Below are 72,089 nucleotides of genomic sequence, written 5' to 3' on the forward strand. Positions count from 1 at the left end.
TTGTTTTTTTTCCCAGGGGTGATCGTATCGACCCAGTGGTACAAGAATCCTATCGTGGGAGGGCTCATTGGAACGGAAATTAAGCGTTCTAGTGTCCTTTTTAAGTGACCAAAAAAAATGGAGGGCAACTAGGCCCCCTCCCACGCTTATTTTTTTCCCAAAGTCACCCGAAAAAAATTTTGAGAGGGCCATTTTGTTCAGCATGGTCGAAAATATGATAAATATGTCTTTTAGGAAGACTTAACCCCCCGAAGTTCCCAGAAGGAGGGCTAAAAGTTATGAACTTTACCCAATGTTAACATATAGTATTGATTATTTGGAAGTATACAGAAGTTTTCAGGAGTTTTTTTTTCTGGTAGTGGGAGGGAAGGGTGGGTCGGTGGTTATGTTGGAGGATCTGTTCATGATGGAAGTTTTCATGGGGGAAGGGAAATTGCCATGAAGGGGGCCCCGGACTTGCCAGCATTATTTATTGGTTATTGGGAAGTATGCAACCATTTTCAGGAAGGATTTTTTCTGGAGGGGGGGGGGCTAGAGGAGGGGGTTACTCTGGAGAATATTTCCGTGGAGGATGTTTCTTTGGGGTAAGGGACATTTCTACGAAGGGGGCGCCGGATTTCCAAGCATTATTTTAAAAAACGATCAGAAATTAAATAAAACAAAACAAGTTTTTTCAACTGAAAGTAAGAAGCAACATTAGAACTTAAAACGAACAGAAATTAAAACGTATGTGAGGGGGTTCTCCCCCAAATCAATACCTCGCTCTTTACGCTACAGTTTTTTTTAGTGCTTTCAAAAGACCTATCTATTCTAATTAAACGGCCTTTGTGATTCAGGGGTTTGTGAATTAAATTTTTTTTTAACTTTTAACGTAAAGAGCGTGGTATTGACTAAGGGGAGAACCCCTTCATATACGTAATAAAAAAAACAATAAAAAAACAAGCGATACGGCTCAATAGTAATCGAAACTTTTAAAAACGGAATTTTGATGTCAATAAATGTATCAAAAGAATGTGCTTATAATGCTGATCCTAAATATATAAATTTTATTAAGTTTAGTATTACTCATCAAAGGCTACGAGCCTAAGAAAATTTCCTCGATTTTTTAAAGAGGGGGGAAACATCCCCTACAAGTGAAAGAATTTTAATGAAAATCACACCGTCAGATTCAGCGTATCAGAAAACCCTATTACATAGGTTTCAAGCTCATATCTGCAAAAATCTGCAACTTTGTATTTTTTGCCAGAAGAAAAATATACGAATATAGAAGTTAGTTACGTAAGTTAATTTGTAAAGACATCCATTTAGCAAAAGAAAAGTAACATTTTTATGCAAATAAAAGCTGCATTAACTAAAAAACGATCAGAAATTAAATAAAAAAAAACAAGTTTTTTAACTAAAAGTAAGGACCGACATTAAAACTTAAAACGAACAGAACTTATTCCGTTTATGAAAGGGGCTGTCCCCTCCTCAACACCTCGCTCTTTAGACTAAAGTTGGACTCTTTCTCACAACTTTATTTTTTAAAACAATAAAAACTTTAGCGTAAAGAGCGAGGCGTTGAGGAGGGGACAGCCTTTCATATACGGAATAATTTCTGTTCGTTTTAAGTTTTAATGTCGCTCCTTACTTTCAGTTTAAAAAACTTGTTTTTTTTATTTAATTGCAGTAAAAAAGCCCTAGCTACCCATTGTAATAATATACGCTTGAAAACTTAAAATTTTAGGCTATCAGCTTCTAGAAGCAGAACAAAACGAAGTCACAACAACGCGAATGCCACTGTGTCTATTTCTTAACCGAAGGCAAAACGTTTTAGGAATATACTGTGAATTTTGTAGGATAAAAGTTCAAACCCACAAAAAAAAATTATTTTTAGGTCCCATTATATCAAACTTCGGAAAAATCTTCTCGTCTTTTGGAACAATTTTTGGAAAAATTTGTTCCTATACAAGAACAAGTCATCAGAGAAAATGCCCCAATAAATTATTAAATACCATTAAATGTTCCTTGAACCTTTGACATGAGGAAAAAGACAATGGAACTTCGCAGATCCAAAAACCGTGTTTCATAAAGAAGTCAAATAAAAGTGTCTTTCATATTACTTTACTGATAGAAATATTATACACAGATTCAAACAGTGGAAAAGAACATTTTACAAGAATTTTCATAGATTTTATCAGCCAGTGTATCTATGTCAGCACTTCGGATACAAGATAAAATTTCAAGAACTTGCCTAAAAGAGGAAAGAAGTAAATTAGAAAATTATTCCAAAAAAATTTGGAAAGTAAAAAGGAACGAAACTAAATCAATAAATATAAGCTAAAAAAAATTTACAAGACTGCAAGTTTAAAAACACAATACCAGAACAGTTTATTGAATTAAATACATGACAATCAAGAAGATAAGCCATTCAGAAGTCAAATTGAATAAATCCAATTTGTATATATTCCTCAGATTTCAACCTCATAGCAGTTTGTGTTTTGGACATTTAACAAGCATGACCACATTTTTGTTTTTTTTTCCTTTCTTAGAGGAAAGTAAGTGAGTAAGTTTTTTTTCATTTCTTTAAATAACACGATAGGCTCATGAAAAACAAAACATTAATACATATGTTCTTTTTCTTATTTTTTTCTTATTTAACAGAATTTCTCGCTTTTATGTGTTCACCAAAGATTTGAATCTGAATCACGATGAAGCCCCAGCCCGAATTATCTATTTCGTAGAAAGATCTCAAATGTGAGACAAAGTTATAACATAAGGAATTTCTGTTGTACTTGAAACAAACATAGAATTTTTTTTAACAAATTAATAGTAAGTTTATATAAACTTGTCTCTTAGTACAAAATCTTGTGTTAAAGATCTTCACAGGAAGTTGTTTTCAAATATTTGACTGAGATAAAAAAATAAATGTGTGAAAATTATAGAGCGTCATCAAACATTCCGACAAATGCGCTGATGAAGCCCCAGTCCAAATTATCTATTTCGTAGAAAGATCTCGAATCTGATACAAAGTCATAAGATAAGGATTTTCTGTTTTACTTGAAAAAACATAGAATTTTTTTTTTAACAAATTGCTAGTAAGTTTATATAAACTTGTCTCTTAGTACAAAATCTTGTGTTTAAGATCTTCACAGGAAGTTTTTTTCAAATATTTGACCGAGATAAAAATAAATGCATGAAAATTATAGAGCGTCATCGAACATTCGGACAAGAAGCCGATGAAGCCCCAGTCCGAATTTTCTATTTCGTTGAAAGATCTCGAATCTGAGACAAAGTCATAACATGAAGAATTTCTGTTGTACTTGAAAAAACATAGAATTTTTTTTTAACAAATTGCTAGTAAGTTTATATAAACTTGTCTCTTAGTATAAAAATCTTGTCTTTAAGATCTTCACAGGAAGTTTTTTTCAAATATTTGACCGAAATAAAAATAAATGCATGAAAATTATAAATCGTCATCGAACATTCCGACAAATGCGCCGATGAAGCCCCAGTCCGAATTTTCTATTTCGTTTAAAGATCTCGAATATGAGACAAAGTCATAACATGAAGAATTTCTGTTGTACTTGAAAAAACAGAATTTTTTTTTTTACAAATTGCTAGTAAGTTTATATAAACTTGTCTCTTAGTACAAAAATCTTGTGTTAAAGATCTTCACAGGAAGTTGTTTTCAAATATTTGACCGAAATAAAAATAAATGCATGAAAATTATAAATCGTCATCGAACATTCCGACAAATGCGCCGATGAAGCCCCAGTCTGAATTTTCTATTTCGTTGAAAGATCTTGAATCTGAGACAAAGTCATAAGATGAAGAATTTCTGTTGTACTTGAAAAAACAGAATTTTTTTTTAACAAATTGCTAGTAAGTTTATATAAACTTGTCTCTTAGTATAAAAATCTTGTGTTAAAGATCTTCACAGGAAGTTGTTTTCAAATATTTGACCGAAATAAAAATAAATGCATGAAAATTATAGAGCGTCATCGAACATTCTGACAAATGCGCCGATGAAGCCCCAGTCCGAATTTTCTATTTCGTTTAAAGATCTTGAATCTGAGACAAAGTCATAAGATGAAGAATTTCTGTTGTACTTGAAAAATCAGAATTTTTTTTTTAACAAATTGCTAGTAAGTTTATATAAACTTGTCTCTTAGTACAAAAACCTTGTGTTAAAGATCTTCACAGGAAGTTGTTTTCAAATATTTGACCGAGATAAGAATAAATGTATGAAAATTATAGTGTGTCATCGAACATTCCGACAAATGCGCTGACGAGGATAGACTAAATATAGAAGGCTGAATTGTTCTAATGGTGTAAGATAGTTTGTGGTCTCCTTCATCCTTCCTCTCCTTCATCCATATTCATCCATCTTCCTCCTCCTTCATCCATCCTTCATACAGCTTCTTCATCCGTCCCTACCCTAAAAAGGTAAGGTCACCCCCGTAGTCGCATATATTCGTCAGGGTAGAACTTTTACGATTCTGTCTAATTAGAACCGTGACTACAAACAACGCTGAAGGGGGGGGGGATCTTGAAGAGGGACACCTCTCGAGGAAATTATAGCTTAGTAAATGACAAAACATTCCACTGGATTTTAATTAATGAGTAATTATTCTGGGTTTCGTTTTAAATAATTTGGGAATTGCAACATAAAACTGAAAGAATACAATCGTATTGACTTTTTGACCGACGAAGGTACACGTTTTGAACCAAAATTGAGAGGAGTTTTGAAAACTCATCTTAAACGATTAGGAAATACTAAATTATGAGACGTAGCATTTATTTATTCGAGAAGAATAAGCCTAGCTGCAAGCTAGCAATAAACAAACCATGGCCCATAATAGATAAAACGTTAAAAATACTTTTTTTTAAAAACTGTTAACTGTGGAAAATCGCCATTTGAAGCTGATTCAGGAATGGTAATTCAGATTTCGATTAGTTGCAATGGTGAAAGTGCATAGTAAAAAAGAAAATTACCAAAATTTTAAACGATAGCCTGAAAATGGTATTGAGAAAGAAAAACAAATAAAATAAATTCCGTGTAGGAATTCTGAAAAAATCATTCAGTGAAAAAATTTTACCTGGAAATTTTCCTCCCCGCGGAAAATTATCCGCGTGGACCGCCTATCTAAAAAAAAATCTTCCAACACTGAAAAATGTCTATACTTCCCAGTAATAAATAATATACGTAAACAACGGACAAATTTCATAATTTGCCCTAAAGGATGTGGGGGTCCTGCTATCCCCGAAGGCGTAGTTACTGGACCTTTCAACTATTCTGAACAAAATAGCTATCTCAAAATTTTAATTGGGCGACTTTGGGGAAAACAGAGGCGTCGGAGGGGGGCTAGTTGCCCTCCAATATTTTTTATCACTTAGACAGGGGACTAGGAATATTAATTTTCGTTCGAACGGGCCATCTCCCAGAATTCTAGGACCATTGGCTCGAAAACGATCATCCCTGGAAAAAAAAACATTAAACATGCATCCGTGACTTAACTTCTGGCAAAAATTAAAAAACTCCATATTTTTGCATATGGGAGTTTGAAACTTCTGTAGTAGCGTTCTTGGATGAGCTGGATCTGATGGTGCGATTTTCATTAAGATTCCACGATTGTTTCTTTTTTTCGGGGGGGGGAGGGGTGCTTCTCTTCTTTTTTTTTCAAAAATCAGTCAAGTTTTCCCAGGCTCGAACCTTTTGGTAAGTAATAGTGATTTGGATAAATTGTGTAAAAGTAATTTGCGTAAATAATAGTGAAATATTCTAAGATAAGATAGTATAAGATATCTATTTCCAAAATCACTATCACAAGCCCCAAAGGGTCGTAACAAATATCATAAAAAAACAGGAAAACCGTCAAAGAATGCCAAAAAAACAACAACAAGAAAAATCAGAATGAAAAATCATTTGTCCGCCAATTAAAAAATTGAAAATGTCAATTAAAAAATTAAAAAGATAAAAACTGGTCAAAACTAAATAAAAAAATACATATGAAAAAAGTTAAAAGGGACACAAAAAAGGGGGAGGGGATCAAAAGAAGCGAATAAATACAAAAACCTGGCACCAGCACCACCATCCAATAAAAAAAACAGAAGAACAGAAACCAGGGATAATGTATTTATTTTTTCCGCAATGAAGGGGACAGAAGTTTTTTTCATATCTGGAGGTAGAGCAGCGAACGGGGGAAAAATAGGAATGGGTTCAGAAATGGGTACGTTTGGGGAAAATACTTTGCGTGCGAGGGTTTGCTATTACAATTTTTGCAAAACGGAGGCACAACATAACTCCTGCGCTCAAGGGTTTCCAGACTATCCTTTCTTAGAAGCAGAAAGTATGGCACTTTACCTTCTTTGAAAATTATTCGCAGGGCTCTTTTTTGGAATCTAAAAAATTGATAGGGAATCGAGATTTTAGACTTGTCACAAGTCAAAGATATTAGCAGAGTCTCAATTTGTGATATGGAAAATGTTGAGGAGGAATGAAAATATCAAATTAAAAATCCATTAAACCGTAATAAAGCTGTCAGAACTGATTTAAACAAGAATAAAAAAAAAAATGGACACTTTGGAAGTGAATGAAGATACATTTTGCCAGGAGGAGTAAGAGACAGAACAAAAAGGATTGATAGGACCTCAGATTCCGATAGTCTGGAAATATAGTGGTTGTAAAGTTAGAGATAATATAGTTCCAAAGTTAGAGATAACATACTAAGGATTATGAATATTACTTTCGAAAAGCGGAAAGTACCTAGTGATTTTAGGAGAGCTTTGGTTTTCCTCCATTATCACCTCCCTTTACAAGGAAGGTGATAAAAGCGGCCTGTAATCACAGACTGAAGTTATTGCAGGGGTCTTGGCGTGATTTCTGTAAGAAGCAAATTGCTTAAGGCCCATTCACAATGAGATATTACTAATACCGAGTTTTAGCTAGCTCTAATTTTGGGGATCAGTTGAATCCAAAACTGCTTGCAATATAGATTTAGCTAGCGTGCAGAACTGGATCAAGCTAAAACTGATTTCAATTTGAACTTAGTTAAGGTCAAATCAATTAGATATTTTCGTAGAACTTCCTGATTGGCTACTACCCGAACCTCATCCAGGTAGAAAATAAACTGTCCAAAAAAATGGAATAAAAAAGTAGCTACGGTACATAGCTATAGAACTCTCCCCTTGAGGAGGAAGATTGATAAGGATTTAATTCCAGTGATGAGGTTATGCGAAAGAGTCTCTATACTAATCCAAAAAAGAAAAAGAAGTGGAATAAAAAAGGTGAAATATCGGGAGGACCGAGTGGAGCTCGTCAGGGCTTAAGAACCTTTGTACGACAAAGTAAACAAGGGCAAAATGAAACCCAAAATAAAGATAAATGCATGGGAATATTTACAGCGTTAATTGATTTGAATATTTAATTACATATCAGATGAACAATTTAAATGGATATATTACAGCATTAAATGGATAATTATCCATTGTAAATAGTTAAATTTGATAATTAGCATTAGTTAATATCGGTTTTCGGAATGGGCTGAATTTTGGCTTTAAAAAAATCTCATTGCAAAAGGGCTTTTAGCCTAATTCAACTTATTAGACTAGGAGACATTGTAGACAGAGTTTTACGGGAAAAACAACGTGGTTATAAGAAGGGGAGGGGATACGCCTATCAAACATTAACTCTTCGATCATAAATTTAGAAGATTCGAAATCATGGGACCACTTTAGTTCTCAGTTTTAGTAATTTTAACAAAACAATGACTATAGGCAGCGCAATAGCGCCGCCTAAGTGAAGAGCGATTAGGGCACAATGTATTATTTATTGTTTTTTTTTTTTTCTGACCAAGGCACTTCGTATAGGAAATGTCGTAGAAACTTCGAAAAGCGCTCATTCGTTTGGAAATTTAAAGTTCTAGCACCATTTTTAAGAGTCCAAATGATTGGAGGGTAAACAGCCCCCCCCCCATGCCCATCATTTCCCCAATCACATCCAAACAAAACTTCGAGATAGCCATTTTGTTCAGCATAGTTGAAAAGTCCAGTAATTATGTCTTTGGGAATGACAACCTCCCCCTACAGCCCTCAGGGCAAGGGCTACAAGTTATACTAGTTGCCCATTATTAACATCTAAGGTTTTTATGGAAGGGGTGGTCTTATGAACTTCGGATGGGGATCATTCGATTGGAAATTATAAGTTCTAGTGCCCTCTTTAAGAGTCGAAATTGATCGAAGGGCAATAAGCCCCTCCCCCACGTCCCCCAAATGCATTCGGTAGAAATTTTGAGATAGCCATTTTCTTCAAAATAGTTCAATGACCACTTAACAAGACGACACAATCCCCCAGAGCCTAAAGCGGGGCTCCCACAACGTCAGTAAAGTTAATAAAACTGTCCATAGAGTTAATAAACCGTTTTTCTCTTATAACTTTATTGACTTTATGGTTGTCGAAAAGAAGTTAAACTTTATTTAACTTTTTCAATAAAGTCCTGAAAGTTTAGCCAATAGAAGAAGTTTCAATTCAGCTAAAAGAAACTAATTAGATAGCAAGTCTTGAACTTCTTTCTCTTATCTGTGGAACATTGATATGTGGAACATAGAAGCAGAAGACTTGCTTATTTTACTAGTGAGAAATAAACCTTTAATATACAGTTCCTCACAAGGGGAACATAAGAACAGAATTTATGTTGGAAACGCATTCAAGGAAATAAGTGAAGTAATGTGTCAAGAATTGGGTCCTCATTTTTATCTGTCAGCCTTCTTTAGTAAATTTTAAAGTAAAAACAACATCCAACTTACGACTAACTTATTAAATTGAAAAAGTTATAAAAAAATAATGTCAGATATATTCAAGAATGAACGTGTGAATAATTCAAATTAATTGCTTCAAAAAATTTCCATAAGGTCAGGAAGGTAAAATTCATGTGTGAGCGCGACGAACTTTACGGTATGTAACTATGCGGAATACTTTATTAACTTTGTTGACGCCGTGAGAGCCCCGCTTAAGGGCAAGGGTTGTAAGTTATACCCCAAGGGAATACAAACTTTATGGAAAGGCTTACCGTAAAAACTTTAGAGGAGGCTCATTTGATTGGAAATTGAAAACTCTGGTTCCCTTTTAAGAGCCAAAGTGATAAGAGGGCAACTAGCCCCCTTCCCCCCCACGCCCTCTTTTCCCCAAACGCATCTGATCAAAATTGTGACATAGCCATTTTGTCCAAAATAGTCCAAAGATCATGTAACATTGCCTTCAGGGTGACAAAGTCCCCCCAGAGGCAAGAGTTGTAACTTATGCCCCGGGGAAATATAAGGTTTTTATGGAATTGGTGGTCGCATGAACTTCGAAGGGGGCTCACTTGATTGAAAATAGGAATTTCTAGTGCCCTTTTTAAGAGTAAAAAGCGATCGGAGGGCAACCAACCACCCCCTCCTACGCCCATCATTTCCGAAAACTCATCCAATCAAAATTAGATGTTCGGCAATTGGTCCATTGTTTACATATAGTATATGCTATTGAGAAAGGTGGGCATGTTTGACCTTTACTTTCCAAAAAGACCAAGGGCATTCAGGTGAGCCTTTCAAAGAATTTTGAGGGGGTTCTGAACTAAATCAAAACACCTTATGTGCATACGGGTTGTCAATAGAAGCAGTAGAAATCTTTAATAGAAGATTTTAGAAATACCACTACGCGAAACTTGAAAATACTCACCGAATTTGGCAAGGTTCATTTCTTGACTTAACCAAGGAATCTGGCTTCCATTTTTCTCGTTTTACAGAGGGATAAAAGGTTTGTATGTGTTTGAAGCCAGCGTGAGTTGGTCTTATCTCACACCATGGAGAGTCAGTCTCAATATGAAGTCTATCTTCTGGAATTAGAGCAGCCACTTGAAGGTTTTCTTCTGTTTTCAACGAGCTGAAAATAAAATTGCTCTTAAAAATATATTTAAGGGTCTTTTTCAAAGGGACTCAAATTTTATAACTCAAACTTTGAATTTTATAAAATGTGACCTTTGATGTGAACATGACCCGATGAAAATACGTGCAACATAGACAGATACGCAAGGAGGGTCTTCATACCTAACTCTCTCCCCAAAATCGATAGAATTTTATGATTTGCCTTATAATTTTCTTCAAATAATTTGTCTGTTCTTTTGCATTTCTTCAGAGATGACTGGATTCCCCAGTTGCAAACCCAATTCTTTAAATTTTTGTCGCAGCAATAGCTGCAATCAAGCAAAGAACAAATCACGGCCCATAATGACAGACAGTATAAAAACACGTTTAAAAGAAAGAATTCAAGTGAAAAAAAATCTTTTAAAGGCAATTCAGGAATCACTTCTATTACATTAGTTTAACTTAATAGCAAAACTTTATTTCGAAAACAATATTTCTGTGACTCTGAAAAAAAAACTTGGAACTCCTCAAGCATGGTGGTGGATCAAAATAAAAAGTGTACTTCTGGAACTGCCATTATCGAAAACTCTAAACTGGATGTTTATAATTCTCCCCTTGAACTGCAAGGAAAATTACTTTCTTATTTTTCCTTTTTTGGGTTTTTCCGCGGTAGTAGTCTTGTCGGGCCATTAGTCGTATAATATTGAAAGAGGGGTCATTTGACTTAAATCATAATACCCCTAATAACAAAAGAGATCACGCCACAAAAAGAACGCCGTTTTCTGCCCGAAGAAAGTCAAAATGCCAAGGAATGTAAATTCTAAGATAGCCAGTTGATTTTTCATGGTGTAAAACCCTACGCCAGAAGCTTAGTCCCCCTCCTCTCCTTTAAAAACTAGAAAAATCCGTGAGGAACAGAAACGCGTCTCTTCTTCTTATTTCGTTAGCGCTAACTAGCTGCTGCAAGATCGCAGAGATGTTTAATTTCTCATTTAAAATATAGTGCTCGCAACGTGCCATATGGCACCAGAACAGCAATATTTAGTTCCATTTATGAAGTGAAAAGGCTGAGAAGCACAACTAGGGTATTAATGTAATTTCTATGGTCAAAACTTTTTCCGGAGGTTTACGATCACCCTTATTGTATACCCGGTCCCAGTCCCCTTTTTAATTGAAAACTAAAAAACACACTTTGAAAAAAAGAGAAAAAAAGGCAGTTTTTTTTATCTGCAACTGAAACCAGAAGTTGAAACCGATATCTAATGCCCAATTTTAATAAAAACCTATGTTGACTTCTTCAGTTTCACAATCTGACTTAGAAAAAGATTTTTTGCAAATTTTGTTGTGTATATTAAAAAATAAAACTAAAAACGAGCAAAATTAATCAGGAAAAGCAAAGTTTTTTTTTTTTTTTACAGAAGTTTTTTTTTTTTTTTACAGAGCGAAATTATAGCTTCACAGGTTCTGCAAGATACATCTACAAAACTAAACTGACCCAAAATATTTCCCAGTGTTTTTAGAATTCTAAAAACTAGAGATTTACTGAGAACCGAGCTTGCTTGAGTTTATTAGATAATTATAATTGTATACTGAAAATGAGTATTACAAATTATTCTTTTTTTTAAAGGCTACTTATGGACTTTCTCGCTCCTAAAAAACATCCTGATGTCTGTATTTATGTATTATATCGGTTAACAAGATTTATTTTGCTTTGGGTGAAACAACATCTGCATTCGTACAATTGAAAGGGGTACCACTGCTTTTACAGGTTGTCCTGGTGAGTAACATCATGCTTAGTTTTTAAGTTTTCCTACAGTTTTAAGTGTCTACACCATTTTAGTGTGATTATTTTTTGTTTTAGTTTTTTTAGTTGATAATATAATGTTCAAGTTTATTAGTTTTATAAGACACTGGTTTTAAATACTTTTAATTATTTAAACCACAAGACTTATATGGGTGCAATTTGTTATTTATTCTTTTTTTTTACCAAGGCACTTTGTATAGAATGAGTTGTCGTAGAAACTTCTAGTGCCTTTTTAAGAGCCAAAAGTGATTGGAGGGCAAACAACCCCCCCGCCCCCGCCCATCAATTTCCCACACACATAAAATCACAATTTTTAGATAGACATATTGTTTAACATAGTTGAAAGCTCCAGTAATTACGTCTTTGGGGATAGGGGATATCAACCCCACTGCTCTCAGAGCAAGGGCTGTAAGTTACACAATTGTTTATATATAGTATATATTGTTGAGAAGAGTGGTTACGTTTGACCTTTACTTTCCAAAAAAGACAAAGGACATTCAGGTGGGCCTTTCAGAGAATGTTGAGGGGAGTGTTGAACTGAATCAAAACACGTTATTGAAATTTTGGAACTTTCAGGTAATGATAACAGATAAATTCACGTAAAAGCAATATTTGCACGCTAGTATTACTACTGCTATATCTCCTACTACTACTACAGCTACCACTACTACTGCTACTACTTCCACTACTACTACTAAAACTACTCCCTCTGTAGCGATTACTGCCAAGGCTGAGGATATTGAAATAAACATCTGAGGAAATTTTGAAGGGAAAGTTGAAATAAATCAAAGTATACTATGTGAATATAGATTGTCAAAAGGGCGTATCAGGAAAACTTTTGGAATGGTTTAGCGTATCAAGATAAAACTTCCGGAGCATCATGAGGGAGATTTTCAGCTGACCAAAAGGCAACATCTACATGCTACTACTGCTGTTAATACTGCTGCTACTACTACCACTAAGACAACACCGTTGCTGCCACTACTACTCCTACTACTTACACTATTATTATGATACTAGCACTATTAAAGCTGAGCTAAGCTAAGATTAAGGCAAAAGAAATGTAAAGAAAGTAGAGAAAGCATTAAAATATAAACAAAAGATGTGTGAAGTGGAGGCCGTGGATAAAGTGGCCGAGGATCTGAAAGATGCTTCAAGACGGCATAATAGTAAAATATTATGCCGGTATGGTAATCAATTGAGATGGAGTAGTAAATGCGGACTTGGCCTAGTTAAAGATAGGAATGGGTCTCAATTAGCTATAAGGAAAAAACTAAAGAGAGATGGGCCGAAAATTTTGAGAATTTGCTTAACCGAGATAGAGTTGCAGGAAAAAATATAGAGGAAAATGAAAAAGTTTGTGATACCTTGGATGTGAAGGAAGATTTGTTTTGTGAGAAATAATTAGCGACAGTACTAAAAGCACTAAAGAATGAATGGGATCCTGGTGCTAATAGGATGGTAAACAAGTTTATTAAGTGTGGTGATCCTGAGCTTAGAATCACACTACTGAATATAATGAATATGATTTTTGTAAAAAAAGAAGTACTTAGTAATCATGAAAATTCCTCAAGTGTATCACTTTACAGGAAAGGTGGTCAAAGTGAGTGTGGTAATTATCGACGGATTAGTCTGGTCTTTGTAGGTAGTAAATTACTTAGTAATATGATACTTTTTAGACTGAGAGATGCCGTAGACAAAGTTTTAAGAGAAGAGCAGTGCGGTTTTAGAAAAGGTACAGGATGTGTCGATCAAATTTTCACTCATAGGCTAATAATTGAGAAGTGCCTGAGTTTTCAAACACCTTTGGTCCTCAGTTTCATAGATTATGAGCAAGTGTTCGATTCTGTTGATAGAAGAGCTTTAGTAAAGGTTTTATCCTTGCGTGGTATACCAGGAAAATACCTTAAAGTGATTAGTGCTATGCACGAGAACAATACTGCCGCGGTTAAGGTAGTGAACGAGGTTAGCAGCTGGTTTTATATTAAATCAGGAGTTAGGCAGGATTGTGTTCTATCCCCCTTTGTCTGGATTATTTTGATGGACTTTGTTTTAAGGAGCACAGGAAAGGCAATGGGAGACCCAGGAATAAAATGGGGAGGACAAAGTCTTCTGGACTTAGAGTTTGCTAATGAATTATATATCTTAGATAAAAGTGTGAGCCAAATAAATGAAATCGTAGATGTTTTGTGTGTTCAAGGCCGTAGAATATGTTTGAAAATTAATGTTAAGAGGAACAAGTCGCTGAGGTTAGGAATAAGTGAAGATGAAAAGGTGAAGTTGGTTAATTAAAAGATTGATCAGGTGGGCAGCTTCAATTACCTTGGTAGTATTATTAGTAAAGATGGTGGGAGCAGTGAATATGTTAAATATAGAATAGCCAAGGCTCAGGGTGTTTTTTCATAGTAAAAAAAAGTTTGGAAGAATGGGAAGATAAGTCTGCAAACCAAGATTAGAATATTAGAAACTACAGTGATGACAGTGGTCAAATATGGCTCTGAAGCATGGACGCTCCGAAAAGAGGATGAAGACTTGCTCGACGTTTTCCAGCGAAATTGCTTAAGGACTGTTTGGGTACTAGGCTGACTAACCGTATTTCAAATAATAGGCTATACGAAAAGTGTGGTTCAATACCGCTCTCTAGGGCTATAATGAAAGAAAGGTTGATGTGGCTAGGGCACGTTGTGCGGATGAAGGATGACAGATTGCCGAAGATTGTTCTTTTCGGCCAACCATCTAGGGGTAAACGGAAAGCGGGTCGTCCCCGTCAGGGGTGGGAGGACGTCATAAAAAAGATTTTAAGGAAATGGAAACTTTATGGGCGGGTGTAAAAAGGAAAGCTTTGAATAGATTGGGGTAGATGAGGAGCGTGTGTAGCCGTGTTGGCCTCAGGTGGCTTCGTGCTGCGGTGAGCTGTTAGTAGTAATAGTAGTAGTAAGGCTGAGCGTATGAAGGTGAAAATTTTAGACTATTGAGGAGAAATTTGAAATAAATCCAAACACACTATTTGCATGCAGATTGTCAAAATGGCGTACCTCAACGATGGATTTAAGTATTAATTCAGTTAAAAAGGTTTTTTTAACTGAAAGTAAGGAGCGGCATTGAAACTTAAAACGAACAGAAATTATTCCGTTTATGAAAGGGGCTGTCCCCTCCTCAACGCCTCGCTCTTTACGCTAAAGTTTTTTTTGTTTTAAAAAATAGACTTGTGAGAAGGAGTCTAACTTTAGCGTAATGAGCGAGGTGTTGAGGAGAGGACAGCCCCTTTCATATATACATTTGAAATCAGCATAAATTCTGATTCTTTTGATGTATCTATTGGAAAACTCCGTTTTTTAGAGTTTCTGTTACTATTAAGCCGGGTCGCTCCTTACTTACAGTTAGTTACCACGAACTGTTGGATTGGAACTTTCAGAGGATACTTGAGGAAGAAGATCAATTGACCAAAAGGCAATATGTGCATACTGCTACTAATACAAGTACCGCTGCTAATTTTACGTACTACTAGTTCTACTACTACTATTATTACAACTAAACTACTAATTTTATTGCAACTACTTGTAAATCTAAGAGTATTAAGATAAAAAGGGCGTGAAAGGAGGGTCAAAAGGACGTATCAGCAATATTTTTGGAACGAGTACCGTATCAAGATGAGACTTCCAGGGTATCATGAAGAGTATGTTCAAATAAACCAAAAGGCAACATGTACATGCTACTACTGCTATCAATACTGCTGTACTACTGTCACAACTAGACCCCGGGGCCGCGCCGATGAGGGAAGACCGGCGGCGGTGCCAAAAACAGCGCGCCACGCCGCCGGTAAGACGTCGGCGGCGCGCCGCCGGCGCGATCAATGTTGACCGCAAACATTAACGTTTTCATTAGTCTTTCTCAAATCACAGCTTAAATTTACAACAGATTCGAGCCTATGCATGAGTTCAAAACCTCACAAGTCGCTGGCTGGAAACTGGTCTTCTTTGTTATTCATCAAGAGAAGTAGAAATCTGGTAGAAACGAAATGGCTACCCTTGCATAATAGTTGAAGTATCTATTAGCTATGTATTCTTAACACAAATAATTATCAAAATTAGTAGTTTTTTTCATCGAGCATTATTGCATACGAAACTTCAAATACCGTATCACAAAATTCGTCAGTTATCTGGGTAAAAACTTTGAATATAAGTTTGAACTTGGAAGCTAAATTTTTTCATAATGCCCTTTGCCAATATCTGCTTTGTCACCTTTAACAGTTGAAATGGGCGACTTTGGTATTGATCGTTTTTTTTTTGCTCTTTTAAATTCCTATAAATCTTTCCTTGTAATAAAAGCGGGTTTTAATAACAATTAAAAAAAAATACATCAAGTACAACTCACAAGTGTATAACTCACGAAAATCTTGTTAATTTTTAATTATCATAGGGGTTGGACAAAGATGTTGTACGGAGTATTTTTGCTTGGCTTCTTCCTTCTTTAATTTACATGTGTTGATTCATATTTCAAAACATTATCCAACTGTCGAAATATATCATACATAAAACATAAAACAATATTTACAATACACAAAAGAACATACAATTGCAAGCAGAAATATATGTAAAACACATCAACCTGTCCTACCAATTTTTTCCACAATCATTTTGAATAGGATAACTTAAAATTTCACCTTAAAAAATAATCAAGCATCAGTTCCCAATGACGAAATGTGGATGACCCACCTCAGTACTGGAAGGAAAATGGAAGTTAATTTCCAATCAATGTGTTAGTCTCAACCTTGAGACTAACATGGAAGTTAATTCATGAATTTATATAATGGACGATATCACAAAATTGAACAGCTTTTCGAAGAGCATGCATAGCAATTCAACGTAATCTTGTATGATTCGAATATGTTTCAATTATAATTAAACTAAAATGAAAAAATTATGACATTCGAAACTTTTAACTGAGACAGTGAACGTTTGGAAATTTTCCTTAGGGGTATTCTCATTGAATTTCCTTTTTTTTAAGATCGTGGCAACGCGTGACGGGTAGGCTGGTATACTAATGAAATTCCAAATATTAGTATGTGTAAAAAAAAGGTATTTTTTTTTTTAAATAGATGTGAAGGGACGAAAAATTTAGGGGTTAACTGATCGAAAAAAATCCTTCAGTCAAACTTGGATATCAATTCTAACTGTAGGCTTTTGTTACGTTTGTTAAGAATAAAAACAGTTTATCCACTTTGTATGGCCTGAGTTTGCTTTCGATAAGAGAGTTCAAAATCTCATTGTTGTAAAATAATAATTCCCTACCCCCCCCCTCTGGGAACCACCTTGATAGGATACCGTCTCTGCTTTAAATTAAAAAAAAATAACTTTTTGGCATCCCTGTTTTCAATAAAAAAAAATCAAAGTTCTATCACAAAAATATAATAACTCCCTATGCCCCTCCCCTCTGGATACCATCTTGATAGGATACCGTCTCTGCTTTAAATTAAAAAAATAACTTTTTGGCATCCCTGCTTTCAATAAAAAAATTCAAGATATTATCATTTAAATATAATACTTCCCTAAACCCCCCCCCCTGGATACCATACACTTTGATAGGGTACCTTCTCTGCTTTAAATTAAAAAAATAATTAAATTTTTGGCATCTCTGGTTTTAATGAAAAAATATCAAGGTACTATCACTTAAATATAATAACTCCCTATGCCCCCCCCTATGGATACCATCATCTTGATAGGATGCCGTCTCTGCTTTAAATAAAAAAAAATTAACCATTTTGCATCCCTGCTTTCATTAAAAAAAACTTCGAGATGTTATCCTTTCAATGTAATACCTCCCTACCCCCCCTCTGGATACCACTTTGCTAGGATACTGTCTCAGCTTTACATAAAAAAAAATTATTTATCTAATAATTAAATAGGTCACAATATGGTTCAAACAAACATGCGAAAAAACGTTGAACAGCTTAGTTTTACTTGAAAAAAAAAAATTAAGGGTATGAGTAAAGGGTACTAAGATGACAACAAAAAAGGCAAAGCTATTCAGATTCACATTGAACTATTGGAAAACTGAACAATAGATACGCCTTGTCCCTCATTAATATCAAAAGAATCCTTTTAAAAGGTAATAAAAACGAAAGTAAGTTTGCGCCAGTAGCCTTATGAACAATTGCAAAATACCGAAGACAATGAACGAGTTCCAATAGGGGGTCCTGGGGCTATCAAAATATTTTAATGGTTTCGCAGGGAATTTGATAGCATTTTTTTCCATCTCCGCTTTAAATGAAAAAAATAAATATCTTTTTTGCATCCCTCATTTATATATAAAAAATGAGGTATTATCGTTTTAAATGTAGAGCCTCCTATCCCTCCCCCCTATAGGCAATACTTTACATTTTTTTATGAATATTATTTTTTGGTTAAATTCTGTTTCAATCTTTAATTCTCCAACCTTGTGCATAGCTTAGTCTATAGCTAAATTTTGTCTCAGTAGAAGGTTGTTTGTTGTTGTTGTTTTTTTTTTGGGGGGGGGGGGTAAAATATTTTCAGACAGAAGATTGTATTTTCATTATTCTATTAGGCGTTCAACAATTGGGTATTAAACATTAAGAAATTATTATATAAAAACAGCAAAATAAAAAAAAAATCTGCAAACTTACAATTCACTTGTAGAAACGATCTTCGATCTTCAAAATCAAACTGTAGTGAATGCTGCATTCTATAATTCTATTCAACTTGAAAATAAAATTCTTGACTACAAATGATGTAAGGAATTGCAAGTGGGAAACCGGATTCGAAATGATTTAAACTCATTTCATAAAGACGATATTTTGTTTTCTCAACATATGAAGAACTGTGTATATTGCAATACTTGCAATTCAATAGCATAATGCATCTGTCTGATTTTTATGGAAAGTAATAAAAGAGATGAAAATTAATGAACCAGAGAGTAGTGAAGAATTATGGTATGCAAAGTAATATTAGGCAGGGAAAGTCACTGGTGATAAATCGCTAGGGGTGGCACCGTGATTTTCAGGGATTCGGGAAACCCAATTTTTTTCGGGGTGACGCATAGATTTTCGGGGAAACACTCGAAAATTCGGGGATAGTGCAAGCCCTGCTTGATTTCTAATCAGGAAAATCGAAATACTAAACCACAGGAGAAGGAAAAGCTCCGACTTTGCGGTTGACGCAATAAAGAATTGCCCGAAAATTAATTAAAAGTCGACCGAATGCCGCCGCCTTAGCCGGTGGCGGCATGCCCGCGGAGCACCGGCGGCGTTGCGACACTTTGGTGGCGGTTGTCTAGGCCTATTGTTGACGGGGGTTAGTTACTCCACCGGCGTGGTGCCGGGGTCTAGTCACAACTACTACTAATACAACACAACAACTCCACAGTACTACTGATATGATACTAGTACTATTTAGGGTAAGCGTATAAAGGTGAAAATTTGAGAGAATATTGAGGGGAAATCTGAACTAAATCAAAACAAACTATGTGCATGCAGATTGTCAAAAGGGCGTATCTCAAGAATAGATTCGGATATTAAGTTAGAACTTCCAGAGAATACTTAAAGGGGAAGATCAATTGACCAAAAGATAATATGTGCCCGCTAATACCAGTACTACTACCATTGCTACTTTTACTACTACTACTACTGCTACTCCAACTATTACTCCTATTGCAACTACCTGTAAGACTAAGAGTATTAAGATGAAAATTTCAGGAAGAGTTGAGAGGGAATTTGAAAAAAATTAAAACTATGAATATACAGGTTATCAACAGGGGATGATGTCATAGCAACGGCTGATTGCATTAAGTTGAAGCTTCCAGGGCTTGATGAGGGGGGTGTTCAACTGACCAAAAGTCGATATGTTAATACTGCTGCGACTAATACTAATAGTATTACTACTAATCCTATATCTAGTACTACTACCATGAGCGCCCATAGGCTGAACTCCAGGGGGGGGCTTAGTTTGTCTGATCGGCACATTTAATGCTCCAAAATAGGAACCCTAGAGCCAAAATATAAAAAATAAGGCAGCATCATTCAGCCAGGAGGGGGCTGGCACCCCTCCTCCCCCCTTATGGGCACCCATGACTACTACTACTAGTACTTTGACTACTATTACAACAATACCTAAGAATATGAAGGTGAAAATCTCAGGGAATATTGAGGGGGGGAGTTGAACTGAATCACAACTTGCTGTCTGTATGCAGGTCATCAAAAGGGCGTATCACCAATATCTTACTACCGTTTTAGTGTGTGAAGTTGAAACTTACAGGGCCTGTTGTGAGGGATGTTGAACTAACCAAAAGGTAATACTTACATCCTAATATTACTGCTTCTTCTACTACTATCACTACTACTACTGCTACCACTATTACTACTGCTACAACTACTACTGTTAGTAAAGCTAAGGCTACTACTACTACTGCAACTGCTATTGCTACTAGTATTACCACTACAACTGCTAACAAAGCTAAGAATATTAAGGCGAAAATTTTGGGTAATATTGAAACAGTATTGAACTAAATCAAAACAGACTATGCAAATAAGCCGGCAAATTATTAAGAGGAGGCATCAGCAATGCTTCAGGAAGGGCTTATGGTATTAAGTTGAAAATTTCAGCGTGTTTTTGTGGGATTGTTAAAGAGAATATAATTTGCATTTTACTGAAAACATATATTTTAAATGTTTTAACTTTTTTAACTTTAATAAATCAAAAATAATTAAAACTTTTACGAATAAATATCAGTATATGTATATTAAACTTTCAATTTACACTCATATTTTTTTGTTTTTATTTAAATAAAGTGCAAATTATGTTCTAATCTTCAGAAAGCATGGGGGGCGTCAGAACTATTCATGTTAATTTTTGCTCGCTTTGAGTTTGAATAAAATTTGAAGAATAAAATTTTTGCTATCTTTTTTTGATGAGCAACAAGACATTTTGTCTGAAACTTTTTAAAGAGCAAGAAAGACGAGGAAAGAGGGGTACAATTCAAAATTTAAGTAGAACCCTACAGATTAATCACGGTAATATCCCAGCTTCATATTGCTGTTCGAGCGCGCGGGGGTTCTACCGCTGAGGAAGGTTTCTTGATTTCGCGCGCTTAAAAAGACCTTTGGATCTACCCGCTAAGCTGTAGTCAACTACCATTACAGGCTCTGATCCAGGAGTAAAAATTTTGCAAGCCCTAACAGGGATATAACTAAAAAAGTTCACCTCCTCCCTTAAGTTCTTTTGCAAGCTAGTTGTTTTGTAATAATTGTAAAATTAGCCCTTATACTAGCATAAAATTAGACCATGTGTAGGTCGGTTATAGCATATACCCTTGTAGACAGATCTTAAGTAGTTAACTTCGTAGTAGTTTAACGTCGTTAAATTTACTTCGTTACATCTACTGTTACGTTGATAATACTTTTTTTTTTCTGCTGTCCTTGTTTTCGCAGGAATGTCTTACAGGCTTTACTTTTGGTGCACCGCAGATTACTTTTTGTATTTTTATCTAAATTGATAATAAATTATGGTATTGCCAAAAAAAAAAAAAAAAAAAAAAAAAAAAAGTTTATAGTACTCCTTTCTTATTTATAGCAGAATTCGCCAACAAAAACTTTCCTATTCTCCTTTGCTTTAGTTTGCATTTATATGCATGATTCAACACGGAAATTTAGTTCAGTTTTCGCTAGTTTTATTTTTCGTCTAGTGACTAGTTTTCGCTATTTCTCAATTAGAATATTAACAATGTTAATCTGTTAGAAAAGAATACAAACGAATTTAAAGTCAGATAAACTTATCATGGATGAAGCATTTGATAATACAAACATTACTTCCCATGCAGCTCTTGATAATATCAACATCACTTTCCATACAGAAAAAATTACAGAAAAAGCTTTAACATGATCTGCAATTGAATATTGACCACGGTGTAGACCCTGGCATATCCAGGGAATTCTAGGTACTTATGACTTTATTTTACCATAAGTATAATTTCTGTTGTTTCACGATCTAGCTAAACAAATCCTTTCAAGTAGGGGTACTATGAGTCGTAAAAGGATATAGATGCTTTTAACAGAAGATATACAAGTGAACTTTAAAAAGTGAAGAATTCTGCAATTTCCAAGCAAAGTTTTGATAAAAAGGAAATATTACCATCCATTGATTCCAATATCAAATCCCAACAGTAAGATTTCCTTAGCTTCTTCAAAGCTACCATCAAAGGAGTGAACAACACCTTTCAGAACCGAATTAGTGTTGTTGCGCTTCAAAATGTCAAGTAGATCGCATGTCGATTTTCTATTGTGTAAAAATAATGGCAGTCCTGTTAGCTTGGCCAGCTCTAGCTGATACTCAAAATACCTAAAAAATACAATTTAAATGAATATTACGGATAATCCATTACTCTCGTGCTTAGAATCCGTGATTTCATGATAATCAGGCTTCCAAAAGACCTTCTGAGCGTTCGAAACTTGAAATCTCAAGCTGCACCCCCTAGAATATATTACATTTTTGGAACCTACAAAAAAAGACACAGTATTTGCCGCCAGTTTTTCTTTTCTTTAAAAGTTGCCAATCGGATGACAGGAATAAATAGCTTTTGTGAAGCCTGACCAAGCAATAAACAATACAAACACAAACACACGAACTTATTAGTCCAAACACAAAATTATTAGACCCCCCCCCCCCCAAAGATGCCACTTCCAACACCGAAATCAAATTTTTAATCAGTAAGAACAGAAATACTTGGGGCTGCACTTATTATGGCGCCCACTGAGCCATTTGTTCATACATTACAACCGTTTTTTACTAAAACAGCTATGGTAAAATTTGGATTGGATTCTATATGGGTAGAACTTAAGGAAGGGGCACCCTGTGGTAGACTAGAAGTTGAAGAGCGTCTGGTTTCAACCCTTGAAAAGGTTTGTCAACCCTTAACAAGGATACTGGAGCTTCTAATTTGCGATCGAGTAAGACCTCCCCCAAGTCTCCATGACATTATGTATTATGAAGTAAAAAAAAAAACTCATAGTACATGGAAGAAAAATCGCTGTTTACTGGGTCTATTCTAACGTGTAGAATGTAATCGTAATAAGCCCAAGGAATCGTCATTGCCACTGAAGAGATAGTTATTTTTTAAACGTTGTGTTGCTCCAATTTTATTCCGGTGTTTCGCCCAAGATGTCCCCATGTTTCGGAATGTCTCCATAGTTTCGTATAATTTACCAATTTTGAAGGGTTCTCGTGAACTACCCCCCCCCCAATAAAAATCCAGTATGCATACCTGGTCGACCGTTCCAAATTCTGGAAACCAACGGTAGCACCAATTAGCATTGTCGTGGCTTTTAAGAAGAAATAAAAAACAAACTTTAAGATACAACTACTTTTCTTGGCCTTTTAGCTGCATGTTTTATTCAATATACGGGATATTTTTACCCATTCGCACATACTCAATTAAACTGACTATTGTAACTGGTCCCTGTGCGTTTTTTCTTTTTTTTTGAGCAGAAGCAGTGTCTAGGAATACGCACGCTAGGAGCCTGATTTCTGGGCTCTTCTTATTTAGACATAAATTAAAAATCTGTTTCCCTTTATTATTGCTCCCCCGGAAAATTCCTACGCAAGGACCTGGGTGTGTCTAAAAAAAGGAACAAAAACTTATTATCTAAAGTTCATCTTGTTGACTCGGTCACTTATGACACTTGTTTATCATAAAAACATAATAGAAGGAACCGGTGTCTTTGAACCAAGTAGCCTGAACTTCAGTAAAATATGCGCTAACTCCCGTATTGTTTGCACTCTCATTCTTACGAATAGAGGAACCTGCAAAGCTAACTTAGCAAAGCATAGCTATGAAAATACAATTTAGAACAAACTGCGGATATAGTAGTACTAACAGTACACAGCTAATGTGCGATTCTTTCTAAAACCCAGTTTCTCATTTTGATTTATTTGTTCACATAAATCTATGATATTTTGTGTATCTCTTCGTAAACAGAAATTTGGAAACAAATATTGACCTATTTAAAATAAAACAAATAATGTGTATGGTTTTGAATTCTACCATGTCTTTGACACAAAAAATGCCAAGATTCCGACGCAATCAAAAGTGAATTTATCTCTTAAATCCAAGACTAGACAAACCAAGCGGCTCATTCTACAACCAATCATAGAGATTAGAAATCCTCAGATGGCTCTGGTTCGAATTTAAGAAATTTAGAAATTAAAGGTGGAATACCGTGTCATAGGATTGATACATGACCAACAAGTCCCCTGAAATCGCAGGCGAATGGTGAGACTTATAGTTTTCCAAGTGTTTGGTTAAATGGCACGGGTAAATGGCGGGAGTAAGTATGACTCTCTTACTAGACAAATACTTCTGTTAGCTATTGGAAAGGCAATCTCCTTTAATCATGAACTTATCCTGCTATAAAAACTCTAACCCCCAAACACACACAAAAAAATAATAAATAAATGAAAATGTAAAAATAAATACTAGAGGATATTCTACACCCTACGTTCTACCTGGATTTTGGAATACAGGTAGAATATTCCTAAATTCCTTTCTTCATTGTTTTTATTTGTTATTCTTTGTTTTTGGCTGCTCAATTTGAATGTGATAAAAAATTTCTAAAGGGGAAATTTAAGCGGAAGGGGGTATTTTCCTTGGAGGGAGAGTTTTCCCGGGGATGAATTTTTCAGGGGGAAGAAGGAATTCATCGGATCTCATTGTAGCACTAGATACAACATGTCCAACTTTTCTGCTATCCACGTGTTCACAATTTAAGGGCCTAGTCCTTGGGCAGGTGTTGGTGATGCAACCGCTCGTTTTTTGGAATCAATTTAAAAAACAACTTTCCGAAAAAAAGTTTTTCAAAGAGAAATAAAGGCCATATAAAACTTAAAATCAAAAGAAATAAAAACTTACATTAACTCAAACTCAAAACGACCAGAAATTATTGTTAAAGAATAAATGAAACCCAAAATGAACATAAATTAAATAAACAATCATAGCAAACAAAGATGCAACATATACTAATATAAATGAAAGAGTTATTAAGTTTGGGTAATTGTAGATTTTTATTTTTTCTGATCTTAGGTTTAATATGGCATATTAGTTTTCTTTGAAAACTTCTTTTCCGAAAAGTATTCTTTTAAATTAATTTCTGTTCGTTTTTTATTGCTAAAGTTTTAAGTTTTCAAAATTCTTTATTCCAAAATAATATTTTTTTAAATATTCAGATATTTAAATATTTAAAAATGCAAGATAGTATTCCAGTGACGTTATACATTATATAAAAGGCTAACACCCTTACATTGCACTAAAGTTTAGTCCTTTTCATACCCTTAGTCTTTTCGAACGCACCCATGATCAAGTAGTCCGTATTAAAAATGGACAAAATTGGATAATTTACAGTGATTTAATGAAACGAGAAAAAGGGATTCGATTAAAAGAGGTGTTCGTAACTTCATTTGTGACGTAGAAGGAAGTGACTTGTGACTTGAAGAGGATCACTTGGGTTTGACCATTATTGGATTATTTGTATATTGCCGAAATTAATGTAACATTTAGTGTAAAGTAGGTATTTTAATCTTATTCTAAGTCTCGCTGTTGTGTGAGAGAATAATAGAATCTTGGACTGATGAGCTTATAGAAGCCGACCCCTGGCCCTCCATGGCCAGAGCCACTCCCTAAAACAAAATCTACAATAACTCAAATTACTAACGATATTTTATTACAAAAATTATGGAAGCTGAACCCTGGCTCTCCGTGGCCCGACCCCCCCCCTCCGAAAAAAGGAACGGTATTTTATTTTAAACTCATGGGAGCTGGTCCTTGGCCCTCCGTGGTCCGACCCCCCCCCCAAAAAAAAAAAACAAAAAGTAGCCAAATTTTACTCCAAAACTTATAGGAGATGACTCCCGGCCAAGCTAATGGGAGCTGACCCCTGGCCTTCCAGGGCTTAAACCCCGCCCCAAAAAATTATTAACGATATTTTATTCTAAAGCTTTTGGGAGCTGACCCATAGGCCTCAGCTCCCCCCCTCAAAAAAATCATTAACGATATTTTATTCCAACAATAATGGCAGCTGACCCCTGGCTCTGCAAGGCCTGACGCCCCATAAAATATCTTTTACATTCCATATTATTAATGATATAAAATATTATTCAATAAAATATCATGAATAATTATTTTTTGGGGAGGGGCCGGGCCATTGAGGAACAGAGTTCAGCTCCCATAATTTTTGAAAATAAAATATCGTTAATGATTTTTTGGAGGAGGGGGGTATGGAGGGCCAGGGGTAAGCTCCCAAAAGTTTTGGGATAACATATCGTTAATATTTTTTAGGGGGGGGGTCAGAAAAAGGAAGGTCAGGAGTCAGCTCCCATAAAGTTTTAGAATAAAATATCGTTAAAATTTTTGGGAGGATCGAGTCATGGTGGGCCAGGGGTCAGCTCCCATAAGTTTTGGAATAAAATACCGTAAACAATTTTTTGCAAGGATGCGGTTTTCGAGCCATGGAGGGCAAGGAGTCAGCTCCCATAAGCTGGGAATAAAAATCAATATTTTTTGGAGGGGGAGGGCCATGGAGGGCCAGGTGTCAGCTCCCATAAGTTTTGTAATAAAATATCGTTAGTAGTTTTTTTGGAGGAGGGGCATGGAGGGAGAGCCAAGGGTCAGCTCCTATGAGTTTTGGAATAAATATCGTTAATGTTTTTTTGTTTTTTTTGGGGGGGGGGTAGGGTCAGGGGTCAGCTCCCTTAAGTTTTGGAACAAAATATCATAAATAGTTTTTTGGGGGGATTGGGCCATGGAGGGCCACAGGCCAGCTTCTATCAGTTTTGAATTCTATCTTCTATCATCGTTAATCAGTTTTTTTGGGGGAGGGAGTGTCGGGCAATGGAGGGCCAGGGGTCAGCTCCCATAAGTTTTGGAATAAAACGTCATTTTTTTTTATTTTTTTTTTGGTGAGGGAGGGTCAGGCCATAGAGGGCCAGTTGCCAAATCCCTTAAGTTTTGGAATGAACTATCATTAATAAGTTTTTTTGAGGGGGGGGGGGAGGGGGTCAAGCCATAGAAGACTAGGGTTCAGGTCTCGTAAGTTTTGAAATCAAATATGGTTAACATTTTTTTTTTGGGGGGGGGGGGTAGGCCATGGAGGGCCAGAGATCAGCTCCCAAAAATTTTGGTTTAAACTAGCGCTAATAAATTTATTTGGGGGAGGGGGGACGGACCATGGAGGGAGGGTCGGGGGTTAGCAACATTGTGGAAATGTAAGCAGAAATTCGACCGTATCTTTTCGAACGATGGCCCATAAAACGCTATGTTTTAAGGCAAAATTTTCAAATGGATGCAGCAGCGTGGATGATGACAAAATTCTAGAAGAAGAATATTGGCTTATTTGATTCTTACTTTAGTCCTTATTCTGCGAAGGAGGCACAGAAGACAAAAAGAGAAAGAAATTCAGTCTGGAACAACAAAGATTTTGATGTTCCGTAGTCATGATTTTATTCATTTAAAAATCTTGCCAAGAATCCGTCCTGATTTGACCTAATCATTGCAGAAAGCTAGAGAATTTTTCAAGCACGAAAACGGATGGAACCTCCACACAGATTGCTAAATCCAGACGGATTTCCGCAATGTGTAAATGAACAATTACAACGTCTAAGTAAACGCTAGGTCTGCCCTTCGCTAAACGCCAAAGTTCTCCATGCATTCTGACTTCACACGCCCGCAGGTCTTTTGCATATCCATCTGATCAAGCAAAACAGCTGAAGCAATGAAAATACATTTTTTATATCAAGCATGACTCTTTGGCATCAACTATGAGGATGGCTTTTAAAAACATACAAGTTTGTTTATCCGAAATTTCTGTTTTCAGTTTAGCCTCCTGTGAACTTTTGACAAATAAATACAAATTTCATCGGCCAACGTTAAATATTTCAAGGCAGTCGGTGAACCGTCAGGGCACACGAATATGAGACAACAATGGATGGGATTTAGCAGATAAGACAAAAATATGCATTTTTACCGGAACACAGAGCTCTGTGAACCAAGGAATAAACAAGTCTATATGAAAGAATTTGGGTTATACTAACTTTTTTTGGACTTCTGGTATACAGAACTGGGTTCTCTCGTAGTCGAGTCCACATTCTCCAATAGCAACAACTTTGTCCTTATTACTCATTAACAAGCGACAGCAGTTCATCAAAATACTTCTTTGGATCTTGGAAAGCTTCGAATTCAGAACAACGAGTTGGGTGACAGCCAACAGTGGCAAACAGTTTCTCTAAAAAAGACAAGAAATGTGAAATAAAACACAAGAAAGATAAATTCGAAGCGCAATTCAAATGCTCATTTTACTTCTACCACTACCAAAATCCTGATCATATGCCGCTAGTCATGACGACAATATTTCGCCCTCTAAGGAACGGTTGAAGCTAGTCATAAGTAGTTTATAGGTCATGATCAGATGACCACTTCTACTCTCGGGGCATTCAACATGGCACCTGATCGCCATACCCAGTACAACCAGCTCCCGGTGAAGAAACGGATAAGCAAAGTTGTGACAACTTCCTATCTTCATTTCCATATAATGTTGTCCAAACGTCCTCCATATTTGAACCGAATCACAGCAAAAATTGTTTCATTCCATCTTCTGGCTTTAGCTTCATAAGGAGGTTACTTCAAATTTCACATATTTAAAATAAGAAAACTATTTCAAGATCAAATCTTCAAATTTCCTGGGATTTCAAGATCAGATTTTCAAGAACAAGTTAATTATCTCTTCTCAGAGAGGTGATTCCTTTTTTTACACGGGTCTGAAGTTCCAAGACCCCCTTGCAAGATTATTTTTGCAGCTAGGGCAGTTTTATTTTAGTTCTTGTTTAAAACCATGCTATTCAGTAGACTAAAATAAAAAATCCATAAGGTTTTTAAAAAATTTCAAATTTCTGAAAAATCTTTCTTTTCCGTTTCAAAATCTTCATGTAAAAAAAAAAAAAAAAAAAAAAAAAAAAAAAAAAAAAAAAAAAAATCTGTTTCCGATCTTCAAACCACTAAACACAAGAAAATAAAATGAAAGCGAAACAGTATTTGCTCCAAAGTTTCAAAGTTTACCCCTTTAAGGATCGCGTGACATAGGTTTCGTATAAAACACTGAATTATCTCTATGACAGCCTGAGATAAACATTATCACATCCCTTCTAGATCTCTAGGATACGTTCTAGAAAATTCAGTCCCAAAATTCTGGAGTTCCAACTTTTTTTCTTTCAATTAAGATTTTGATGTTACTTATATATATATCGAGCAATAGAATGAAGAACAAAATATTAATTTTATTAGACGAAAAATCGTTTGTCTATTTGTACCATGTTTGAATCTGAATTATGCAAGGATTTTCAATTCATTTAATTTGATAAGCAAAGTGGATAAGTGGAATCTAGGCATGTTGCACCTTGTTTAAACTGGGGTCATGCCTCTCCAACAATCCCCCCATTCCTCGACCAGATTTTTAATATAAATGATGGTACACTGCACCATGTTTGAACGAGAATCAGATAAGAATCTAGAATCAGTATGATTGGCGGCAATTTTACATCTGTAAGACTTGAGAGCCAAAGTAGGCCCATAGCTCGTTCAACCCACCTTTTTACCCATCAATCTTTTAGCAGAAAAGCGGATATGTTGCACCTCGTTTGAAGCGAATTACTCATGAATTTCTAATTTGTATTGATGGAGAAATCAATTTGGCTCTTTAGGCACTTTAATGCCCGCCCTCCTCGCCTCGTACATTGCCGACTTCTTTAGCAGAGCGGTAGGCAAGTTGCACCTATTTTGCAACCGGAATCGCACAAGGACTTTCAATTTAGATAATTGGAAAATCAAGGTGGAACAGTTGCCCCTTTAATACCCCACTCTCCACCTCCAGCTCTTAAGCGGAAAGGTAGGCATCCTGCAACTTGCTTTAATCAAAAACGTCTAATGAGTTTCAATCTGTATGATTGAGAGGACTGCTTTTGAAAATAGGACCCGAATACGGGCCGACAATTTTATATCAGCACTAAGCTTTTAAGGATCGTTCCCTGGCTGATGAGGTCCTCACACTTTTTTTGGGTTTGGGTCTTAAGGAGTCAGAAAATGGGCAAAAAAACTGTTGTTCTCGCATTGGTTAGAACCGTACCTCCATATGTCTTTGGACGAACCTAACGTACAGAAAACAAACATTTTTGGTTGGGCAGGGGGCATGGACTCGGCAAAACAGGGGCACGAAATAATTTTTATCCGATTGGCTTAAGCTTACATCTATAAGTCCTTGGGCCAATGAGACCCCAAAACACAAGAAAAATGAAAAAAAAATATGGGCTATGCTGAACACGGCTCTAGCTCCCAAGGCATATTATTTCCCAGGTTTTGATATTATTCTTTATTTGGGGTTACCTTATTATGCTTCAGCTCGAGATTCGAAGTCAATGCTAATGTTACATATTCAAGAAAAAATCAGAAAGGCATTTGACTCAATAATACGGCTTCGTGGTATCTATCGTCATGATATTTTAGGTTCTCGTTTTAATGCAGCTGCCTTCCCGCATGTTCTCTATACCACTATTCTTTTTCGAGACTATAAAACCTGCCATTTGCCTGCCATCTGCCAATCTGCCATTCGCGTTTGCTATTTTAAATATTATAAATTTTCACTTGGTTTTCCAATTTGTTTTAGTAAGACTGAATTATTTTTGAGGTCTAAAATTAAAGAGCCGTTGGAATCAAACTAGGACTAAGAAGGATAGTTTTTATCATGAATCAAAAAATTTCTCTTTATGAACAACCTTTTCTTTTCTTTCCAGAATTTAAATAATGTCAGATATTTTGTTGTCTTATTTCTTGCATATTTTATTCAGTTATGTCATTAAGCCTAATTTAAATCAATACTTTATTTCATTTGTTGAAGTATTTCTTTGTGTTTGCATTTTTTTTTATGAATATTATATATTCCTCAATTTTAAAGGAAATAAATAAATAAATATCAGCCTAATAATGTCAAACACTTCTTGTAATGCCAATTATATTTTAGTCTGATAACGATGTGAACAAGAACAAATCAACTTTTCTATTTGTTTTATTGATTTTATTTTTTCTATTTTATTGTCACTTTTAATATATCACTTTTATTGTCACCTATTTTAATTGGAATATTCTTTCCAGGTATTACATATGTCTTTTGTTTGATCACAATTTGCACTTTACTGAAAAAATATAAATGTTATTACTTTTATAACTTTAATAAATCAAATAATATTAAGATTTTGATTACTAAATATCAGTATATGTATATTAAACTGACACTGCACATTCATTTGTATTTCTTCAGTAGAGCGAAAAAATTTTCCTGGCCTTGGGAAGGTATAGGGGTTTTACGCCCATCTTATGTTAATTTCTGCTCGTTTTGAGTTTGACTCGGTATATTGTAATTTCTGTTCGTTTTGAGTTTCGTTTATTTATCGATGGTGATTTGTGGTAGTTTCACGTTTGGTAGGTTATTTGATTGTATTTTTGCTCATTTTTGTTTAATGGAGTTCTATACTTTTCTTTGAAAAACTTATTTTGTGGCAAAAGTTTTTTTTTATTTAATTTTTGTTCGTTTTATATTGATATAGTCTTTTCAGAGAAAAAGAAAATAATACTTTAAATCTTTTCGTTTTTTTATAGATTTATAGTTTGGCCTGCTATTTGTATGCTGGAGAAAAATTTTCAGCAATTTTTAACAACATACACCCTCTTAAAAATCTGGACACAAATAGAAGTATTTAATCTAGTTTCATACCTCGTCTAGTTGACCTGAAATGGAAAACTTGATACCATTCGCAAAAAAATCTGTTTACTTTCTTTGATAGCTTAGATACACTTACGCTATTTTGATTTGGTTAAATCTTAAGAGCAGAAGCAGCCCCAAAAGTTTGAACATAAAACACTCAGTCATTCTTGGGATACTGCTGAGATGCCTTATTGGGAATTAGCATTAACACTGTGCATTTTGATTTTAATCTTATCGCAACATTTAGTTTTTAAACATAATGACAATTGTTTGTGTAGGGTTGGGAGAGTGTTTAATTTCCCTACAATAAATTTCGACTAATAAAAAGGGTTTCAGCTTTATCTATTTTTAATCGAATAAGCCCTTTTTAAATTTCCTATGACAGCTCCGTCGATAAAAAGTGCCCTGGTCTAAAGAACAACAACAACAACAAAAAATAATACAATGTACCCATATTGATCTTTACTATAAAAGTTTCAAGTCTTCCAATAACTTTTGATTCTTAAAAAGGGAACCAGGTGTTTTGATTTCAAATAAAATCAGGCCTATTTGAGTGTCTATTTCAAAACTTTACATAAAAACCTTATATGCCCCCAGGGTAAAACTTACAACTTTTACGCATAGGGCTGTTAGGGTGGTTGTCATCCTCTAAGACCTAATTTCCAGAAATTTGAACTACGTTAAACAAAATGGCTATCTCAAAATTTTGATTGGATGTGTTTGGGAAAATGGTGGGCGTGAGAGGGGCGTTAGTCTTTCTTCAATAACTTTCAACTATTGAAAAAGGCACTAGCCCTTTCAATTTCCAATCAAATGAGCCCTTTTGAAGTTTCTACGACAACGCTTTCAATAAAAACCTTATATGTCCCCAGGAGATAACTTACAACCCTCGCCCTGCGGGCTGGGGGGCGGGGTTGTCATCCTCACAGACCTAATTTCGAGAACTTTCTACTACGTTCTGAAAATTTTGATTGGATGTGTTTGGGGGAATGGTGGGCATGAGAGAGGGGTTAGTTACCGTCCAATCCCTTTCAACTATTAAAAAGGGCACTAGCCCTCGAAATTTCCAATTGAATGAGCCCCTTTTGAAGTTTTTACGACAACTCTATCATTAAAAACCTTATATACCCCAAGGGCATAACTTACACCCTTTGCTCTGGGGACTCTGGGGAGTTTGTCATCCTTAAATACATAATTTCCAGAACTTTCAACTATGTTGAACAAAATGGCTATCTCTAAACTTTGATTGAATGTGTTTGGAGAAATAGATGGCATAAGTGGGGGGTTAATTACTCTCCACTCACTTTCGACTATTAAAAAGGGCAATTTCAATTTCCAATCAAATGAGCCCCTTTTGAAATTTCTACAACAACTTTCTATGTAAACCTTATAAGCCCCCAGGGCATAACTTACAGCCTTTGCACTGAAAGCTCTGATGGGGTTATTATCATAAAAGACCTTATTTCCAGAACATTAGAATACATTGAACAAAATGGATATATAGAAATTTTGATTAGATGTGTTTGGGGAAATGGTGGGCGTGAGTGGGGTGTCAGTTACCCTTCAATCACTTTCGAATATTAAAAGGGCAATAGCCCTTTTACATCACTTTCGACTATTAAAAAGGGCACTAATCATTTCAATTTCCAATCGAATGAGCCCTTTTTGAAGTTTCTACGACGACGCGTTCAGAAAAAACCCTATATGCCCCAAGGGCATAACTATCAACCCTTGCCCTAAGGGCTGTGGGGGAGTGTCCTCCTCAAAAACATAATTTCTATCTGGAAATCCACAACACTGAACAAAATGGCTATCTAAAAATTTTGATTGGATGTCCTTGAGAAAAAGGTGGGCGAGAGATGGGGGCTATTTGCCCTCAAATCACTTTCGACTATTAAAAAGGGCACTAGACCTTTGAATTTCCAATTGAATGAGCCCTTTTTCAAGTTTCTACGATAAAGATTTCAATAAAAACTTAAATGCCCCCAGGGCATAACTTATAACCCTTGCTCTGAAGACTGTGAGAGGAGTGTCCTGCTCAAAGGTATAATTTCCTGAACTTGCGTGGAACAAAATGGCTATTTCCAAATTTTGATTGGATGTGTTTGGGGAAATGGTGGGCGTGGAAGGGGTTTTAGTTGCCTTCCAATTACTTTCGGCTATTAAAAAGGGCAATAGCCCTTTGAATTTCCAATCGAATGAGCCTTTTTTAAGTTTCTATGACAACGCCTTCTATAAAAATCTTATATGCCCCAGGGCATAGCTTACAACCCTTGCCCCGAGGGCTGTGGGGGAGTGTCCTCCTCAAAAACATGTTTTCGACCCGGAAATCAACTACGCAGAACAAAATGCTTATCGGAAACTTTTTTTGGGATGTGTGCGGAGGAAAGAGGGTCGTGGGGGGGGGGCTATGTGCCCTCCAATTATTTTCGACAATAAAAATGTGTACTATCTTTTTGAAGTTCTAATAGAATGAGCCTTTTTTGAAGTTTCTATGACAATGCCTTCTATAAAAACTTTATATGCCCCCAGGGCATAACTTAAAACCCTTGCCCCGAGGGTTGTAGTGAAGTGTTCTCCTCAAAAACATAATTTCTATGTGAAAATCAACTACGCTGAACAAAATGACTATCTCAAAATTTTGATTGAATGTGTTTGGGGGAATGATGGGCGGGGGGGGGCTAGTTGCCCTCCAATCACTTTCGACTATTAAAAAGGGCACTAGCTGTTTGAATTTCCAATCCAATGTGCCTTTTTTGACGTTTCTACGACAACACTTTCTATAAAAACCGTATATGCCCTCAGGGCATAACTTAAAACCCTTGCCCCGAGGGTTGTGGGGGAGTGTCCTCCTCAATAATCTATCTGGATTATTTCTGGAATTTTCTATCTCGAAATCAACTACGCTGAACAAAGTGGCTATCTCAAAATTTTGATTGGATTTGTTTGGGAGAAAAAGGGGCGTGAGGATGGGATAGTTGGCCCCTAATTACTTTTGACTATTTAAACATGTACTAGCTCTTTGAATTTCCAATCAAGAAAAACCATATAATTATGCCATCAGGGCATGACTTAAAACTCTTGCCATGAGGGTTGTGGGGGAGGGTCCTCTTCAAAAAGTTATTTTATATCAGGAAATAAACTACGCTGAACAAAATGGCTATCTCAAAATTTTATTGGATGTGTTTGGGGGAGTGATGGGCGTAGGGAGGGGGGGCTAGTTGCCCTCCAATCCCTTTAGACAATTAAAAAGGGCACTAGCCAATCCAATTTCCAATCGAAAGAGCCCTTTTCGAACTTTTTACGACAACTCCATCGATACGAAGTGCCCGGATATGGAGAGAGAGAAAAAAAACACATTGTGCCCACATTGTTCTTTACTTAGGCAGCGCTAGGGCGCTGCCTATGATAAAAATATCCATTTTTTACTATCAGATTTTTTCTAACTTTCCTTTTCACTTTTTTCTTCTTTTACTATCAGTATTTTTGTTGCTAAGATTTGATAATCTTTTTAACACGAAAAAACGGAGCATTCACCGAGAAAAATCAGCAAAACAATGGTTTAGTGGCTTTTCATTTTGCAAATATGCTAAGATCTTTAAATAGCTCTACCATTTCTAAGCTTTTATGTTTATGGTCCATGTGAAACAAGTGATTTTGCAATGTAGCTTGCACCGATCCTAGAATATATTTATGTTACTGGATTCATTAGTTTCAGATCTATCCATTCTCAAAGTTACGGCTGTCATATTACTTTGACTTTATCTTAGAGGATGACTTAAACCTGCTTAAAACAAAACTAGTACCTCTACCTCAAAGAGTACATAACAAAGTTTTATGTTCAATAAGCATAACCCATGTGAGCCACATTAGGAATGCACTATAATTTTTACAGATGTATTACTACTGAAAAATAAATCCGCGAAAGGCTCACCTCACCCTCCTTTGGGCACAAGAATATATAAACTGAAAAACAGTAAAGAAAACGAAAAAGAAGCACTAACCACTACAACGCGCAGTTTTTATGGCTTCTTGACTTTCGGAGAGGTTTCCGCCGGTTATAATAATTTTTTCTACTCCAACGTCCCAAGACCTTTGAAGAACATTCATTAAATCTTGAGGGTGCTTCGTATTGCCACCATATATACCAAGGTACATAGAGTCAACGAGGTTTGCACCAATATCTGAAATAAACCTTAATTCACAACAAAATTTTTCCTAGCTTTTCAGGAAAAAGCAATTAAAATCATTGAGTTTAGGTAAACAAAAAGAAAACGTCAGGGCTTCTGCAAATATGAAGTAAAGGGGCCCAAAGAATGAGAGATGAAAACCCATCATATCTGTGAAAACAAGGCTCCTAAAATGTTCTCATACTCTTTAAGCAATTATTTTTGTACACAGCATTTCATAGGGGATAGAGAGACTATGATCGTTCGGCCACAAGTGCCGCATCTTTCATTAACACATCTAGAAATTTCCGCACAAAAAGGAGCAATTTTTTATCTTCTCGTTGATCCATCTTTTTGGGAACTTTAGGAACACCATAAGAATCACCAGCTGAAAATAATAGCCCAAACCTTGGGTAAAACCAATCATGGCTGGGGCTATATAAAACAATAACATTTGTTTCGTTATGGAACAGTATTGTATCTTTTCAGAGGACCAAAAATAACAGTAACAAGCTATTCCTGAAACAAACATTTAAAGGATTTCTAGCTCAATGATTTATCAGGCACATTAGGCAAATACTTCATTCGTTCCCTTCTTGATGAATATAAATACAAGATTAAATAAAAAAAAAAAGTTTTTTTAACTGAAAGTAAGGAGCGATATTAAAACTTAAAACGAATAGAAATTATTCCGTATATGAAAGGGGCTGTCCCCTCCTCAACGCCTCGCTCTTTATGGTAAAATTTTTGTTGTTTTAAAAAATAGAGTTGTGAGAAAGAGTCAAACTCTAGCTTAAAGAGCTATGCGTTGAGGAGGGGACAGCCCCTTTCATATACGCAATAGCTTCTGTTCGTTTTAAGTTTTAATGTCGCTCCTTACTTTTAGTTAAAAAAACTTGTTTTTTTTTTATTTAATTTCTGAACGTTTTTGAATTAATACAGGTTTTGTTTTTGGCTCACCGTACATGAATAATTAAAACGAGATTTACAGATTAATTTTACTTTTTTTTTTTTTTTTTGGTTAAATGGTTTTCTATAAACTTCTTTAATTTTATTTACGACGGTTTTTATTAGCAATAAATATAAGTAACCTACGAATTAACTTCCGTTACGAACTTCTATATTTGTGAATTTTTATTATATATATAAGGGGGTTCGCTCCCTGGTCAATACCTCGCTCTTGAAGTTAAAGTTCGTATTTTGTTCCAATTCTTAAAGAATGACCGCTTTATCAAAAAGGCCGTTTATTAGAATAAATAGCTCTTGTGAAAGTACCAAAACCTTTAGCGTAAAGAACGAGATATTGACTAGGGGGCGAACCGAATCCTATACCTAATAATTTCTGTTCGATTTAAGTTTTGATGTTGCTCCTTACTATCAGTTGAAAAACTTTCTTTTAATGTAATTTCTGATCGTTTTTTAAATAATGCAGGGAAATCCGGCGCCACTTTCATAGCAATGTCCCTTCCCTCATGAAAAATTTCTACAAGGAAAGATCCTCCCACGTAACCCCCGATCAACCCCCCCCCACTACCAAAAAAATCCCCCCTGAAAACGTCTGTATACTTCCCAATAACCAATACTATATGTAAACATTGGGCAAAGTTAATAACTTGCAGCCCTTCCCCTGGGGACTGTGGGGGATTAAGTCATCCTCAAAGACATAGTTATTATATTTTTCGACAAGTGAACAAAACGGCCATCTCAAAATTTTGATCGGGTGACTTTGGGAAAAATTGAGCATGGGAGGGGGCCTAGTTGCCCGCCATATTGTTTGGTCACTTAAAAGGGCACTAGAACTTTATTTCCGTTCGAATGAGCCCTCCCACAATATTGTAGGACCACTGGGTCGATACGATCACCCCTGGGGAAAAAACAACAAAAAAACAAAAAACAAACACACATCCGTGATCTTTCTTCTGGCAAAAAATACAAAATTCCACATTTTTGCAGATAGGAGCTTGAAACCTCTACATTAGGGTTCTCTGACACGCTGAATCTGATGGTTTGATTTTCATTAAGGTGATATGAATTTTAGGGGGTGTTCCCCCTTTTTTCGTAAATCATGCAAATTTTCTCAGGCGCGTAATTCCTGATGGGTGGGACGAAACTTGATGAAACTAATGTATTTGAAATCAGCATAAAAATCGGATTCTTTTGATTTATCTATTGGTATCAAAATTTCGTTTTTTACAGTTTCGGTTACTATTGAGCCGGGTCGGTCCTTATTTACATACAGTTCGTTACCACGAACTGTTTAATATCTGTTTCTTAACTCACCCAGAAGGTCCTATAAGCTATTGTCAATTTTTAAACCCGGAGCAATTAGGGCACATGTTTTTTTCCAAAGGGGACACTTTTCCATTGCGGGGGGGGGATAAAAAAGAGAGAAAAATCACAACACATTATCGTTTAAGTCTTTAAAAATATTGCAAGAGTTTATAGGATGTCAAAACTAAAGACCATCGAATGCTTGGAAATTCACCCTTTAATGCTGTCCAGTCCTGACACCTCAAGCTTGTCAAGCCTCAGCAATTAAATCCAAGTAAAATTTATGCTCCAGTAGGCTATGTCCACTTATTCAATTATGTTCTTTTATAACGCTCCTTAAACTGTTGAACTTAAAATGTTGAACTTTTGATCAGGGATCCAAATATTGTCACCATCCAGCACAAATTTTTAATAATTGCTGTCTGTAAGGGTAGTTAGCTAATACAACAGGCCATGATAGGCTATACAATTTATCTAAATGATTACGAATAGTCAATGATCATATGGCTATTTTTACGATAACATGATAATGACCCTCGAAAAGATCTGAGGAAAGAGCATAGCAATACCTAACTACATAAACGACGGTGCCGCATTTTTTTTTTATTCCTCCAATTTAGAGATCATCATAACAAATAGCAACTGCTTTGAAAATGGCTAGAATCTGCCAAAAACTGCGACAAATTGGTATAAAATCTGAATGATTCAAAGGTGCATTCTAAATCAAATTTAAAAATTGTTACCGAGCCTTTTATAATTTTTCTTTACAATACACACCATTTGGAAATGTGGCCTGTTGTTTCGAACAGATCTAGGCATTTATCCCCCTTCCTGGACAGCACCCCCCCCCCCGCGGCTGGTTGCTCTCCAATTGCTTTCGACTTACAAAAAAAACGGACTAGAACTCTCAATTGTCACCAACATAATCACCCCATAACCACCATAGAACCAACATATTTTCAATCATTTCTAGTCTTTCACGGGCTCCGTTTATATTCTGATAAAATACTGACAAAAATTTTTAACGCCCTTGGGCTGTAACATTGTTTCTTTGGCCTTGAGCGGGAAGGTGCTTTTTCATTTCTACAAGCTGTTACTCCTGTGGGTTTTCCCACAGTTTGCACATTTTGTCTGCTTGGCACGTTTGATCCTTTTTACTATGAATTCCCGTACATCTACGACACTCGGTCGGGTTTGAACACTCCTGAGCGAAATGTCCAAATCCTTGGCATCTGAGACACTGCTTGGCTTTTTCGTTCGGTCGAGTGACATGAAATAAACAATATTCGAGCTTCACTCCAAACTTCAATGTATGATCAAGGTCAACATTTGTCTTAAACTTCAGCTGCACAATTCTTTAATTTCCGAAGCGTGTCACACAAATTACACTTTCAACAATGACGTAGATTTGAAAAACATTAAAATCTGTGTCCATTTTAATATTACCTGCGTACCTACTCGGTTTTTATAATAAGATGTCTCAGCAATATCTCAAGAACAAATGAGGGTATTAAGCTGAAACTTTCAAGGCTACTACTTTAACTACTTCAGCTCTTAAAATTGATCAAAATCTAAAAAGTGTCAGTGCATCCAGGTTGTCAAAATAGCATATTTTGGGAATAGTATTAAGGTTAATTTTCCAAGAAAACTTGTGGAGGTATAAAACTAAACTAAACAATATAATGTGTGTCCAGATTTTCAAAAGGGCATATGTTATTAAAAGTTGTTGAAATCTTTTTTCCAATGTATAAATAGTAAGCCAAACTATGGATTCTTAAGAAAAAAAAAAGATTTAAAATTTCCTCTTTTTTTCCAATGAAAAATACTGTGCCAATAAAAAAAAAAAAAAAAAAACATAAATTAATTTTAAAAACTGTTTTACCAAATAAGTTTTTCAAAGAAAACTAAAGAGTTAAATTAAACCAAAAATAATTTAAATAATTTTCTGAGCATAGAACTACCACAAATCACCGTCAATAAATAAATAAAACCCAAAACGAACAGAAATTACAATAAATAATCAAGTCGAACTCAAAATAAGCAGAAAGTAAGATGAGAAGGGCAAACGTCCCCCAAGCCTTCTGATCTCAAGCCTATTCCCTCCAACTCATTATATATTTATGCCTACAAAAATTAAGCTACTAAAGGCAGGCAGCCCATAATAGATAACTTAGCAAGGACGAAGTTTTTCCGTCCAGAAAAAGCCCACCAAAACAATCCAAACCTAGAAAATTATCCATTAATCAGAAGCCAGCGCAAATGATGTATAGTTTACTAAGCTATAATTTTTAGAAGGATGCAAATCGTCAAGGTCACTCTGCAGCGCTGTTAAAGAAATAACCATAGAACATAGTAACTAAGAGTTTAAAACGCGTTTTGAATAAAAATTGTCTATTGAGAAAAAGTTTTTATTTTTTCCCAGGGCAATTGTACTAAACCAGTGGAGTAAAATATGAAAAGGGGGCTAATTTGAATTAAGCAACAATAGAGTTTGTACCACAGCAAAGTTGCATTTTCTCCCCTTTTGTGCCCAAAAATATTGATTTTTACCCAAAGAGGGCCAAAACACCAGGGAATTCAAATTCTAAGACAGCCACTTACACTGTCGTAATCAAGAAACCTTAAATAAGAGGTTCTACCTCCCCCCCCGACAAAGGAATATCATTTTTTGTATGCTCAGCAAGCATTTTTTTTTATTAAGGCTATCTAAAATTCATACTGGAGGTCCCAGGGACTTCTTGCTGTTTGGTTCTTAGCCGGCTTAAGCACTTTGGTGTAGCCTTAAGAAGATAAGTGATCCCCGTCCTGCACTAGTATCCGGGATCATTGCTTTTCCTGAGGCCAAAATAATTTCAATGATTTAAAGAATATGAAAGTTGGAACTTGGAATGTTATGACGTTAAAAAATGACTATCGTATCGACATTCTGACTGACGAATTAAGACGATTCGAACTGGACTTATTAGGAGTTTCAGAAACTCATATCCCGGGGGTAGGAATAATGAAATTAGGGGATATAGAATTTCTTTACTCAGGCAGGAAGGATGGGTACATAGACAGGGAGTAGGGCTCATGATGAATAAGGAAGCTGCTAAGTCTTGTTTAGGCTGGGAAGGTATTAATAATAGAATACTAATGGATCACTTTATGACTAAAAAGTGCAAATTATCAGTCATAGTAGTATATGCCCCTGTAGAACCGACAGACGGAGATACTAGTGAGTCAGATGAATTTTACTGACAGTTACAAGAGCAAATAGACAGGGTCCCAGGTAGAAATATGATGTTTTTACTAGGAGATTTTAACAGCAATGGGTACAAACTTTTGCAATTTTGTAGGTATAACAATCTAGTTATAACCAATACAATGTTTGGTCATAAAATGACCCATAAGTTAACATGGTATCCACGTGATGGTAAGACCACAAAACTTTTTGATCATGTTATAGTAAACCAAAGACTGGCAGGATCAATACAAGATATTAAGGTATATAGGAGTGTTGTTATTGATGTTAAAAGTAAAAATCACAATCTAGTAGTGTCTGGGGTTAAATTAAAGCTGAAATTTCGGAAGGGCAACTAACTCCCAGGAAGTTATGATGTTGGTAGACTCCGGGATGAGAATTTGAGAGAAACGTTCCAGGAACAGTTGAATACTAAACTTGAGAGTTTAAATTTGACAATGTGGAAAACAATGTGCTGAAGGTGTCTTAGGGAAGGAGGCTAGGACTGCAGCCAAGAATATTAGTGAAAAAGCTTTATTTAAGCGAGAGGAGAAGGGGATTGTACAAGGAGGGGATACAGGGGATTGTATCTGACTGATAGATCAAAAGAAAACAAACGGAATGTAAAGAAAGAGGAGAAAGCACTAAAATATGAACTACGGAGGTGTGACGTGGAGGCCATGGATAAAATTGCCAAAGATCTGGAAGATGCAGCTAGATGGCATAATAGTAAAATATTGTACTGACATGTTAATAAATTGAGAAAGAGTAGTCAATCTGGACTTGTCCCAGTTAAAGATAGGAACGGGACCACAATTAGTGATAAGGAAAGAATTAAAGAAAGATAGGGAGAACATTTTGAGAATTTGCTAAACCAAGATAGAGTTGCAGGGAAAGATATAGGACAAAATGAAAAAGTTCGTGATACCTTGGATGTGAAGGAAGATTTGTTTTCCGAGGAAGAATTAGTGACAGTAGCCTACTAAAAGGAAAAAAATAATAAGGCTCCAGGTGCTGATAGTGTGGTAAATGAGTTTCTTCAATATGGTGGCTCTGGGGTTGGAAATAAGTTACTGAAGATTATGAATATGATTTTTGAAAAAGGGTGTTTGAAAAAGTAGCAAACGATTTTAGGAAAACCTGAATTAGGCCATTTTATAATAAAGGTGATAAGAGTGAGTGTGGTAATTATCAAGGCATTAGTCTGGTATCTGTATGTAGCAAATTACTTAGCAATATGATGCTTTTTAGACTGAGAGATGCTGTAGACAAAGTTTTAAGAGAAGAGCAGTGCGTTTTTAAAAAAGGTAGAGGATGTGTCGAACAAATTTTCACTCTTAGGTTAATAATTTAGAAGTGCCTGAGTTGTCAAACACCTTTGGTCCTCAGTTTATAGATTATGAGCAAGCGTTCGATTCTGTTGATAGAAGAGCTTCAGCAAGGGTCATATCCTTGAATGGTATACCAGACAAATACATTAAAGTGATTAGTTCAATGTCCAAGGACAACATTGCCGTAGTTAAGGTAGGGAATTAGGTTAGCAGCTGGTTTTGTATTAAATCAGGAGTTAAGCAGGGTTATGTTCTATCCCCCTTTGTATGGATTATTTTGATGGACTTTGTCTTAAGGAGCACATGAAAGGCAATGGGAGACCATGGAATCAAATGGGGAAGAAAAAGTCGCCTGGACTTAGATTACGCTGATGATTTAAGCATCCTAGGTGAAAGTGTGAGCAAAATGAAAGAAGTTTTAGAGGTTTTGCGAGTTCAGGGTGCTAGAATAGGTTTGAAAATTTATGGTAGGAAGACTAAGTCACTAAGGCTAGGAATAAGTGAAGATGAAAAGGTGACGTTGGGTAACGAAAAGATTGATCAAGTGGACAGCTTCACTTATCTTGGTAGTGTTATTAGTAAAGACGGTGGGAGCAGCAAAGATGTTAAAAGTAGAATAGCCAAGGCTCAGGGTGGTTTTTTACAGTTAAAAAAAGTTTGGAAGAATAGGAAAACAAGTCTGCAAACCAAGATTAGAATATTCGAACATACAGTGATGACAGTGGTCAAATATGCCTCTGAAGCATGGGCACTCAAAAAAGCAGATGAAGATTTGCTAGATGTTTTCCAGAGAAATTGCCTATAGATTGTTCTGGGTACCCGGCTGACTGACCGTATTTCAAGCAGTAGGCTGTATGAAAAGTGTGGTTCAATCCTGCTTTCTACGGTTATAATGAAAGAAAGGTTGAGGTGGTTAGGCTGCGTTGTGCAGATGAAGGATGGCAGATTGCTGAAGATTGTCCTTTTTGGACAACCGTCAAGGGCTAAACGGAAAGCAAGTCGTCCTCGTCTGGGATGGGAGGATGTCATAAGGAAAGATTTAAAGGGAATGGGAACTTCCTGGGAGGGTGTGAAAAGGGAGGCTTTGAATATATTGGGATGGAGGAGAAGCAAGCACAGCTGTGTTGGCCTCAGACGGCTTGGTGCTGTAGTGAGTTGTTACTAGTAGTAGTTAGATATACTGGTAAATACTCCATTTTGATAACCTGGCAACACATAGTGTCTTTTGATTTATCTTGCAACTTAGATAATTTGCAACTTGCAACTTAACTGTCCTTAGATTATAAAACCCATGGGAACATACAGTACCCAAATTTTTTGGATCAGCAATGAGAATTATTTACCCTCTTCAACCTTCCTCAAACGCGAAATCTGAAGTGTCCTTAATGTCCCTCCATCCTTTCCCCAACAATACCTAAAAGATTCAATTTCATCCTCCAAGCCATTCCTGAGATATGACACATATACAATTTTGATGACCTGGATGCATACACCATCTTTTGAGGTAACTCTGGCAAAGTTCCTAATTCGTAATTCGAGGTATTGTTCCCCCTCTTCCTTGACACTCCCTGAAAGTTTCAAACAATTCTAGAGATATTCCAGATACACAATTTGATAACGTGATAATGGATAGCATCTTTTGATTTACTTTGCTACTTAACTGTATTTAGACACAGATTTTGCGTTATTTGGTTGATGAGTTGAAACAAATAGAGTATAGTAGCCTTCTAGATGTTATTAGTCTTTGTGAGACTTTCTTCAATTCAAAAACAGGAGCTTTCTAATACTCCACCATTGCAGTCAGACTTCAATTAAATGGAACTTACTCCCAGAGTCCATACATATCTGCCACTCATCTGGGATCTTAAAAAATGGCAGATATTTCCTAGCTAATAATGAGTTTTTGTTTCTTCTTTTTCCAGATTCCCCTGGAGTTGATGTCTCTGGATTGTGTTTAGATGTTTATTTGAGTTGGTGAAACAATATGCTAATCTCTTGCTTATCTTGTGAATTTTGAGGTGGGTGGTAGATTTTCATTTTTTTTTTTTATGTTATTTCCCCTATTCTTTCTAGGCAATGTAGTCTAATGGGTGGGATGCCATTGAAGTTGTTCTTTTTTTATTTATTGTTAAAATAAAAGAGCTCAGAACAAAAGTTTTATTAGAGCTTACAGTGGATCATATACAAAATTATTCAACTCCTCCCCCTCCCTCAACATAAGATTTGAAATCCCTTGTTTCTAGAGTATACTCTTGAAAAATTGGGAATCTGGGCTTAATGAACAATCCCTAAGAGCTTTTCTACTAAAATCAATCTGTGAATGATGGCTAATTTACATGGTCTAATCATTGCCCCTTTGACTTTGAGGATTATGCTCATCCAAGAGGCATATAGCCTTTTCAACATTTCTGAAAAAAAGGACCATATCAAAATTTAGATCCAATACCATGCAGTTTATTGAAGGGGGGATGGGAAGCAGAAAAGAGTGTGAAAGGGAGGTTGGTTGCCTTGAAATCACTTTTGGACCATAAAATGGGTATTAGCAAGCCTGTTTTTGATGAGGACAAAAGTTTATTCTTCTGCACTGATGTCCCCTTATCCAAGACCCAACAGATATAAGTATTAAGCCAACTGTGAAAAAAAAATTGATAGGTCCTATTCTTGACAGGAGGTATTTGTGTGCTCTGATGTATTTATCTCGTACATTAGGTTCCCCTTGGCCCATGGACTTAGAGCTGCAAATAGAATCAATCAGGGAAAAAAGCTTTTTGGCCCATTTCTGGGTCCCCTACCTTCCCCCTCCAATAAAAAATTGTTGATCCCTTTTACCCAAAACAGGGCATGGGAAGGGGGCTGGTTCTCCTTTAATCATTTTTACTCTTTTAAAAGGCACTAGAACTTTCAAGTTCTAATTGAATGAGTCCTCTCCAAAAGTGTCTACAACTACCCCTTCAATACAAAGTGTCTGGATGAAATGAGTAACAAATTGAAGCCACAGGGGTCTTTACTTGGGCAGTACTATTGCACATATTTTCAAAGTAGAAGGCTTGGATCAAAGATTTGCCTTGCCATTAGGTTGTTTTCCTTGCTGATTTTAAGTGTATCTTTAGGAGCAGGAAGCTTGAGACAAGGATTTGCTTTGCCATTGGCTTGATTCAAGTATGTTTTTAAAATTATGGGCACTGAAACAGGCTTGAATCAACAATTTGCTATTGGCTTATTTCAAGCTTGTGATAAGGCAAAAGTTGGGCAGCTAGAAGGCTTGAAACAAGTTTGTTTGAAACTTTTCACTTAATTTTAGCCTTCTTTTGTAAGCTCTTGGCCTTTCACAGTAAGCTTGATATAAGCAAAGTTGGTAGTTGGGATATGAGTAAAATTTTGCATGTAGCCCAGTGCTATGTCTAGCCCCAATAGGGGGGAGAGGGGGCTGAGATACAAGGGACATATTAGCAGCCCTTACATTTCCAAGCACTGCTGAAAAGGGAATTAAATGGTACCATTTGTTATTTATTATAGTGTTTAGTTCAGAAGGGGCCATGCAAAAGAGTATTATTGTTAATTGATTTTGCTAGTTGGCATTAATCAGTAAGACTGGAAGTAAACTCTAATAATCCAATAAATGGCTCTGATTAATGAAAAAAAAAAAATTTTTGCTCCAAGAGAGATTTTTTTTTTACACAGCCCAACTACTTTTTAGAAAATAGACTTATTGAAGAGAGCTGGCCTGGTGTTGAAAAAAAAAAAAATGTTTACCCACATCTAGAATACCTAAACTGAGAATAGAGGCAAAAACTAACCAATATACTTCTTCATATTGTTTATATGCTATTCCAGAAAATTTTTTCAGTCATATAATTGCTCTCAAGATGGTTGCTTTGGAACTTATTCTAATAAAACTCTAATGGCTAAGTTGGAAAGTGGCTGATTTAGAAGAATGAAACTTTCCGGAATGGAACCAGAGCCTCAATGGTATCTTTTGTTTTTTTAGGATGTTTTTTTTTAACTATCTACCTCCACTACTTTTCCCTCCAAAGGGTATTGACCTTTAAAAATTAGGTCTATAACTCAAAAATGGTAAGACACAAGGATATTGATTAAAGTCTCATATGTATATTCAATCCTGATTTATAGGGTTTTAAACATTGTAGTAGTAAGTGAGTAACGCATTTGATATTCAAATCTGAATTATACTAGGCATTAAAAACAAGGGTGCTAAAATTTAGCATCCTTAGCACTGACATTTTATTATGCAAGAAGACTCTGAAATTCCAAAATTTGAGGAAATTAAATAGTTAAGGTTACTTAAATAGTTAAGGTTAATACAGAAATATACCACTAGATTCCTTTTCTATGTTTTTTTTTTTAAATTTTAAGTGCAGTAGTCACTAGAAATTTTTCCTGATTTCAATTGTTTTTTTAATTAGCTTTATTTGACAGTACCAACCAAATGTAGACAAAAAATTATCACAAATGTTAATGGTGAGCCCATATAGTTGTCAAACTTTTGTATATAGCCTTAGGTTGCATCTTGTCTCAATACAGAGGCTTTGGTGTAATCATGATTGTAATGCCCATACCTGGTAAAGTTTTAAAGCACAACAGTTCAAAAGGCAACATGTTAACACAATGAAATTAGTACCATTAGATTCCTTATTCTATGTTCTTTCTAAATATAATGGTCATTTTTTCCTGATACCGTAATGCACTCTAATCTCTCTGATGGTCCAAACTTCTGCCCTAGGATAAACACAAAACTAAAAGAAAGCACTAAACAATGATTTTACTTTATAACACCCAGCACATTTCTACTAATCAGATAAAATTTTCCTCTCTGATCAGGGGCAAATCTCCAGCATTTTTATTGGGGGGGGGGGGGCAAGAGGAGTCCATATTGGAATAGTCAAAGGGCATGGGATGTATAATATTTTTTTTTCTCACATTAATGGGGACCACCAAATTGCTACCAATAAATGACCCTCCTGTCTCTGATTGTTATCCATATTCTTTATTTTTTTTTTTATTCAACTGAATTGACTGAATTTTAAATTAATTTTTCCCTATCTGATTTCTGTTGTAAAATCACTTTGTTCTATTTGAGAACTATAAGGCCTTTTTTGGAGGGTCAAAAATAAAGCTGGCTTGTTTTCTTTTATTCAGAATTAGCAGAAAGCTACAAGAAAACTATTTGCAAAAGGACAAGATTTGGCTAGACTTGGATAACAAGTCCAGAATTCTAGTGGAAAGTGCTTCTGGCTAGTGTTTATTGGTAGCAACTTCAAATTATTTGGCTCATGCATATAATAAAACTATACTTTAACTTTTTTTCTTAATTTAATTATCAAATACTTCAAGAAAAGTCAGGATGAATAAAGCATTGACAGTTAACTTCTTAAAGGGGTTCTAGCAGTTTAGGACTCTTTGGTAAAATTCTAAACAAGCTACTTTTTGCTATCTTGGAAAGGTTTCAGGCTAAGTGAATGAAATGTTCAGGGATGGATCTACAGACAGAAGTATGGTCATGGGAAGGCATTTTGAAGTCCCTAACTCCAATCCTTTTCTCTCTAGAGGACACTGACCTTAGATGAACTTTAAAATCTTTGTGTTATAAAAGTTAAATCTTGCAAAATGGCTCAAAATTCTACTCAAGTAACAGGAATTGCATGTTCAAAACTAAAACCAGAAAATAAGAAACTGAAAATTAAGGTATAATGTTGTTTTGTTAAAATTACAATAGGTAATAGACATGTCAAGTAGACAAATTTCACATAAGGAAAACATGTTAAGAAAACAATTCTTACTTCATAAGATGCAGAACAATCATAGTTAACACATTGTGCATGGGGATAACCTTTATCTTCACTTCTTTTGTTGTTGTACAATTTTTTTTTTTTTTATTTATGAAAAATAAGTATGGATTTGACATGCAATTTCTCCATTTTTAAATACAAAAATCTATAGTATGCCAGTTAGTGATGATGGGACTGCAGTATATCTGCCGCGTCCCATTGAGTGAGCCATGGTTTTATTGCCTAGTCCTTGTCAAGATTTGATTTGAAGCCATTAGTTGTTGTATATTTTACTGCTGTCTCACTTAGGCTGTTCCAAAAACTTATGATTCAATTGTAGAAGAAAATGTTTCTTTTTCTTGTTTTGGCATGCTTGCAGAACTGCTTTGCTTAATGACCTCTGGCACTTAATGACCAATGCAAGAATTATGAAGTAAGACTTGTTTTCTTATGTGGAGCCAGTGGCAAATCTCCAGCATTTTTATTTGGGGGAGGGGGGGCAAGAAGGGTCCATATCTGGATAGTCAAAGGGCATGGGATGTATAATATTATTTTTTTTCCACATTATTGAGGGGCATTTCCCCCCCCCCTTGCCACCCCAAAACAATGCCCCTGGGTGGAGCTTGGTCAATATCTATGAAATCATATTATTGAGTTAGGAATAAAGTGAATATACCATTCGATGCCTTTTTTATGCTGATTACGAATATAATAAGCATTTCTATCGGAAATGAGTTTCAGCCCCCCCCCCTCTATATAGGCCAATTCAAGGTTAGGTATAGCCTATATAGGGGGGGGCTGAAATTCATTTCTGATAGAAATGCTTATTAGCCTATATTTGTAATCAGCATAAAAAAAGGCATTGAATGGTGTATTCAATTTATTCCTAACTCAATAATATGATTTTGTAGATATTGACCTGGAGCTTATGTCCTAGGATTACACCCAAATTTTGAAAACTAAGAAATCGGAAGAGGTTTAACATAGCAACTTGGCAATAGGCTACTTCCCAGAGCATGTTTTTGTCCCTTGATTTATTACTGAAAGTGTCATTTCCTAAAAATGCCACTTTCTAAGATATCCCCTTTCCAAGAAAAGTAGTTTATTATTTAATGCGTCTTGGAAACAAGTTTTTGGGAAGGCCTAATGACTATATAAGTTTCTAAATTCATTCATAGAAGTTTCATTTATTCTAACTCAGCCATTTCGAAAGATAAGAAAGCCCTCATCATTTGGAACATTTTTCTTATTGTTCCTGTTTCTTCAAAAAAGCAGAACCTGAAATCTTTACAAGCGCATTTGTCGAAATTGAATTTAGTGCCTCATCTGCTTTACTGCTACCTTTTTTTATAGCGAAACCCTTTGTTTATTAGATACCGTATGGGATTTCAGTTAGGCAACGTTTTTTAAAAATTGGTATTAGGAAACCAAAATTTTTGGGTACAAACTTTTAGAACTGGAAACTAAATGTCTACAGTTTATCGAAGATTTGTAACCGTTATTGGAAAATGGCCAATTGACCCGACGAAAGCGGGTAGCAATAGGTATTTGAGGAATCGTTTCCAAATTAGAAGTTTTCTGACAAAGCTAGTATGGCCTAGCTAGCCTGTAGCTCAATAGAAAAAAAGCCCTTTGCAAGGTTTATACTGGTCAATTAAAGATAAATAACATTACCGCTTTAAGGACACCTTAACTGTATAAAGTTTCTGAACCTTATCTTTTATTGAACTGCAAATCACAATGTTCACAAGCAAAATAGACCAGAATGAAATAACTTCCTATAGCCTATAGTATCTACCATGTTATTTTTTAGGTTCCAGTTATAGAACGAAACAATAAATTTCTGAAAACAACATTGAAAATTCCTTATTTTAGGCTATGTAGTTCCTTCTAGCCTATGGTAAAATTCTAGACAAGCTACTTTTCATTATCTTGAAAAGGGGTTAAGTTAAGGAAATGAAACTTTCAGTAATAAATCCAGGACCAAAAACATATTCCAAGAATATATTGCAGAGCTACTATCTTTAAACAACACTATAGACCTAGGCTACCTCAATTTTCAGTTTCTTTTTCTCTGGTTTTAGTTTTGAAAATGTAATTCAGTATAAGGCTAGGGTTGGTCTACAACATAAGGAAACATGTTAAGAAAACAACTCTTATTTCATAATGTGCAGAATAATCCTAGTTAACATATTTTGCAGGGGAAAGAACATTTGTCTTCACTCCTTCCCTTGTATTTCTGGTTTTTCTATCACATTTTTCAATATTTATGTCTTCTCTAAATCTTGACAATTTTTTAGCCTATAAACAAACACCCAAGTGCCATCTCTTTGAAACCTCATAAATTGGGATTGAGCAAAGTTGTGAAGCTGAAAATATTTTCTTTTACTTCCTTTAAGCAGATCTATTTTGCAAGATTTTACTTTATAACACAAAGATCTTTAAAGGTCATAGTCCCTCTAGAGAAAGAAGGAGTGGAGGAAGAGTACTTTAAAATGCCTTTCTTGGACATACTTTAGCCTTTAAATCCATATCTGAAAATTTAATTTTCCTAACCTAGCCCCTTTCCAAGATAGAAAAAAGTAGCTTGTCTAGAATTTTACCCCTTCCATTGTTATCACATGTATGTCAGTGTACAAACCACATATGTACTCTCTTTAAGAAATTTATTTGAGTTGACTAAAGTTCTGATTTATTTCATCAAGAAACATCAAAGATACTTTATTCAAAAACAGAAACAAGGATATCTGAAGATAGCTACTATTGGTTTTATGGGCATGGAAAGGCTTATGATAACAAAGTCTGCTGGAACTTACAGGTTTCTTTTTTTTCACATAAAACAGATCAGTTACATAAGCTAAACATAGCACAGGCCAAAACAATAAGAATTCCAAATAGGGATAGGTCCTTTTATTAGACAGTGAAAAAAAAAAATAAAACAAAGAATCTAAATATTTTGATGACACAGTCAGTCATCATCATCAGTAGAGTTACTAACTTATCAAAATTAAAACAAACTGCTTTTATACTAAAGAAAATAATCACTTCCAGGTCAAAGCAAGTTACCAGTCCATTGGCTTAAAAAGTTCACTAACTGTTCTTGAATTTTTTAATGCTGCATTGAGTAAAGGTGGTAGAAGTTTTTTTGAAATTGTAGGTCAAACCAGGTTACTGGTCCATTGACTTAGAAAGTTCACTAGCATGTTCTTGAATCTTGTAATACTGCGTTAAATATACTTCTAATTAAAAATGAAATAATGCTGAATTTAGAGATGCTAAACTTATCATTTTATTCTTCTAATAGTAAATGAAATGTTGCTGATTCTGAAGTTGGTCTGTCATCCCCATATATATGACGTTACTATTATTCATGACCACACTGCCTTTTCTATGACAAAAACAATAAGAATTCCAAATAGGGATAGGTCCTTTTATTAGACAGTGGAACAAAAATATAAAACAAAGACTCTAAATATTTTGATGACACAGTCAGTCATCATCATCAGTAGATTACTAACTTATCAAAATTAAATTTAGCACCTGTAAATTCAGCATTATTTTATTTTTAATTAGAAGAATATTCAATGCAGTATTACAAGATTCAAGAACAGTTAGTGAACTTTCTAAGTCAATGGACCAGTAACCTGCTTTGACCTGCAATTTTGAAGAAACTTGTACCACCTTTACTCAATGCAGTATTTAAAAATTCAAGAACAGTTAGTGAACTTTTTAAGTCAGTGGACTGGTAAGTTGCTTTGACCCAGAAGTGATTATTTTGTTTAGTATAAAAGCAGTTTGTTTTAATTTTGATAAGTTAGTAACTCTACTGATGATGATGACCAACTGTGTCATCAAAATATTTAAAGTCTTTGTTTTATTTTTTTGTTTCACTGTCTAATAAAAAGACCTATCCCTATTTAGAATTCTTATTGTTTTCATCAAAGAAAAGGCAGTGTGGTCATGGAGAATAACAGTAAAGCGCAGGCCTTAAAATCAATCCATGAGGGATGCCATAATTTGCTTCTGAGGGTGAGTAGAAAAGTAGATCTAGGCTACATACATTTTTTAAACACTCAAATAAGACTTAATCTGAGAAATACATTGCCTCTTATGCCAAAATGAGATGTTAGACAAAAAAATTCATGGATTAAGGAATTAAATACCTCTAAAATGGTCAGGAATGCAACAGAAAGAATTAATCCAGAATCTAACAGAGAATGTAAAAAATACAAAAGAGCCACTCATACATGCTCTGTTGACTGCTTTGTTTGGAAACCAAGCTGAAAATCATAATTAAAATGTTTAGACTACTCCTCCAACATCCTCCCACATGTGGACATGGGTGTAGGGAGGGTGGGGGGCAGCTGCCCCCCCCCCTAGACCTTCAAATTTACATTAGATATGGCAGAAAAAGCAGATGGTTTGGAAAAAGCAGTTGATAAAACTCCATCACACTATCAACTGCCCCCCCCCCTAGACAATATGCTGCCTATGCCCATGCATGTGGAGGTTGCTAAGTTTCTTGGTGTATTTATTGACTCATGCTTGTCATTCTCTTATCATATTTCTTACATCTCAGCAATAATTTTGAGACAAATAGCTATGATTAACCACATGAATTATTTTCTTCCTCCTGACATCCTAATTACCCTCTATTATTCCTTTATTTTTCCTTACTTTTCTTATTGTGGATCAGTTTGGGGAAATATAAACCAGTCCTTCACTAAAAAACTCAAATGTGCCCAAAACCATGCCATTAAAGCAGTTTTTTGGCTTCCTCATCTATATCCAACCCGTGATTTGTACTCAGATTTTGGCATAGCTTCACTAGATCAAATCATACAAAAACTAAACTTATTGCTTGCTTACTTTGCGTTCCACAATAATCTTCCTCCTCAACTACTAACCTATTATAATATTAATAATTTGGAAGCCCACTGTCTGCATTCATCCAATAGAGCCTTTATTATTCCTAAATGCGTTTCTAGTGCTGCCCAGCAATCTCCTATTTACAAATCTTACAAAAAATCTTACAAATCCATTTACAAAAATGACCAGAAATTTCTATTAAAGAATAAATGAAACCAAAGCAAACAGAAATTAAATAAACAGTCATAGCAAAAAACATACAACAGGTAATAAAATAAATGAATAAATAGATCTTAAAGCTAGTAATGCTTAGATTGAATAGGAAAATCAAGCTTAATACGAAAAAAAAAAATTTGCTATTGAAGTATCAATGAAACTTAAAACAAACAGAAATTAAATAAACAATTAATGCAAACAAATATACAATAGATGTTAATGTAAATGAATAAATAAATCTTAAAACAAGTGAAGCTTAAATTGAATGTACAAATCAAGCTTGAAATGAACAAAAATACTACAAACAAGAGTTTTGGTATCACCTCCTTCTCTCACTGTAAAAGTCTAAAACCTACTGCGTCATTGGTGCTTTACTGAAAACCAATTTTATGACAAATATTTTCTTTTGTGCTTAATATTGAAAATAAACATTATAATTATAGTAACATTTTGAACTGATGAGCTTTCAGAAATTAATATGATTATACATCAAATATTTAGTTCAATTTATTAGCTCTTTTTAAACTTGTTCAAGACGAATATAGTATCACTAAAAACAAGAGTTTGGATACTGCCTCCTTCCTTAACTGTAAATAAAAACCAAAAACCTACTGTGTCATTGGCGCTTAACTGAAAACAAATTTTATTACAAATATTTTCTTTTTCAGTTCTTACAGCATTGAAAATAAAAATAAAATTACAGTGAAATAAATTCTTGAACTGGTGGATCTTTCAACAATTAGTATCATTATACATTAAATATTCAATTTGATGTTGTTTATACTTTCCAAGACTGTTTAAAGAGGGGGGAAACATCCCCTACAAGTGAAAGAATTTTAATGAAAATCACACCGTCAAATTCAGCATATCAGAAAACCCTATTACATATGTTTCAAGCTCATATCTGCAAAAATCTGCAACTTTGTATTTTTTGCCAGAAGAAATATATACAAATATAGAAGTTCGTTATGTAAGTTAATTTGTAAATTACATCAGAACCAAATTTAGGGACAGCCATTTAGCAAAAGAAAAGTAAATTTCTTATGCAAATTTTGTTTACTTATTCAATGATGGTGAGCCAAAATAAAAGCTGCATTAACTAAAAAACGATCAGAAATTAAATAAAAAAACAAGTTTTTTAAACTGAAAGTAAGGAGCGACATTAAAACTTAAAATGAACAGAAATTATTCCGTATATGAAAGGGGCTGTCCCCTCCTCAATGTCTCGCTCTTTACGCTAAAGTTTGACTCTGTCTCACAACTTTATTTTTTAAAACAATAAAAAACGTTAGCGTAAAGAGCAAGGCGTTGAGGAGGGGACAGCCCCTTTCATATACAGAATAATTTCTGTTAATTTTAAGTTTTAATGTCGCTCCTTACTTTCAGTTTAAAAAACATTGTTTTTTTTATTTAATTTTCAGTAAAGCACCAATGATGCAGTAGGTTTTAGACTTTTACAGTGAGAAAAGGAGGTGATACCCAAAATCTTGTTTGTAGGGATTTTTGTTTGTTTCAAGCTTGATTTGCATATTAAATTTAAGTTTCACTAGTTTTAAGATTTATTTATTAATTTACATTAATATTTATTGTATGTTTGTTTGCATTGATTGTTTATTTAATTTCTGTTCGTTTTAAGTTTCATTTATATTTCAGTAGGATTTTTTTTTTATTTTAAGCTTGATTTTCATATTCAATCTAAGCATTATTTGCTTTAAGATCTATTTATTCATATATATTATTACTTGTTTTATGTTTTTTTGCAGTGATTGTTTATTTAATTTCTGTTCGTTTTGGGTTTCATTTATTCTTTAATAGTAATTTCTGGTTGTTTTGAGTTTGAATTTTAGAGTTTTTTTGAGTTTGAGTTTTTGAGTTTGAATCAAATGTTAATCAAAGTATCAAAACTGGTATCCAAGAAACAATATCAAAGTGAAAAAATAGGTTTGTGTCAACCTCGGAGTTTTTATTATCCGATGTTTGAACTATTTTTAACAAAATGGCTATCTCAAAATTTTTATCGGATGAGTTTGGGGGAAAAGGGCGTGAGGGAGGGTCAAATTGACCTTTGGTCTCTTTTGAATCTTTAAAAGTGAACTAGAACTTTCTATTTTCAATCAAATGAGCCCTCTCTGAAGTTTATACGAGCATCCCTTCTATAAGAACCATACATATATCCCCAGAGTATAACTTACAACGCCTGTCCTTGGGCCCTGGGGGGTTGTGTTGACCCTGGATTTTTAATATCTGATGATTGAACTATTTTTAACAAAATGGTCACCTCAAATTTTTATCGGATGGGTTTATCTTTCTGATAAACCCAGAGCCATAGAGAGCAGGAGGGGCTAATTGCCCTCTGATCTTTTTTCACTCTGAGAAAATGAACTATAAATTTTAATTTCCATTCAAATGAACCCTCTCTGAAGTTTATACAAGCATCCCTTTCATAAGAACCACATACAGCCCCAGGACATAGCTTATAATGCCTGTCCCCTTGGCCCTGGGGGGCTGTGTTGACACTGGAGTTTTTGTACTTACAACGCCTGCCCTCGGGCCCTGGGGGGCTGGGTCGGCCTCGGAGTTTTCGTTATATGGTCCTTGAACTATTTAAAAAAAAGAAGGCTGTCTCAAAGATCTTATTGAATGGGTTTGAGAAAAAAAAGGGCGTGGAGGGGGGGGGGCTACTTGTCCTCCTGTCTCTTTTGACTCTTAAAAAGTGAACTAGAACTTTGAATTTCCAATCAAATGAGCCCTCTTTGAAGTTATATGAGCATCCCTTCCATAAGACCCATATATGCCCCCAGGGCATAACTTGCAACAATCTCCTTTAGCTGCTCAGACAGAGTTCATGGCACAAAAAATTTCCGCTAGATGGATTAAAAATGTAAATTCGAATGTCTGAAGTTTGGTTGCGAGTCCGTGGACCTGAGCTGCCTATTCCCTGTCACTAGATGTTCTGGTAATTGATAAAACTGCCAAAATGTAGCTGTATCTTTTCAGTACTTTGTTCACTGATCTATTCCAGTATGCCCATCTTGTAGTATATGATTTCTCCAATTGAAGAACAGTTATGCCAGTGACTTTCTGACCATTAAGACACAGTTAGTAGCATGTATTGCTATTCCTGATAAAACAGTACAGCTCTTGAAGATGGAATCAAGTGATTGGAGGGCAAGTAAACCCCCTCTCATGCCCACCATTTCCCCAAACACATCCAATCAAACTTTTGAGATAACAATTTTGTTCAACGTAGTTCAAAGGTCCGGAAATTATGTCTTTGAGGATTACAACCCCCTCACAGCCCTCAGGGCAAGGTTTGTAAGTTCTGCCCTGGGACATATAAGGTTTTTATAGAAAGCGTTGTTGTAGAAATTTCAAAAGGGGCTCATTCAATTGGAAATTGAAAGGGATAGTGCTCTTTTTAACAGTCTGAAGCGATTGGAGGGCAACTAACCCACCTCTCACGCCCACCAGTTCCCTAAACGCACCCAATCGAAATTTTGAGATAGCAATTTTCTTCAACATAATTGAAAGTTCTGGAAATTAGGTCTTTGAGGATGACACCCCCAGCCCTCAGGGCAAGGGTTGTAAGTTATGCCCTGGGGGCATATAAGGTTTTTATTGAAAGCATTGTTGTAGAAACTTCAAAAGGGCTCATTTGATTGGAAATTGAAAGGACTAGTGCCTTTTTTAGTAGTTGAAAGTGATTGGAGAGCAACTAACGCCCCTCTCAAGCCCACCATTCCCCAAGACCTATCGAATCAACATGATGAGATAGCCGTTTTGTTCAATGTAGTTGAAAGTTTTGGAAACTAGGTCTTTGAAGATGACAACACCCTCACATCGCTCAGGGCAAGGGTTGTAAGTTATGCCCTGGGGCATATAGGTTGTTATATTCAATAAATTAATTATTTAATTAAATAAAACAGCATCAAAAAATACAAATGAATATGCGTTGTCAGTTTAATATACACTTACTGATATTTAGTAATCAAAACGTTAATATTATTTGATTTATTAAAGTTATAAAAGTAAAAACATTTATATTTTTTCAGTAAAGTGCAAATCATATTCTGGCCTTGGGAAGGCATATGGGATTTGAGCCCTACTCCGGTTAATTTCTGCTCGTTTTGAGTTCGACTTGGTTATTTATTGTAATTTGTGTTCATTTTGGGTTTTATTTATTTATCGATGCTGATTTGTGGTAGTTACGCTCTTGGTAGATTATTTGATTTATTTTTGCTCATTTTTGGTTTAATCCAGTTCTTTGCCTTTCTTTGAAAAACTTATTTTGTGGGAAAAGTTTTTTAAATTTATTCTTAAAGGGGCCTATAATGCAAAAACGCTTGTGTGAGTTTTAGTCACTCCTCCATCCTCTCACCCTCCCACTATTACCTGAAAGTTTCAGCTGCATTCCTCAAGTTATTTTCAAGATATTTCACACATGCTATGTTGACAAAATGGATCCACATATCCTTTAGATTATCTCTGCTCCTTCCCCTTGTTCACTGAGATTATTGTTTAGCTTATAGTCCCTAAGCTTTAAGCCTCAAATTGTCCTTAACTAATTTATCCGACAAAATTCTCAAAATCCCCAAGGAGACCAGTTTCATGATCATTATTGATATTAAGATAAGTGTGTTTAAGAAAATTGTCTATTATTTTCACTCACTTACTTTTTTTCCAGGGATTTTGGTGAAGTTCTCAGAAAGAAATTCTCAGAAACATTTAATCAAGGTGAGAACAGTAAAGTTGATGAAGTATTTTGGAATAAGGAGTTAGAAAGCCTAGAAAAAACTGCTGAAAGCCATCACAAGAGTAAATTTCCAAGACGCTCCCAATCATCCTCATCAGGTCTAGACTACCAGACTCTTAAATCAATACTTTCTAATGAGTCCATCACTGAACTTAGTGAGACCAAGTAGGAGTATGAGAATGATTAAGCTTTTGTCACCTTTATTAAAATCTAGCCAACAAAATTTTTATGCAAAACTCTCTCATGTTCCAGTGTTAGCTGAAGAAACTTTAGAAATAATGAATGTTAGATCAGCCAGTATAGTCGTGGATATGACCTTTGGTGGTGGAGGCCATTCAAGAAAAATTTTAGAAACAAGCGATTCTGTTAAGGTGATTGCTGTTGATAGAGACCCTGTGGCCTACTTAAAGGCAAAAGATTTGGCAAAAGAATTTCCAGGTAGAGTTCAACCTGTCTTAGGAAAATATAGTGAGTTGAGAGATCTTCTTCATAAGGAGGTTCAACCTGGTAATGTTGATTGTATTCTGTTTGATTGTGGCTCTTCTTCCATGCAATATGACGATCCTAACCGCGGTTTTTCTATTAGCAAAGATGGGCCTTTAGATATGAGAATGGATGGGGACAGAATTCCAGGTCAGTTGACAGCAGCCGACGTCTTAGCAAATGGAGAGGAATCAGACCTGGCTAAAATTTTCAAGATATATGGAGAGGAAAAATATGCCAAAAAAATTGCACGAAATGTCATTGAATCTAGGTACTTGCTACAAAGATTAAGAACAACAAAAGAATTTGCTAGTCTTGTGGCTAATAGTATTGGATTTGATACACGAAGTGATAAGTTAGATAGGCTGACGCATAGTGCGACAAAATGCTTCCAGGCTCTTCGCATATTTGTAAATGATGAGTTAAACGAATTAGATTTTGGACTTCATTTAGCTTACAAGTATCTTAGACGGGGAGGGCGTGTTGTTGCATTAACTTTTCATAGTTTGGAAGACAGAATTGTGAAGAGACATTTTCTTGGGATTGATATGGATGAGCCAATAAACCAGGGTATTGGCCAAAAAATGAAAAATGCACAGAAAGTATATAGCAAAGACGAGCTAGAGAGTTACTATGAGAAAAAGTGGTCTGTCCTTTTTAAGGAAATTATAACGCCCAGTGATGAGGAATTGAGAATCAATCCAAGAAGTAGGTCTGTGAAACTTCGTTGTGCTTTGAAGATATAGTCAAATGAAATTAAATTTCTTTACTATTATTATATTTGTTTTTTCTGTAGTATGACATGATCCTTTATATAAAGATGGTTGTAGCAGGCTTCATTGGGACATATTCGAATTTCAAACAGTAGAAACGATGTGCTAAGTAATAATAAATGCCAGCTCATGAGACGCTAGTACCATGTATATTGACCAGAGAAAGAAAATGCAAGGGAGGAAAATAAAGCATAAGAGATAAATCGGTACAAAGTCGAAAGGACTTGAAAAAATACAAAGGGCACAAGGAAACACTTGTTTACTTAGAGACCTCATTACAAAAGGAATGTATCTTCTTTGATAACTTTTCCTCAATGTCCTATGTACGTGAGTTTTTAAGGGAGATAAACAAGGTAGATCTAAACAAAATTATTAATGAGGAAAGTGCAAACCTTGATTATTCTAACCTTCCTTACTAAATAAACTAAGATTAAGCTATTTTCTTGCTTTGATGTTTTATATTTTTCTCTATGGTAGTTCTTCAAATATTTGCAATTAATATCCCAACTTCTTTGCTGAAACTCATCAGTAAAAGTGTAGTTAACATATTTAAATTTTGGTTAGTCTTCTTTGAGACAGATTTCTGTCGTTATTTGGATATCAACCTTTAAGCCACTTTTAGCCAGTATACATGGGCACACTCCCCATACACCCTAACCAACTTTTTTCACAGTTTTATTATTTACTCCCTCCCCTAAAGTTCCTACTTCCTTTGAGTTTTTTCTTATTGTCTCCTCTGCCCAATGTAAGGAATATTTTCGTTTAGCCCCAGGAGGATTGCCAAAAATCAGAACCTCTTTCAAAAAGCCTATTATTCAATATATGGTTAATGAAACAATATATAAAACCGTCCTCAGATGGTTCCTCTGGAAAACGTTTATTATGTATTCATTGACTTTTTGGAGCACCCACGTTTCAGAGCCATTCTTTATCACTTTCATCATCATGGCTTCTAGTACCTTATTATTATTTCTAAGGCCTATAATACTCTTTGAAACTTCTGTCAGTTTTGAAAAAAAAAACTATGCACCCTGGATTTTCTATCTTTTATTACATTCACCTTTGGCACTGATCATGCTACCTAGGTAAGCAGATCAGTCCCCTTAATGAATTTATTATTACTCAATATTCAATCTTTACCCTCATCTACTCCTAATATTTAGAGCCGCACCCTGTATCGGAGGGAGAGACTGTTGCCGGGCGCAATGTGACTTAATAAAGACAAAAATTATAAGATAATGGCAGAGCCTCCAAAACCGATTTATATCACCTAGAAAATAGTGGGATTTTTTAGAAATGAAATTACCTCAACTTGAACAATCCCTCTTGTTGCAATGCATGTCAGTTGCTAGTGATTTTATGGCACTAATTTCAAAATTCTCAATGATAATCTTGTTTATGCAGGGCACGTGTAATTGTAGATCTAATGAAGCACTTACATAACGCTGAAAACTAAATTTACCTTAAACCCCTCTTATCGTGTATTGGTTCTAGTTTGAACCCCGTTCTGATTTGCACAAGCTCATACAAAATTCATAGATTTTATATACCAGACACAAAATTGATTAGTGACCACATTGCACTCAAGCGGCTGGGGAAGACTAATGTAGATACATTTTCTTGTAAAGCAGGTTTCTATTGTAATTTAACTCTAAGAAAATTGTATAATCCTACAATACTTGTATTAAAAGTGTTTAATCATAGGTAGCGCAATAGCGCTGCCTAAGCAAGGAATGATGTTGGCACAATGTATTATTTATTTCTTTCTTTCCTAGTTTTAGACCAGGGCACTTCGTATCGAAGGATTTGTCGTAGGAACTTCGAAAAGGACTCATTTGGTTGGAAATTCGAAGGGCTTGTGCCCTTTTTAATAGCCAAAAGTGATTGGAAGGCAACTAACACCCGTTCAAGACCCACCATTTCCCCAAACACATCCAATCAAAATTTTGAGATTTTGTTCAACGTAGTTGAAAGACCTGGAAATTAGGTCTTTTTAGGAGGACACTCCTCCCACAGCCCTCAGGGAAAAGGTTGTAAGTTATGCCCTAGGGGCATATAAGGTTTATATAGAAAGCGTTGTCTTCGAAACTTCAAAAAGGGCTGATTCGATTGGAAATTAAAAGGGCTAGTGCCCTTTTTAATATTCGAAAGTGATTGGAGGGGATCTAACCTCTCTCTCACGCCCATCATTTCCCCAAACACATCCAATCAAAATTTTGGGATAGACATTTTATTCAACGTAGTTGAGAGTTCTGGAAGTTAGGTCTTTGAGTAGGATAATCCCCCCACAGCCCTCAGGGCAAGGGGTGTAAGTTGTGCCCTGGGGGCATATAAAGGGTTTTTATAATAAGGGTTTTATAATTTTCAATGAATGAAAACCACAATAGTCATATCTTTGAACACATTTCAGAAAAAAACAACAAAATCAAGGAAGAAATGATCAATTTCTATGGAATAGTCCTATTTTAATAAAATAGTTCACGGTCAACTCGAACCACTAGTAACCGAAAATTAAAAAAATGGAATTTTAATAAAAATTAGCACATCAGAAGAATTTGCTTTTTATACTCATCAAAAGCTATGAGCCAGACAATATTTGGCTAATTTTCGAAAAAGGGGAGAAACACCCCCAAAAGTTCAAGTGGTCTAAATAAAAATAGTACCATCAAATTCAGTATATTAGAGAACTCCCCTAGAATGGTTTCAAGCTCCTATCTAAAAAGAATGTGGAATTTTGTCTTCTTTACCAGAATAAAAATTACTGAATCGTGCTTTTTTTTTTCCAGTGGTGACCAAATTAAAAAAAAGGTGCTAGAAGAACGAGAGAAGGCCCGTTCAAACGAAAATTAAAAGATCCAGTGCCCTTTTTAAGTGATCAAAAAAGGAAACTATTCCCCCTCCAACGCCCCTTTCCCCCAAAGACACCCGATCAAAGCTTTGAGATAATCATCTGATTGAAGATAGTTGAAAAGTTCAATAACTATGCCTATGGGGATGACGTGACCCCCATTGGCCCTAGGAAAAGGGCTGTACATTTTACAACTTTCCCAATATTTACGGATATTATTCGTTATTTAGAAATATATTTTCCTACAAAGAGAATTTTCTGTGAGAAGAAAATTTATCGGTGAAATCCTCCAGAGGAATTTTACGGGGGGGGGGGTTCTCTGCATGATTTGGAAAGCATTCAGAAAGTAAATAAGAACAACATAAAGTTTTTTTCAACTATATAAGGAGCAGCATTGAAGTCGCTACGTCGCACATACCAGTAAAATTGAAATCCGCTTTCTTAAAAGGTTCCTGTAACTCGACTGGGAAGATGCGATGAGGACTAGAGAAATCATGAAGACAGGAGACTTCTTATCGATGCCCTCCTGGGCACTAAAACCCCTAGCTACACCATTTATGACGTCGCAGTATGAGATCAAACATTTTTTTTTTTAGTAATAGCGTAACGTCATTGAAAATTATATATAATGACGTCATTCGACCATATCAATAGATTTATTTAGTCAAGTTGTGTCATTCTAGAGAATTCATTGTAAAAGCAACATGAAAAAAATCTTCAACAGTTGGTTGCTAACCCATCTGCAAAAATTAATAAACATTTCAGACTAATATTGATTTATTATGTTCTGTAAAATCACAGAAAAAATCTACCGAGCCTATCCTTATAGAGGTTATACCTAAGGGTGGTGATTTTGATCTCGGGAATAAAGCAAAATCTAGTCATGATACGCACAACTAAAAGAAAAAGCTGTGTGCTGACTTCATATCCTTTCGAAAGACTGGATCAAGTAATGACTGGTATCAAAGTACTCGTCACTATGATGATCAATTGAGTAAGAGAACAGAAATGTGTATCTCTGCAAAAATGAAAACTCTTGTTTATATAAAAAAGGTGGTCAGTGAAGTGGAATACAAAGAGCTTGCAAACAAAACATCGATTATAAAAAAAAGTAATGTTTCGAATTAACACTGCAGTTTACCGAGCTTCAGGTATAAAGCATTACTACATGAGTAAGGTAAAGAGATTTTTTTACAATGGACTGCAAATCTATTATATATATATTTATTTTATATAATATTATATATATTAACCATTAATAGTATTTTCTTGGAGCCTTTCCAACATGTTGATCCTTCGTATGCTGTAAAATTGTATGATAGAAGATAATTGGGTTTCTACCAATCATAGGCAGCGCGCTAGCGCTGCCTAAGTAAAGAACGATGTGGGCACAGTGTTTTTTTTTTTTCCATACCCGGGCACTTCGTATCGAAGGAGTTGTCGTAGAAACTTCGAAAAGGGCTCATTCGATTTGAAATTGGAGTGGCTAGTGCCCTTTTTAATAGTCGAAAGTGATTGGAGGGCAACTAGCCTCCCCCCCACGCCCATCATTCCTCAAACACATCCAATCAAAATTTTGAGATAGTCATTTTGTTCAGCACAGTTGATTTCCAGATAGAAAATATCTTTTTGAGGAGGACACTCCCCCACAACCCTCGAGGCATGGGTTTTAAGTTATGCCCTGAGGGCATATAAGATCAATGGTGACACAATGTACATTTTATTATTTTTTTTTTCTTTAAAGCAGGGCACTTCATATAGAAGGGGTCGTCGTAGAGACTTTAAAAGGGGTTCACTCGATTGAAAATCGAGAGTTCTAGTGCCCTTTTTAATGGTCGAAAGTTATTGGAGGGCAACTAGCCCCCCCCCCTCACGCCAATGATTCCCCCAAACACATCCAATCGAAATTTTGAGATAGCCATTTTGTTCAGCGTAGTTGATTTCCACATAGAACATGTGTTTTTGAGGAGGACACTTCCCCACAACTCTCAGGGCAAGGGCTTTAAGTTATGCCCTGGGGGCATGTAAGGTTTTCATAGAAGGCGCTGTCGTAGAAACTTCAAAACAGGTACATTCGATTGGAAATTCAAAGAGCTAGTGCCCTTTTTAATAGTCGAAAGTGATTGGAGAGCAACTAGCCCCCCCACCCCACGCCCATCATTCCCCCCAACACATCCAATCTAAATTATGAGATAGCCATTTTGTTCAGCGTATTTGATTTCCATATAGAAAATATGTTTTTGAGGAGGACACTCCCCAACAACCCTCAGGGCAAGGATTTTGTGTTATGCCCTGGGGGCATATAAGGTTTTTATAGAAAGCGTTGTCGTAGAAACTTCAAAACAGGTTCATTCGATTGGAAATTTAAAGAGCTAGTGCCCTTTTTAATAGTCTAAAGTGATCGGGGGGCAACTACCTCTCCCCCACGCCGATCATTTCCACAAACACATCCAATCAAAATTTGGCGATAGCCATTTTATTCAGTGTAGTTGATTTCCAGATAGAAGATATGTTTTTGAGGAGGACACTCCCCCACAACCCTCAGGGCAAAGGTTTTAAGTTACACCCTGAGGGTATTTTCGTTTTTTATTGAAGGCATTGTCGTAGATAATTCAAAACAGGCTCATTTGATTTGAATTTCAAAGGGCTATCATTATTTTTAAAGTTCGAAAATTATTTGATAGTAACTAGCCCCCCACGCCCATTGTTCCCCCAAACACATCCAATCAGAATTTTGAGATAGCCATTTTGCTGAGCGTAGTTAATTTCAAGATAGTAAATGTGTTTTTGAGGAGATTCCCCCACAACCCTTAGAGCAAGGGTTTTAAGTTATGCCCTGGGGGCATATAAGGTTTTTATAGAAGGTGTTGTCGTAGAAACTTCCAAAAAGGCTCATTCGATTGAAAATTCAAAGGGCTCGTGCCATTTTTAATCGTCGAAAGTGGTTGGAGGGCACCTAGCCCCCCCCCCCGACGCCCATCTGTCCCCCAAACACATCCAATCAAAATTGTGAGATAGCCATTTTGTTCAGCGTATTTGATTGCCAGATAGAAAATAGGTTTTTGAGGAGAACACTCCCCCACAACCCTCAGGGCAAGGGTTTTAAGTTATGCCCTTTGGGCATATAAGGCTTTTATAGAAGGCGTTGTCGTAGAAACTTCAAAACAGGCTCCTTCGATTGGAAATTCAAAGGGCTACTGCCCTTTTTAATAGTCAAAAGTGATTGGAGGGCAACTAGCCCCCCCCCACGCCCATCATTCCCCCAAACACATCCAATGTAAATTTTTCAGGATAGGTGGGGTGGGGGTGCCCGTCGCCTCCAATCACTTTCTAAATAGTGTATATTCATTGCCTCCGCTCATTCCAGCTTTCTGAGCAAATTTCTTTTTTCACCATTTTCAGTTCATAGTGACCCCCTCAGATATGGTCTGTGGATTATCAGCAGGGGTTCAGAATGCAAATTTTTAATTAATTATTATACAAAATTTGGACATTTTTTTTTTTTTTTTTTTTTGCGTTCAGTGTTCACATTGAAGCGTTGGGGTCTGACTACCTGGGCTTTATTTGTCAAGGCCCGAATGCTCAGTGATGGACATTGGCTAGATTGGGACCCCATGTGAAAATGGAAAAAATATTGTTGTTATGTGTGTAAGATGAATGCTAAGCGATGGACATGGGCTAGATTGGGACCCCATGTGAAAATGAAAAAAAAAATATTGTTGGTATGTGTGTAGTGCATGCATGGTTACCGCTAGGGCAACAGTCTAACCGTTGACGGTTTTAGGTATTCGTGAATACGTTCTAAGGCGAGAGTGGAAGTTAGGACAGTTTTTGGAGGTGCCCACCTCAACTACCCAGAGTCTCAGGCAAGTGACCCTAAACTTGAAAAAGTGAAAATTGGCTCAGATTGCTAAACTGAGCTGAGGCAAGGAATAGATACTATTGGGAAAGTGATTGGAGATGCTGGGCATCCGTGAACAAGTGCTAAATTGAAAGAGGAATTCGGGACAATATTTGTGGGCGCCCACCTGCCCAGAGTCTCGGGCCTGTGACCCAAAAATTTTTAAAATTCGTGAAAAATTTTAAATTTTATTCAGAATGTGGGGCTAAGCTTAGGCAACGAATAGGTGCTATTTGAAAGATAAAGATGTCTTTAAACGATTGTTTGCCTGTTATTTCAAGCAAATTTATGGTCATATGTCAATTCTAAATTTTTGGTCAACCTTCTTAAGAACATAGACGGGCGTGCCGTGTTTGTTTCTCATAACAGGCAATCTAATCGTCTTATGTCAATTTTAAATTCTTGGTTAGCATGCCTGAGATTATAGACAGGCAAGCCTTTCCAAAAGCTAACAAACAACTATGTGTCCAATAAGAGCGTCATGCATACTCCTGCCATTTACCCGTGCCCCAGCCATTTAAACATTTTGCCTCTCAAATACTTGGTCTTTTATAGAAAGTGTTGTCGTAGAAACTTCAAAACAGGCTCATTCGATTGAAAATTCAAAGGGCTAGTGCCCTTTTTAATAGTCGAAAGTGATTGGATGGCAACTAGCCCCCCCCCACGCCCATCATTCCCCCAAACACATCCAATCAAAATTTTGAGATATCCATTTTGTTCAGCGTAGTTGACTTACAGATAGAAATTATGTTTTTTAGTAGGACACTACCTCAAACCCCTCAGGGCAAAGGTTGTCATCTTTTACCTTGGGGCACGTATGGATTTTCACGAAAACGTTGTCGTAGAAAATTCAAAGCAGGCTCATTTAATTTAGAATTTAAAGGGCTAGTGCCCTGTTTAATAGTTGTAAGTGATTAGAGGGCAATTAGCCCCACACGCCCATCATTCCCACAATCACATCCAATCAGAATTTTTAGATAGCCATTTTGTTCAGTGTAAGCTAGTTGATTTCCAGATAGAAAATATGTTTTTTAGGAGGATACTCCCCCACAACCCTCAGGGCAAGGGTTTTAAGTTATGTTCTGGGGGCATATAAGGTTTTTATAATAAGGTGTTGTCGTAGAAACTTCAAAACAGGCTCATTCGATTGGAAATTCAAAGGGCTAGTTCCCTTCTAAATAGTCGAAAGTGATTGGAGGGGAACTAGCCCCACCCCCACGCCCATCTTTACCCCAAACACATCCAATCTAAATTGTGAGATAGCGATTTTGTTCAGCGTATTTGATTGCCAGATAGAAAATAGGTTTTTGAGGAGGACACTCCCACACAACCCTCAAGGCAAGGGTTTTAAATTGTGCCCTGTGGGCATATAAGGCTTTTATAGAAGGCGTTGTAATAGGAACTTCAAAACAGGCTCATTCGATTGGAAATTCAAAGGGCCAGTACCCTTTTTAATAGTCGAAAGTGATTGGAGGGCAACTAGCCCCCCCCCCCCCACGCCCATCATTCCCCCAAACACATCCAATGTAAATTTTTCAGGATAGGCGGGGAGGGGGTGCCCGTCGTCTCCAATCACTTTACAAATGGTATCTATTCATTGCCTTAGCTCAGTCCAGCATTCTGAGCAAATTTCATTTTTCACTATTTTAAATGCATAGTGACCCCCTCATATAAGGTCTGTGGATTATCGGCAGGGGTTCAGAATGCAAATTTTTAATTAATTATTATACAAAATTTGGACATTTTTTTTTTTTTTTTTGCGTTCATTGTTCACATTGAAGCGTTGGGGTCTGACTACCTGGGCTTTATTTGTCAAGGCCCGAATGCTCAGCGATGGACATTGGCTAGATTGGGACCCCTTGTGAAAATGGAAAAAATATTGTTGTTATGTGTGTAAGCTGAATGCTAAGCGATGGACATGGGCTAGATTGGGACCCCATGTGAAAATGAAAAAAAAACTATTGTTGGTATGTGTGTAGCGCATGCATGGCTACCGCTAGGGCAACAGTCTAACCGTTGACGGTTTTAGGTATTCGTGAATACATTCTAAGGCGAGAGTGGAAGTTAGGACAGTTTTTGGAGGTGCCCACCTCAACTACCCAGAGTCTCAGGCAAGTGACCCTAAACTTGAAAAAGTGAAAATTGGCTCAGATTGCTAAACTGAGCTGAGGCAAGGAATAGATACTATTGGGAAAGTGATTGGAGATGCTGGGCATCCGTGAACAAGTGCTAAATTGACAGAGGAATTCGGGACAATATTTGTGGGCGCCCACCTGCCCAGAGTCTCGGGCCTGTGACCCAAACATATTTAAAGTTTGTGAAAAATTTCAAATTTTATTCAGAATGTGGGGCTAAGCTTAGGCAATAAATAGGTACTATTTAAAAGATAAAGATGGCTTTAAACGATTGTTTGCCTGTTATTTCAAGCAAATTAATGGTCCTGTGTTAATTCTAAATTCTTGGTCAATCTTCTTAAGAATACAAGCGGGCATGCCTTATTTGTCTCTCATTAGAGGCAATCTAATGGTCTTATGTCAATTTTAAATTCTTGGTCAACATGCCTGAGATTCTAGACAGGCAAGCCTTTCCAAAAACTAATACACAAGTATGTGTCCAATAAGAGTCATGCATACTCCCGCCATTTACCTGTGCCCCAGCCATTTAAACATTTTGCCTCTCAAATATTTGGACTTTTATAGAAAGTGTTGTCGTAGAAACTTCAAAACAGGCTCATTCGATTGAAAATTCAAAGGGCTAGTGCCCTTTTTAATAGTCAAAAGTGATTGGATGGCAACTAGCCCCCTCCCACACCAATAATTCCCCCAAACACATCCAATCAAAATTTTGAGATATCCATTTTGTTCAGCGTAGTTGATTCTCAGATGGAAAATATTTTTTTGAGGAGGACACTCCCACACAACCCTCAGGGCAAGGGTTTTAAGTTATGCCCTGGGGGCATATAAGGTTTTTATAGAAGGCGCTGTCGTAGAAACTTCAAAACAGGCTCATTCGATTTGGAATTCAAAGGGCCAGTGCCCTTTTTAATAGTTGAAAGTGATTAGAGGGTAATTAGCCCCCCACGCCCATCATTCCCCCAAACACATCCAATCAGAATTTTTAGATAGCCATTTTTTTCAGCGTAAGCTAGTTGATTTGCAGATAGAAAATATGTTTTTGAGGAGGATACTCCCCCACAACCCTCAGGGCAAGGGTTTTAAGTTATGGTCTGGGGGCATATAAGGTATTTATAATAAGGAGTTGTCGTAGAAACTTCAAAACACGCTCATTCGAGTGGAAATTCAAAGGCCTAGTTCCCTTATAAATAGTTGAAAGTGATTGGAGGGGAACTAGCCCCTCCCCCACGCCCATCATTCCCCCAAACACAACCAATGAAAATTTTGAGATAGCGATTTTGTTCAGCGTATTTGATTGCCAGATAGAAAATAGGTTTTTGAGGAGAATACTCCCCCACAACCCTCAGGGCAAGGGTTTTAAGTTATGCCCTTTGGGCATATAAGGCTTTTATAGAAGGCGTTGTCGTAGAAACTTCAAAACAGGCTCGTTCGATTGGAAATTCGAAGGGCTAGTGCCCTTTTTAATAGTCGAAAGTGATTGGAGGGCAACTAGCCCCCCCCCCCACGCCCATCATTCCCCCAAACACAGCCAATGTAAATTTTTCAGGAAAGGCGGGGAGGGGGTGCCCGTCGTCTCCAATCACTTTCCAAATAGTATCTATTAATTGCCTCACCTCAGTCCAGCATTCTGAGCAAATTTCATTTTTCACTATTTTCAATGCATAGTGACCCCCTCAGATAAGGTCTATGGATTATCGGCAGGGGTTCAGAATGCAAATTTTTAATTAATTATTATACAAAATTTGGACATTTTTTTTTTTTTGCGTTCAGTGTTCACATTGAAGCGTTGGGGTCTGACTACCTGGGCTTTATTTGTCAAGGCCCGAATGCTCAGCGATGGACATTAGCTAGATTGGGACCCCATGTGAAAATGGAAAAAATATTGTTGTTGTGTCTGTAAGCTGAATGCTAAGCGATGGACATGGGCTAGATTGGGACCCCATGTGAAAATGAAAAAAAAAACTATTGTTAGTATGTGTGTAGCGCATGCATGGCTACCGCTAGGGCAACAGTCTAACCGTTGACGGTTTTAGGTATTCGTGAATACGTTCTAAGGCGAGAGTGGAAGTTAGCACAGTTTTTGGAGGTGCCCACCTCAACTGCCCAGAGTCTCAGGCAAGTGACCCTAAACTTGAAAAAGTGGAAATTGGCTCAGATTGCTAAACTGAGCTGAGGCAAGGAATAGAAACTATTGGGAAAGTGATTGGAGATGCTGGGCATCCGTGAACAAATGCTAAATTGAAAGAGGAATTCGGGACAATATTTGTGGGCGCCCACCTGCCCAGAGTCTCGGGCCTGTGACCCAAAAATTTTTAAAATTTGTGAAAAATTTCAAATTTTATTCAGAATGTGGGGCTAAGCTTAGGCAACGAATAGGTACTATTTGAAAGATAAAGATGGCTTTAAACGATTGTTTGCCTGCTATTTCAAGCAAATTTATGGTCCTATGTCAATTCTAAATTCTTGGTCAACCTTCTTAAGACCATAGGCGGGCGTACCTTGTTTGCCTATCATTACAGGCAATCTAACGGTCTTATGTCAATTTTAATTTCTTTGTCAGCATGCCTGAGACTCTAGGCAGGCATGCCTTTCCAAAAACTAACAAACAAGTATGTGTCCAATAAGAGAGTCATGCATACTCCTGCCATTTACCCGTGCCCCAGCCATTTAAACATTTTGCCTCTCAAATACTTGGTCTTTTATAGAAAGCGTTGTCGTAGAAACTTCAAAACAGGCTCATTCGATTGTAAATTCAAAGGGCTAGTGCCCTTTTTAATAGTCGAAAGTGATTGGAGGACAACTCGCCCCCCCCCCCCACGCCCATCATTCCCCCAAACACATCCAATCAAAATTTTGAGGTTGCCATTTTGTTCAGCGTAGTTGATTTTCATATGGAAAATATGTTTTTGAGGAGGACACTCCCCCACAACCCTCAGGGCAAAGGTTTTCAGTTATGCCCTGGGGGCATATAAGGATTTTATAGAAGGCGTTGTCGTAGAAACTTCAAAACAGGCTCATTCGATTTGGAATTCAAAGGGCTAGTGCCCTTTTTAATAGTTGAAAGTGGTTGGAGGGTAACTAGCCCCCCACGCCCATCATTCCCCCAAACACATCCAATCAGAATTTTTAGATAGCCATTTTGTTCAGCGTAAGCTAGTTGATTTCCAGATAGAAAATATGTTTTTTAGGAGGATACTCCCTCACAACCCTCAGGGCAAGGGTTTTAAATTATGTTCTGGGGGCATATAAGGTTTTTATATTAAGGTGTTGTAGTAGAAACTTCAAAACAGGCTAATTCGATTGGAAATTCAAAGGGCTAGTTCCATTCTAAATAGTAGAAAGTGATTGGAGGGGAACTAGCCCCTCCCCCACGCCCATCATTCCCCCAAACACATCGAATCAAAATTTTGAGATAGTCATTTTGTTCAGCGAACTTGATTTACAAATAGAAGATATGTTTTTGAGGAGGACACTTCCCCACAACCCCCAGGGCAAAGGTTTTAAGTTAAGCCCTGGGGGCATATAAAGTTTTTATAAGAAGGCGCTGTCGTGGAAACTTCAAAAAAGGCTCATTCGATTAGAAATTCAAAGGGCCAGTGCCCTTTTTAATAGTTGAAAGTGATTAGAGGGTAATTAGCCCCCCACGCCCATCATTCCCCCAAACACATCCAATCAGAATTTTGAGATAGCCATTTTTTTAATAGTAAGATAGTTGATTTCCAGATAGAAAATATGTTTTTTAGGAGGATACTCCCCCACAACCCTCAGGGCAAGGGTTTTAAGTTATGTTCTGGGGGCATATAAGGTATTTATAATAAGGTGTTGTCGTAGAAACTTCAAA

The 72,089-nt window shown here is 36.1% G+C and overlaps 2 protein-coding genes across 2 annotated transcripts; one reads left to right on the forward strand and one right to left on the reverse strand.

The window, feature by feature from the left end:
- Window positions 1-2,087: 2,087 nt before the first annotated feature.
- LOC148946176 (deoxyribonuclease TATDN1-like) lies at window positions 2,088-48,753 on the reverse strand. The gene is given in 7 exon segments (XM_089097844.1): window positions 2,088-2,233; window positions 9,698-9,901; window positions 21,829-22,035; window positions 27,775-27,857; window positions 27,859-27,965; window positions 35,495-35,674; window positions 46,282-48,753. Coding segments are annotated over 7 exon segments (900 nt in total). The 5' UTR covers window positions 46,298-48,753; the 3' UTR covers window positions 2,088-2,130.
- A 931-nt stretch (window positions 48,754-49,684) lies between these two features.
- LOC148946177 (ubiquinol-cytochrome c reductase complex assembly factor 2-like) lies at window positions 49,685-58,409 on the forward strand. The gene is made up of 2 exons (XM_089097845.1): window positions 49,685-49,814; window positions 58,040-58,409. Exons 1-2 carry the CDS (start codon window positions 49,738-49,740, stop codon window positions 58,275-58,277), a joined length of 315 nt encoding a protein of 104 aa, XP_088953971.1. The 5' UTR covers window positions 49,685-49,737; the 3' UTR covers window positions 58,278-58,409.
- Window positions 58,410-72,089: the final 13,680 nt, after the last annotated feature.

This window comes from Artemia sp. Qi Xiang Cuo, chromosome 12 (genome assembly GCF_049724085.1).
Source record: "Artemia sp. Qi Xiang Cuo chromosome 12, ASM4972408v1, whole genome shotgun sequence".
Classification (NCBI taxonomy): Eukaryota; Metazoa; Arthropoda; class Branchiopoda; order Anostraca; family Artemiidae; genus Artemia; species Artemia sp. Qi Xiang Cuo.

Excerpts from the sequence above, each read along its gene's own strand:
- LOC148946177 (XM_089097845.1), top strand. The coding sequence starts at position 49,738 with ATGTCTACAGTTTATCGAAGATTTGTAACCGTTATTGGAAAATGGCCA. Across the intron at positions 49,815-58,039 it reads ACGAAAGCGGGTAGCAATAG|GGATTTTGGTGAAGTTCTCA; the intron begins GTATTTGAGGAA and ends CTTTTTTTCCAG.